This window comes from Cnephaeus nilssonii (assembly GCF_951640355.1).
Source record: "Cnephaeus nilssonii genome assembly, chromosome: 13".
Taxonomy (NCBI): Eukaryota; Metazoa; Chordata; class Mammalia; order Chiroptera; family Vespertilionidae; genus Cnephaeus; species Cnephaeus nilssonii.
Window position 1 is genome coordinate 37,829,815 of NC_137084.1, and position 72,089 is coordinate 37,901,903.

The 72,089-nt window shown below is 41.1% G+C and overlaps 1 protein-coding gene across 1 annotated transcript; it reads left to right on the plus strand.

Moving 5' to 3' along the window:
• Positions 1-3,298: 3,298 nt before the first annotated feature.
• Positions 3,299-60,003, plus strand: STK33 (serine/threonine kinase 33). The gene is made up of 12 exons (XM_079788811.1): positions 3,299-3,526; positions 4,640-4,750; positions 8,760-8,873; positions 12,480-12,584; positions 16,548-16,686; positions 17,610-17,698; positions 19,748-19,832; positions 24,876-24,951; positions 29,748-29,860; positions 31,079-31,164; positions 44,325-44,531; positions 59,587-60,003. Exons 1-12 carry the CDS (start codon positions 3,302-3,304, stop codon positions 59,797-59,799), a joined length of 1,563 nt encoding a protein of 520 aa, XP_079644937.1. The 5' UTR covers positions 3,299-3,301; the 3' UTR covers positions 59,800-60,003.
• Positions 60,004-72,089: the final 12,086 nt, after the last annotated feature.

A 72,089-nucleotide genomic window follows, 5' to 3' on the forward strand; every position in this document is an offset into this window, starting at 1 on the left:
AAAGACATTAAAGTTGGAAAGGAAGAAATAAAATTGTCATTATTTACAGATGACATGATACTGTATAGAGAGAACCTTAAAGATTCCACACAAAAAACTATTAGAACTAGTAAGTGAATACGGTAAAGTAGCAGGATACAAAATTAATATTCAGAAATCATTTCCATTTTTATATGCCAATAATGAGCTATCAGAAACAGAAATTAAGAAAATGATCCCATTTACAATTGCATAAAACACACACACAAAATACGTAGGAATAAATTTAACCAAGGAGGTAAAAGACCTGTATTCAGAAAACTAAGACATTGAGGAAAGAAACTGAAGAAGATAACATGTAAAAAGGGTTTTATATCATGCTGATGGATAGGAAGAATAAACATTGTTAAAATGCCCATAAGCAGTCTACATTTTCAGTGCAACCCCTATTAAAATACCAATGATATTTCTCACAAAACTGGAAAAAGTAATCCAAAAGCATATAGGGAAACACAAAAAACCCCTAGGTAGCCCAAACAATCTTGAAAAAGAACAGAGTTGGAGGCATCACACTACCTTATACTAAATATACTATGAGTAACTATGGTAATCAAAACAGCATGGTACTGGCATAAGAATAGACATATGGATCAATGAAATGGAATAGAGAGTCCAGAAATAAACCTGCCTATATGGTCAATCTATGACAAAAGAGGCAAGAATATACCATGAGGTAAAGATAGTTTCTTCCATGTGGTACATATGTACAATGGAATATTACTCAGCCATAGAAAGAAGGAAATCTTGCCATTTGCGACAACATGGATGAACCTAAAGGGTATTATTCTAAATGAAATGAGTCAGGCAAGAAGACAGATACCATATGACTTCATTTATATGTGGAACCTAAAAAAAAACCACACCAAAATAAAACAAAAACCTCATAGATACAGAGAACATTTTGATGGTTATCAGATGGGAGAAGGATTGGGAGATGGGTGAAAAAGGTTAAAGGGATTTAAGGAGTAATAAAAATAGTTACAGAGATGTAAAAAGTACAGCATAGGGAATCTTTATACTAGTATATTCTATATATATAAAAGCCAAGCGACCAGAACGACCGGTCACTATAACGCACACTGCAGTGGCCATCCGGCCTGATCGGGGGCCCCGATCACCACCACCCCCCCACCCTCCTGTGGCTCCTCCCCCTGGCTGGCCTGGCCCCGATCCGCTCCGGCCCCGATCGACCCCACCCATGCACAAATTCATGCACCGGGCCTCTAGTATAGTCAATAATATTGTAATAACTATGTATGGTCATATGGGTACTAGACTTATTGTAGTGAGCACTCCATAAGGTATATAATTGTCTAATCATAATGTTGTACACCTGAACCAAGATAATATTGTATGTCAAGTGTAATTGAAAAATAAGTAAATAAATAAAAAGCTTTGTTATATATAATGTGCTATCTAAATGTGAATTATAATTTTGATTTAATGCTCTTTGGAATAAATTTCAACTTTAAATAACAAGCAATTATTGTGAAGTCCCAATAGCTTTGATAAATACTCAGCTTTACAATTTTCAATGAGTTTTCCAAAGGTGGTATAATAATGTGGGGTTCGTTTTTTCCCATGAGTGCAATTTCATTTTCTTCATCTTGCTATTACTTTACTGAGAAAATATAAATATTCTAATCCTGGATGACAAAAAAGAAAGAAAAGGTGTGTAAAAAGTACCCTTTAGACAGCTAGAGGGGGAAAGAATGCAACTGATGCCAGTAAACAGACATACACATGCTCTTCTTACAAATGCTTGACCTTGTTTTTCAACAGAAACCTGTGACTACAAAATACAGAGTGGGGCAAAAGTAGGTTTCCAGTTGTGAGTATGCAAAACACACTTTATTCTTGTATTATTATTTATTAATTATTGTATTATTTTTTATACGAACAACTGTAGATCTACTTTTGTCCAACCCTGTATACTTTTAAATAATATCTGAAATAGTATGGCACAAGACTATAATAATGTGTTCCCAGTCACTTCTGGAAACTTCTCTTACATGTACCACAGAACACATTCCTCCCTCCTTCCTTAGCTTAGATCTTTTCAACTTGGCACCGTATTATTGCCAATAGCTTTAGTTAGGTAGATTGCTGGGCATACATATTATGCACTCAGGGAAAATAGCACCCATTATTTCCTATTTTTGCTACTTGAGTATAAAAATGAGGATACTTCTAATATTGCCTTTGAACTTTTAGAATTAAGATTATTTTATAAAATCAAATTACCTACTTCTTTGTGATGTGTATAATATGTATTTTCTCTAATAATTATTAGACAAAGGTTTAAATTTTAAAATCATGGTAATGAATGTTTTATACCAATGTTTTTAAAGCCTTTTTTAAAACCAAAGTTATATTAAGAAATACATTTTATAATGTGACCAGGTACACACATACACACACAAACATTTTATATGTAGTATATATCTGGTTATAATAAAATTTTCACAAAACTTACCAAGGATCAATGAAAAATACTCTGATACCTATTTTATTTCATTTAAAAATTTATATCAACCCACCTAATTGATTTCCTTAGATTATGCTTTTCAGCAGTTTCATGGTTCTTTTGATGGTAAAACAAATATAATTTCTAGAGTTCAAGAATTCAATTTTGAAAGATGAGAATACATTGCTTTATAGAAATATGTCCTAATTTTGTTGTAAATATTAACTTTTCATTTATAGGCAGTATGCTTGTTTTTTGAAAAAAATATATATACTTTGGTTAATCCTCAGCAGAAGATATTTTTCCACTGATCTTTTAGAGTGGAAGAGAGAGGGAAAGACAGAGAGAAACATCAATGTGAGAGAAACACATCGATTGGTTGCCTCCTGCATGAGCCCCAGTCAGGGCGGAGAGGAGCCTAGAACTACGGTACATGGTGCCCTTGACCACAATTGAATCTGGGACCCTTTGTTCTATAGGCCGACGCTCTATCCACTGAGCCAAACCGGCTAGGGCTAGGCAGGATGCTTTTGGTGCTAGTTGCTAGTTTTTCCTCTCACTGCTAGGAGGGTGATAGGATAAGAAAGAATTTTCTAAATGGTGATTTCTTTTCTTTCTGCAGCTCTCATGTGTGAATATAAGTTTAGTGCATCATTAAAATAAGGACCTCTCCAATTGGAAGTTACAAACTTTGCCATCAGCTTACCTTATTATCATTTTTTTTTTGTCTGATTCTTTCCCTCAAAGAGTGGAAACATCTTTCTTTCAAGTTGCTTTTGTTGCATAGTTCAGAAAATGGCTGATAGTGACTTTGGGAAAAAAATCGCCAAGTGTCCCAACTGTTCATCTACTTCTCAGAAAGATGCACCTTCTGTCAGTTCCAGTAAAACAAGGCTTACTCCAATGTTAGTGGCGGAAACGTCAGATACATCAAGCCTTGGTGAACCAGACTCTTCAAGTTCACTGGACAGAAAAAAAGAACAACAAATTATTAAATATAAGGCCTTTGCAAAAGATGTGGTAAATATCAAAGATTCTATTTCTGAACACAAGTCGAAATCCCATTGTCCAATCCCATCCCTAGCTTCATTCATGGGCCCTTTCAGCTAGATCACTGCCTTCTTAACTATTAAAGAGACATTACTTTTTTACATAAGGGATGAGCAAAGTTGGTTAGTACTTTCTTTTATGATATTTCCAACACTGCCCAAATTAATTATTTCCCAGGATTATGAATAATTTGGAATGTTGTTCCAGTTTCTCTTTAAAAGTGACTTATATAGAAATAAATTGGTTTTCAAGTTGAATTAAATCTGAATTTGGGGATACTTTTAAAAAAATGCAGAATGACATTTAGGGTTGTAGTTAAATATAGGGTAGTTATTATTTAAGACAATTTCTGGTTATTTAGATGGAATCTCAAACATACTCTCCAAAATCAATTTGCATTATTTACAACAGTTTATGTCTACCCAGTTGGACTGGTTTGGGTGTACTCAACTTTCTAGAGAAGAAATAGTGTGCAAGGTTTTACTTGATACAGCACAGCTTTGGAGACAGAAAGCAGTGCATTTAAGAAAAGTTAGGTTCTCAGTCCTCAAAGTTGTACCTTTTTCAAATTCTCCCCTTAAACTGTTCTTTCCTGATTTGTATGACAGTATAATTATTGCCATATAGGTGTCTCTGAGTTAGTTGTTACTGAGTGAGCTGTTAATATGTTATTTTCATTCAAAGCATATTTTGTGAATGTCTGGCCAATAATTTTTTTATGTATAACCTATTTGAGGTGATATGTTTTGAAACAAGAATGATTGAGAAAGCTGTGAAGTTGCCTTCTCACGATTTCAAAGAATCATTGAGTAAGTTATGATTTATCTGCTATGCAGGTTATAATGTACACTTGCTTGGATTTAGGAGATTAGATTGAGTGACTTCTTAAGGTCTCTTTTAGCCTAATGAGCCAATACATTATATAGGGCTTTGAATTTGAAAAAGACAGTGAATTATATTATATGCAATAAATATGATGGCACACATTAAACATTTGTCATATAATCTAAATTAAGGTTCTTACTTTCTCAACAAGTGTGTTATATCTTAATTACTTTTTTTAAAATTCCTTTTTGGGCTAAGCCCTCAAGATCCTCAAATATAGAGAGAAAGTCATCTCAACAGTGGGGTCGGGGCAACGTCACAGAAGTAAAAGTTCCTCACATCAGGCTGGACGATGGAGCTGCTATTCAGGTATTTAGAAAGCAAAATGAAGTGACTAAGAAGTTTCAGGTTTCTTCTGTCAATGGTTAATGGCAAAAAAAAAAAAAAAAAAGATTTAAAAATAAGTCTCTAAGGAAGGGAAGGGAAGGAAAGGGAAAATTTACCATTTTCAAGTATGTCAAAGTCTTTACTTCAGAAAATGCAGACTATTCCATTCATAGAGGACCAAATGGACTTTAACCAAAATGGAGGTATTTTTATTAGGTAAAATGCGAACATTTTGGCCTTCACATCTTGCGTGTTGCTGAGGGCAATTGTGGAGTCTTGGTGTAGATCTCTTTAAAATGCAGAGAGAGACCAGATGACTTGAGGTGGTTTGGCTGTTCACTTCCTTGGGGCCATTTTTGTAGCCTCAGGTTGGATGAATACCAACATTGTCTTCCTAGGATTCTAATTATAACATACAAATATGAATTAAATATTAGTACCATTTTAGAAATAAAATGTGTTATTTTAACCGGTTTAAAGGAACTTCAGTAAGAACAACTACAAGAAGAATTTTGCATTAAGGTTAATGTTAAGAAATGTTTTAAGAGATATTTGGCAATATACTCAAAGTGATCAGAAAAACTTCCTGAGAAATTCTGACTTGAAAAGTTTAAATCTCCCCTTTTAAAGAATTTTTAAAAACTACAAATTTACTGAGTTTTAAATTTAGTCATAAGAGCTTTTATAAAATCAAAATGTGTTTGTTGTGAAAAATTAGGAAACTATAGATAGAAAAGTGAAAAAAAAGTCATGAGCCAGAGATAAATCAGTTTTAACATTTACCACCTCTACTTTATTTTTTATGCATGTATAAGTCATCCTATTTTTTTTTTCAGTTTTGTTTTAAATTATGAAATATTCCAAGTATGTACATATTTTTGACAAATAACCTTAACTGATACAGTTGAAGTTTCTCTTCCTCTATTTAATGGATAGGCTTACTTTGAAGATTTTAAACATTTTGGTAGAGTATAAAAAAGGAAGTTACAATAATCCATAATTCCACTTCCCAGTGATAAGTGCTCAATATTTAAATGAACATCTTTCCAGACATTAATGTGAGATACCCCCCATACACACATTCTCACCATTTTCATAATGTGATAGTATCATGCATCTTTTCACACTCCACACTGTATCATGGACTTGCTCTATGTCAATAAAAATCTATCTATATTACTACTTTAGTAGCATCCTCTTAAAATTAGTACAAACAAGAAGTCATTTTCTTATTTTTATCACTGTGTAATTATATCAAAATAGGTAGTTGAAGAAAAAGATTAATGTCTGGAAAGATGTTCATTATTAAAAAAAAGGCACAGTTAGGCAATTGGGCTATTTCTCTATCCAGTCCTCATTTTAAAAAGTTTTATTTAATCAACATTAATATTCTGTGTCTAAGTTGTGGTTCTATATATTTAGAAAGAAAATGAGAGTTTAGTTTTTAAAGGTTAAGAAAAATTGGGGAAATGGTTACGGAATTGAGATTATTTTGTTCTGTGGGGGGAAAAAGTGGAAATGACCATTTAAATTTAGATTTAACTAATTTTACATAACATATAGTTGGGAGTGGCATCTATATATATAAAAGCCTAAGTGACTGAACAACTGAATGACTGAACGACCAGTCAACTGATAGCTATGACACACACTGACCTCCAGGGGGCAGACGCTCAATGCAGGAGCTGCCCCCTGGTGGTCAGTGCGCTTCCACAGCCAACCTCCCATGGCCCCAATTGCCGGCCAGGCCAAGGGACCCCACCTGTGCACAAATTCGTGCACCTGGCCTCTAGTATAAATATAATAAAAGTAAAATTTTTGTCTTATTTTAATCATCTTAGTTTTCCAACTTTAATTCTTGCTATAGTGGGGGAGGGAGGAGAGCCAAAGTAATTATAAGTCCTCAGAAAGCAGTGTCTTGGGAACAGGTTGTGCCCCAAGTCTAGGAGTCTCTGTGTATAATATTCAAGACCATAAATCTGGAGCTCCTCCCAGGGTTCAACTTCACATACCCAGTCTATCATTTCTCTCAAACATGTATATGTAGGAGGATTCTGGCTGGCCTGCTGACTGGATTTACTGATTCATTATCAGTTCACTAATTCATTCCATGTTTGTACTGCTATCCCTTTGGAATGACTTCCTTGGATTATTGGGAAAAATATATATATATATATTTTTTTGCCTTTGTTTCCTTACATGCCAATCTCAGAAGCCACCTCTGTCATAATGTTTTCCTTTATTTTCCCAGTGTTTTAGCTCTAGTCTCTGGCCCCAACATCATTTTGTATTTTTATTTTAACTTAAGACTTTCTGACTTAAGAATAATCTTGTCTCTTGAGGAGATTACAAATTCTGAGAAAACAGGAATTATGTTTTATTCAACTTTGTAGCCCCCAAAGTGTATATCACAAGGAAATACCTAAGGAAAGTCGAACATGTTGAAACTGAAGATTTCCTTTTTTTCCCCTTCCCTTCCCTTCCCTTCCCTTCCCTTCCCTTCCCTTCCCTTCCCTTCCCTTCCCTTCCCTCCCCTCCCCTCCCCTCCCCTCCCCTGCCCTGCCCTGCCCTGCCCTGCCCTGCCCTGCCCGTCCCTTCCCTTCCCTTCCTTTCCCTTCCCTTCCCTTCCCTTCCCTTCCCTTCCCTTCCCTTCCCTTCCCTTCCCTTCCCTTCCCTTCCCTTCCCTTCCCTTCCCTTCCCTCCTCTCTCTTCTTTTCTCTCCCTCCTCATTTTCTTTCTTTTCCTTTTCTTCTCTTTCTTTTTTCTTCCTCCCCTCCCCAGCCCTCCCCTCCCTCCCTCCCTCTCTCCCTCCCTCCTTTCCCCTTTCCCCCCATGCATTAAAAATTAAAATTTTACCTACAAGGTTTCAGGGTAGGCTTTTTAAAGGATACAAAAGGAACAACTTCCTAAGTCGCTTCTAGACCATCTTGGAGAAAATTGAGTGAAAATGTAAGCAAGAGAGTAATAATAGTGTTTAAGGGCCAATGTGTACAAGCACCACAGTGCAGAGTTAGGGAAGCCCTTCATGAAAGAGATAAATAATTAGTTGGGCATTGAATCTTCTTTTACTAAAGAAGGAAAGTAAGCAGTGGAAATATGAAGACTAGCAACTAATTGACCTGTTGCATGGTGAAGGTGAAAGTGATCACACAGAGATAGAGGAGCAGTTCTAGGGAAGACTTTGGCTGCTGACCCAGCAGAGGTGTCACCTAGTGGCATTACCTCAGCTGTTCAGAAACTCTCAAGATTCAGAAATTCTTGTTGGTTTGGATGAGGGAGACTGACTCCTCCCAACCAAATTCACAAGAAATGAAAGTGTAAACGAGTGACCTGGTGTCAGCAAGACCAGTACATTCTGTGTTTGTAGCGTAGCTGAATGGTAAGTGGAAGGATTCTTGGTCTGGATAGTGTTACTACAGATAGATTTTATTTTCGTCTCAATGCTGATTTATATCAAAATTTCTGTCACATTGCTTTTTCTAAAACAAAAGGAATAAAACAACAAAGAGATTCTTAATGGAAATAATGAAGATAAATAAAAAGTGTTACTTAATAAACAAGAAAGCAATTGTTTAATGGTTAATATGTGTTAATTTTACGGTTTAGCTCTCAGATTTTTGGGATAATTTTGGGGATGAATGTATTTTATACACACATATGAAATAATATTTCATTCCTTTTTCTTACGAATATATTTTATTATTATAGTTTGTAAGAGATTAATTTTTATGCTTTTGAGGTTTTACACCTTTCCACATTAGGATTTTTTGGTTTTCCTCCAAAGGACATTTAATGAAATCCATCAAAGCTTATTTTTGTTTAATTAAGATGTGTCTATTACTATTGAAGCAAATATATGGTGTCTTCAATTTGATTTCACCCTAGGGCAGAATCTCTCTTCCCTTGGGTAGATATCTATCAGTATTAGTGTTTATTTTTAATACCTAATGAATGGCAGAGAGAGACAAAAGAACTCTTATTTTTTATCCAGGAAATATATACATTTGGAAGAATATTGGGAAAAGGGAGCTTTGGAGTGGTCATTGAAGCTATAAACAAGGAAACAGAAACTAAGTGGGCAATTAAAAAAGTGAACAAAGAAAAGGTAAGGCTTATTATCAGCATCATACTGAGGGCAGAGCTGGGTGGGGTGAGTGGGCAGTATCGTTTTTACACTAACACACCTGCCTCTGACCTTGTGGGCGGGGGTCAGGGCTGGTCCCCAGGGTCTGTGGGCATTTCTCTAGCCTTCTGGGAAAGGACCAGTTCTAAAACTCAGGTAGACAAGTGTATCTGGAAAAAGCAAATGAAAGGATAGCTAACATAACCAATATAACCAAATATAGGTAAAGGTTACCAGAGTGATTGGAGGTAAGGTCTGATTTGTCAGTATGTATTAATGTAGGGCTACTGCTTAGGGATGCCTTAGCCAGAAATGAGTCCTGGGACTCTCTCCTGATGTGGTTCTGCACTAATTTTCTCCTGTTCTCTCCTTTCCTTTTTGATTTCCCATATCCTCATTGTTAGTTTATTCTTCATCCTACCTGCTCTTTTAATTTGAACCACTTCCCCCCCAACTATCTACTATACTATTTACTTATATCCACTGTAGTCCTCACTGAATTTCTCTTGTGCTGGAGAATGATTAGGCTTCTCTTTAAGGGAGAATCTAAGTCCTCAGGTTTTATACCTGTTCATTTTACCAACTTGTAAAAAATTTCTATGCTTGGGGGAAAATTTTTGTTTTTTTCCTTAGATTTCTTTTTTCTTTAAAGCAACTGTCATGTGTGTTGCAATTGTTCTCACTTGTCTTTTATTTTATTATTTTTAAATTAACTTTTAGAGAGAGAGGACTGGAGAGGGAGAGAGAAAGAGAAACATCAAGATGAGAGAGAATCATTGATTGGCTGCCTCCTACACACCCCACACTGGGGATTGAGCCTGCAACCTGGACATGCGCCCTGATCTGGAATCCAACAGGCAACCCTTCAGTGCAAGGGAAGACCAACTGAACCATACCTGCCAGAGCTTTTCCTTAGATTTCTGATAATAAATATTACAATTATGAAATGAGATAATAGGTTTTTTATGTATTCCTTAAAACAAATGATAGCAAATTACATAGCATTTCTCCTTAAAGATTAAAAAAGTACATGGTAAATTAATACAGCAGAAAATTTTAACGACTCTGAAAATAAGAAATATTTTCAATTGCATAAACTTATACAGTTGTTTGTGAATGAAGAAGCTCTTTGTGTCTTTTTAAACACTATGGGACAAATAGGCACAATGACAAACTCATAGTAGCTATGTTACAGAAGACCGGAGAAAAACAAAGCAATGCCCACAGAAATGGAGTTACACTGTTTATTACGCCGGCGGGCCCAGAGAAAGATTTCAAATTCTGAGCAAAAACTTGGAGGAAGCTCTCCCTATTTATATCTTTTCACCCTTTGTCTCCCAAATAAGGGTTTTCCGGTCCCCTTTACAAGTTCTTAAAGAGCCCCATTTGCTGGGGCCTTGAGACCACAACTAAAGGCCTGGCCTGGTGCCAGCACTGATAACTCCGTCTGGGGATGGTTTATGGCCTCTCTAAAATGGGAGTAAACAGGTCTTGCAGGACCAGACAATTAAAGGGGCAGTGGCTAGACTACAGGCTAGTAAGAATGTGCATTAGGTTAATGGCACAGATTCAGATTGCTAGCCTCCAAAAATGTCTCATTTTCCCCATTAGCTACTGTTTGTGAGTATTAACTACATTGAAAATTTTTAGTTATCGTGCTGAGTTATATTTTAGAATTTTAAGACACTTGAATATCTATTAATTGATTCTAATTTTTTTCTGAAAATACAACAAAATCATAAAGAAGAGTATGTCACACATGACTTTGGAGTAAAATGACAAATTACAGGACTAAGGCCCGACTGACTTAGAACCTCCTGTTGTAAAAACCAATATCTCTAATAAACACAAGTGAGAATCTTAATTTTCCAAAGCAAATACAAGCTCAAAAGAAGGAAGTTTCCAAATTAAATGTCATGGTTTATACACAACACTCAGTAAATCTCCACACTGTTGTCCATGTCCATGAGTTCTCTCTCTTTTTTCTGTTTTGCCAAATCCCTCCACTCACCCTGCTCTCTACCTATGAGTCTGTCTCTATTTTGCTTGGTAGTTCAGTTCATTAAATTCCACCTCTAAGTGAAATCATATGGTAAAAAAGATTAATGAAGTAACATATGGATCTTAATAAAGAGATTCAGAACTTTTCTACAACTCTTCAGAATTTTAGAACCACGATGTTACATGGGATATTATTTCCTTTGCCCCTTTGACGTCAGGTAGGGTTAGGGTTTAGGGTTAGGGTTATACAGTCAGGATATCTGCTTGCAATTTTAGGAATTCATAATCTTATACACACATATTGATGCTGAGAGTTTAGAGGACTCTAAACTAAGATACTAAAATAAAATTATATAATCATATGAATTGGACAATATATTACTGTGTTATATACAGGTCAAGCTGTTTGGCGAGGGAGTTAGGAATAGAATTGAGGTGGATTTTAGGAGAAATTGCAGTAAGCTTCCATATCTAGCCTAGACAGAAATTCACTCCTCACAGTCACTATTTCTCTTAACTCTCTTAGGATAACCTTAAAATGTGACTTTCATCCTCCATGGGTAGGACAGAGTGGATGACCAGTCTTCTTTTCTCTTCTGAGATAGTGATGCTAAAGAATAAAAGTCAGTGGAAGCAGGAATGACCCTACTACATATGTAAAATTTTTACTTAGGTAAAGATTGCCTTATGATCAATCCCTTTTCAGTCCTTTAAAAACTATATGTACTCTCCTAAACTTGGAGGGGCAGGGGAAGTTTGAGGAAGGAGGGATAAAACCTTTGTTATTCCTTTCAGAGATATTTTATGTGCGTGAGGACAATACTTATTTGCAAATGATGGTAATTTAGATTCAATAGAAGTGATGATAGGTGATGGTAATGGTAGTGGGGGCCAGGGAAGTCCTTCTGAAATTTCTTAGATGACCTTGTAGAAAATCAGTGGCTTACACCCTGTTTGGAGGCCCTGTTGCCGGCTTTACCATTTGCTGCCAGGTATGGTAAAGGGTTACATATAAGGAGATAAAGTTGGACTTAGATTGGTCAGAAGGCAAGATCTCAATTTCTCTTCCTCAGTTAATTTTTGAGGCCTGGGGACCAGGAAGTGATAGAATGCAGGGCTGAGTGTAGAATCTCACTTCCCATTGTTTCCTTTGATGTGTATAAATATAATCAAAGCAGAAGAGCAACAAAGCAGAAAAACACTTTGTTTTTTATCGTCTCCAATTGATGTCCTTGGAAAGAAGATTTTGTTTTTATTATGCTAACACCAAAGGATTAACATGATTCTGAAGGAAATATTAAAAAGCATATTAAAAATTAGAGTAATTTTTGTGAGGGGACAGAGACCATATTTTAACTAATTTATGGAAAAAGTCCAAGAAACAGATATAGTTAAAAGTAAAATTAAATATAAGACTATATATAAAATTGGACAGAGGGACACACTTTAATTTATTATGGAAATAAGTTGCATTTTTTTAAAGCAACTTCTCAAGAAGGTGTAGGAAAAATTTAATAATAACTAACTTTTATAGTGAGGTATGTAGTAATGACATTCCTATGTGAAATCTCTGTCTCATTATTTAAGGCTGGAAGCTCTGCTGTGAAGTTACTTGAACAGGAGGTGAACATCCTAAAAAGTGTGAAGCATGAGCACATCATACATCTGGAACAGGTGTTTGAGACGCCCAAGGTAATGCTGCAGCAGGTCTGCATTTTAAAAGGAGTTGTTATTATAAAATGAACCCCATTCCCTTCTGAAGAAATCCCTTTGAGGCACTGTTGCTCGAGTCCTTAGCGCGAGTTTGTCACTGAAGATCGAGGAGAGCATCCTGGAGGGCTTTCATTATTGATTGTATAATTAGGTGCCTGGTGGTTAGATTGATGACTTTAGTGATATTTTTAGGTTGCATATTGAAAATGAATGTTTAAAATGGAAACAACAACAACAAAAATAATGAAATAAAATAAGATTGGAACAATACCATATACAATCAAACAATGATTAGATCTTCCTTAGAGATGGCTTTATTTTGTGTTGATTCTTGATTTCTCCATTATAGTCTCTTGGATTATTGTCATAATTTTGTAATAAAGTTAGCTTGGGCATTTTTGGCACTAGGTAGAAGATATTTTGTCATCTGTGTCTTACCAATATGTGTAATCTTCCTTCTTCTCCAGATGCTATCATTCTCTTGGAATGCCTGTGATTTTCATTTAGAGTTGTTCTGAAGCCTGGGGATCTGCTATTCTGCCTCCAGATTGTTCAGTGCTTGTGGGCTTGGGTGATTCTTAGTTTGGAGGCAAAATAATTTAGTGATTAAGCACATGGACACTGGGGTCAGATTGCCTGTGCTTTTGAATCCTGGCGCTGTTATTGGCTATGAGACTATGACAAATTACTCAACCTCTCTATACCTCAGTTTCCTCATCTATAAAAGGGATTTAATAATAGTATCTACTTCATTTAGTTGCTGTGGTTTCTTGTGAGTCCAAATGCTCTCCAGATTGACACGATTATCTTATCTAATAATAGAGTAATATGCAAATTAACCATCACGCTGCGACAAAATGGTGGCCCCATAGCCACAAGATGGCAGCGCCCAGTCCGCTCAGCTCTGCTGCTGGAGTGTCCAGCCTGTCGGCAGGAGCAGCGAAGCTGGATCCGCCTCCGGAGGGGTTTTTGATCTGCCCCCAGACACGGCAGTCAGAGCCTGGACAGGAGGCCATGGAGGCTTCCGCGGCAGCGGGGAAGCCCCAGGCCCTGCAAACAGAGCCCGGACAGCAGGGCATGGAGGCTTCCATGGCAGCGGGGAAGCCCCAGGCCCTGCAAACAGAGCCTGGACAGCAGGGCATGGAGGCTTCCGTGGCAGCGGGGAAGCCCTAGGCCCTGCAGACAGAGCCCGGACAGCAGGGCATGGAGGCTTCCGTGGCAGCGGGGAAGCCCCAGGCCCTACAAACAGAGCCCGGACAGCAGGGCATGGAGGCTTCCGTGGCAGCGGGGAAGCCCCAGGCCCTACAAACAGAGCCCGGACAGCAGGGCATGGAGGCTTCCGTGGCAGCGGGGAAGCCCCAGGCCCTACAAACAGAGCCCGGACAGCAGGGCATGGAGGCTTCCGTGGCAGCGGGGAAGCCCCAGGCCCTACAAACAGAGCCGGGCCGGGACAGCAGGGCATGGCGGCTTCCTTAGTGTGTCGGTGTCCTCAAAGTCCCCAGGCCTAGCAGACAGAGCACACTGCAGGGCATTGGGGCTTCCTTCTCATGGCGCATGGGGAGGCTGGCAGAAAGCGGAGAGCAGGGCATGGGGGCTTCATCTCCATGGCTGCAGCGAAACCTCCAGGCCCCGCAGAGAGCAGAGAACCCTGGGGAGTGGGCCTAAGCCATCAGTAGGACATCCCCTGAGAGCTCCTGGATTGTAGAGGGTGCAGGTTGGGCTGAGGGACCCCCGTGCACGAATTTCGTGCACCGGGCCTCTAGTTTCTAATAATTATAAAAAGACCTTTAAAAAACTTTTATTGCTATAACTTTTATCAATGTACATATTTGAAATTGATGTCAATTTATATTGTAAGTTAATGTAACTGTTCCTTCTAAATAGTTCACTGACTGACCATCTCATGTACCAATGACCTCTGCAGTGCTGTCAGTAGAAAAAATATGGCCTTGTTCAAAAAGTTATGTGTTAGACTTTGCAGAATAGTTACTTCTGAAATTCTAAAGCATCCTCGGGTTTAGTGAATCAGAATTTTGACTATAAAAGGAAAAGGTGTTAACCTTCTCTTCCTGTTTTCATGCTTGCTGATTGAACACAGAAGTTTCATTCCTGGTGATTATAGAATAGAATCAGGCCCCAAAATCTTAAAAACACCAACAAAAATCTAGCAGCATAGAATAGAATGGAGACCGAAAGAGTATTCTGTGACTGAATAGCAATAGGTGTGAAAAAGACTTGCATTTTAGTTGACTGGCTCTTTTTTACTCATTAGATGACTTGACTGACTGTTGAAATACCTAAAGTGATCTTAACGCAACAGAAACAGCAAATATGGAAGAGGCATTTCTTTCTTTTTCTTTTTTAAAAAATATATTTTATTAATTTTTTACAGAGAGGAAGGGAGAGGGACAGAGAGTCAGAAACATCGATGAGAGAGAAACATCGATCAGCTGCCTCCTGCACACCTCCTACTGGGGATGTGCCTGCAACCATGGTACATGCCCTTGACTGGAATCAAACCTGGGACCCTTCAGTCTGCAGGCCGATGCTCTATCCACTGAGCCAAACCAGTTAGGGCTGGAAGAGGCATTTCATCTCTGGCTTTTACACTCATAGCCCATTAGTCACTAAGTCCCACTATTTCTTTCTCCTAGGCATCTTTCACATCTTTCCTTCTTCCCCTTCTTGTCACTCTTCTGTGCCTCGCATCTGCCCTCTGTAAACAGGTCAGCATGCCACGGTGTGCAAGCCACATCTGGTGCGTGCCTACTTTTTATGGCACATAAGCTAAGGTTCTTTTGTATTTTTAAATGGTTGAAAGAAATTTAAAGAGTAATATTTCATGACCTGAATATTATATGAAACTGAATTTTCAAAGTCCATAAATAAAGTTTCATTGTATTGTTTATGCTATAACTGCAGAGTTGTGTAGCTACAAAAGAGATTGTATGGCCCACAAAGCTGCAAGTATTTCTTGTCTGGTTCTGGCCTTTACAGCAAAAGCTTGCTGAGCCGTGCTCCGCATTCCTGCTAGAAGGTTCATTTAGAAATGCAGAATTGATTATATTTCATACACCTTTCCCCCACCCCAGACACCAGCTTCAGAATCCTCAGTGGCTCCTTACCGCATATGGGGAAAAGTTCCAAATTCCTCTTCCTATGATATACGAGACCCTATAACCTGGCCCCTGCCTGTTCTTTCGGTCTACTCCTCACCACTCTCCTCTGCCTACCAAACTCCCAGAGCTGTTAGCACTGACATACTTGGTGCTCTTTTAACAGCCAGTGTCATTTCAACTTTTGTGGTCTTTGCAAATACCACGTGTTCTGCCTGTTCTTGTCTACGGTCTCTACCCCTATATTGCTTTCTAGGCCACCAGACCTGCCTTTAATGTCACCTCCTCAGTGAGCATTCCTTCAGCAGAGGCTTCCCTCCTCGGTAATCTCCTGGCATTTGGGGCCTGCCTCTTCTACCAACACTTATCACTCGATTTTTAGTTTTAACTACACTGTGAGCGCCTTGAGGATAAAGACTATGTCTTATGCCTCCTTGTCCCTCTAGTATCCTGACAGTATCTTGTACGTGATAGATAATAAATATTTTTCAAATATAATGATGATTAAGAGTGTGATCATAGCCCGCCAGTGTGGATCAGTGGTTGAGTGCTGACCTATGAACCAGGAGGTCATGGTTCAATTCCCAGTCAGGGCACATGCCCCAGTGGCAGGCTCGATCTCCAGTGGAGGGTGTGCAGGAGGCAGCCATTAATGATTCTCTCTCATCATTGATGTTTCTATCTCTCCCTTTCTCTCCGAAATCAATAAAAATACATTTTTAAAAAGAGTGTGATCATATTTTTATTATATATGTATTCTATAACATGTTTAAGATTCCCATCTATATAATTTGCTCTCTCTCGCTTTTTAAATATATAATGTCAGAAAATGTACCTTGTGATGGAGCTTTGTGAGGATGGAGAACTCAAAGAAATTCTGAAGAGGAAAAAGCATTTCTCAGAGAATGAGACCAGGTGGATCATTCAGAGTCTAGCATCAGCGATAGCCTATCTGCACAATAACGGTAAGGGGAGGGTCACCAGCCACTGACTCCATGAATGCAGGCTCACATTTATTTCAGGGTAATTGTTTTCAGGATTTGTAGTCACAGAAATATGCCTACTAGTATGAGGATTTTATTTAAAAACTAGTGGGCCGGCGCACGGATTTGAGCACATTGAAAGGAAATTAATTAGAAGAAATTAATTCTTCAGCAACAACATAACCCACGGTTGAAGTTGGAATTGCACGCCCCCCCTCCCTTCCCTCCCCCCCCCCCGCCCCTGAAGGAATTGGGCTCCCTCCACTCTGGTTCCGGGGTGCGTCACTCGAGAACCACTGCTGCCAAGTCACTGAAGCTTGGCAGCTCCTGCGTTGAGTGTCTGCCCCCTGGTGGTTGGACGGTCGGATGGTCGCTCAGCCTTTTATGTATATATAAAAATCTTTTCCTTTTAAACATCATTTATAGATATATTTTAATTAGAAAAAAGGCAGATATACAATTACATTATACATGGACAAGGATGAAGTTAATGAACGTTTCCATTCAACAGTTTGAAAAGCAGCTATTATTCTCAAATCAAAAGTAGAGAAATCAACAATAAAGTGAAATTTTTAAAAATTTATATATTACTAATTTAAAAATTAAGTATTTTCGACATTTTGTTTTTGTTTCTTAGAGCCATTTTAGGTTCACAGAAAAATTGAGCAACAGGGGGACTGGGAGAGATGAGGGAGTCAGAGAGAATAATGGCTCCTGAAGGTTAAAACGTGGAGAAGAGGGATCTGAATATAAGGGAGTGGGACAGAGCAGAACTATGCTTGGCCCATCTCAGATATTTCAACGGTGGACGTTAATTTGTCAAATGTATTTATTTGTTGTATTTGTGTCCCCTCTAATTATTTTTCCATTCATTTCATTTGATTTGTTGTTTATTTTCTTGGTAGATATAGTACATAGAGATCTAAAACTGGAAAACATAATGGTTAAAAGCAGCTTTACTGATGATAACAATGAAATGAACTTAAACATAAAGGTAAGACACTAGAAATGGTGGTAAATATTTGCCTATAAACAGTTTGATAGCAAAGTGGCAAAGTACATCCCCTTTTTAGACACATTTTAGAAGCTTTGAGCAGCCAGAAAATAAATGACTAGTGCTAAAAAAAATTAAAAAATTCACAAAAGAGGTTGTAACTGACAGGAATAATTTTGCAAGTTAAGTGGTACTGTTGAATTTTTTTAAGTACATGTTCATTTGGATAGTTCTAAATCATTAGTTAATAGCAAGCAAACAGATGCTCTGAATTCTAATTAATTTCAAAATTATGCCTGGTAATGTGATGTAAATGTGTTACAGATTTAGAAAAAAACACACCTTGGCTTTGCCTCTGATACCAAATTAATGCTAAAGTCTGTATTTCTCACTGAAAATCTTCCTGGGTATTAATATTTATATCCTAAGCACAATTAGTGTGCCAAGTGTTTATTCTTGAAGATTTTATTCAAATTAAGTGTTCCTTAATGTCAAATAAATGATAGGATACATTATTTATTACTTAGCACTTTAATAATGGCTGCTTTCAAAATATATGAATGTGTTAATTTAGGAATAAATTGTGGATAATGCACTCTGTTGCAGATGCTAAATCCCTGTAATATAAGTAGGTTTAACAACATTGTTGTTTTCCCGGAGTAAATGTTCTTGAGCATTTCCATTGTAAACTTCAGGAAGGCAGGAATTATGTGTGCCTTATTCACTGTTGGTACTTGGAATAGTGCCTGAAACATAGTATGTGCTCAATTAAGATTTGGCAAATGAGGGAATAAATGTTCTCCAAGGAACTGAATTGGATCGTCAAAGCTTTTGTTTATTTGATATCTGTATAGATTTTCTGTGGAGAAAGATATGTGTCATAGTACTCCACGTGGGATCATTGTGAAAACTCCTGGGGAAATTGATTAATCTATTTAGAAGAAAAATGATATCACGTGTGGACAGAAACTTCTTCCTTACTCCATAAGACACTGGAAACTGCATTCAGGGTCTGCGGACTGAGAGCCTATCTTTGGTTGTATGATCAATAAATGTGCCTGTTTTTCTGCTTTCAGCCCAAGGCTGTTCCAACTTGGGAGACAAGACCAAGGGCACATACTGAATACTTAATAACCACATGTTTAATGACCAAGTTTAGAACTGAGCAGAAAGACTGCAGTTGTAGCAGCAAGCCTCCAGTGTATTTGTATTTATACTGTATTTTTTCCTGTTAATTTGTTTCTTGTCGTTTTTAATAGTGTAGTCATTGCTTCAATTAGTACACTCTAGAAACACAAAGGAAATAACAAAGAAAAGGTAGTATTTACCAGAGATACTGTGTTTTTTTAAATAATTACAAAAGGGGGTAGGAGTTTCTGTGAGTGCTGAAAAAGATGGTGATTTGCATTTATAACAGTGCTTTAAACTGAAACATAGCTTGAGTGTCAGAAAAATAGATAATAAACACAAGGCCAGAATGTAATTTACAGTGAAAGAACTTTTTTTTTTTAATACATTTTTTACTGATTTCAGAGAGGGAGAGAGAGAGATAGAAACGTCAATGATGAGAGAGAATCATTGATCTGCTGTTTCCTGTACACCCCCACTGGGGATTGAGCCTACAACCTAGGCATGTGCCTCTGACCAGAATCGAACCCAGGACCCTTCAGTCCGCAGGCCAACGCTCTAGCCACTGAGCCAAACTGGCTAGGGTGTGAAAGAACTTCTTAAAAATAACTTTTATTTGAAAAAAAGTTAAATGCCTTTTCTCAAGATTTCACTTCCTACATTAAACTGGTAAATTTAATTACAAGGAATGAAAAATCACCACCTTGGGTTTTTTCTCAAGATTTGAGAAACCAGGCTTCTCTGTACCAAGTTTCTTCTTCCCAGAGAGGGTGCGTGGGGAGGGAAAGCGAGGTCCTTATTAGTAATACAAGTAAAGCCCCTCCATCTGGATCCCTGAATTAAATGCAATTACAAAATCCTACCTTCAGCATGAGTGACGCTGGGACAGGAACACAGGTGACTCTGAGTTTCTTCTTGTAGGTGACTGATTTTGGCTTAGCGGCGAAGAAGTATGGCGGGAGTGAGGCCATGCTGCAGAACACGTGTGGGACTCCTACCTACATGGGTGAGTCTTTAGACTATTAAAATGTAGAACAAGTAATGTGGATTAAAACTTGAGCAATTTGATTTTGCCATCATGACTTAATGGCCCTGCTCGAGCTATGTGTTTTTTTTTAAGGTCAAATAATTTCAGCTGTGTTAGTGTTTGTCTCATAATTTTTACCTTCAAAGATGGTAGAGTTTATTGTTTCTCTGGGCTCTTCTTACAGTTGTTTATTTCTCTTAAGTAATCATATCCCAAACTTAATTATTGTTTTTTGTTAATTCATGCTAAAATCATGTGTGTGTTTTGCTTCTTTCTGTTTTTTTTTAAATTCAATTTCATTGCCATCAAATAGGTTTTCACAAAGAATACTGATTGAATATATTTGTAAAACAGCAATTTCCCATTTTTACAAGTGTGAATTTTAATGGTTTTACTAAAGCATAAATTAAATATCATAAAAAATGTGCCATTCAATGATTTTGCATACATTCATGGAATTGTGATCACCACAATCCAGTTTTAGAGTAATTTTACCCCCAAAAGTTGACTCATGCTTATTTGCACTCAATCTCACACCCACCCCAACACCAGGTAGCCACTCATCTTTTTGTCTCTGTAGATTTGTCTTTTCTGAACATTCCCTGTAAATGGAACTGTACAATATGTAGTCTTTTATATCTGGCTTCTTTCCCTTGGCATCATGTTTCTGAGGTCCATCCTTGTTGTAGAATGTGTCTGTATGTAGTCTGTTCTTCACTAGTATATTGCTAACAGTTGTCCATTGTATGGATATGCCACAATTTGTCTATCCATTTGTTAGCTTATGGACATGGGGGTTGTTTGGGGCTATTATGAATAATGCTATTATGAACATTCATGTGCAAGTTTTTCTATGGCCATGTGGTTTTATTTTCTTTGTGTAGATACCTAGGAATGAAATTGCCGGGTCATATATTATTTATGTTTAAATTTTTAAGAAACTGCCAATGATTTTCCAAAGTGGCTGTAACATTTTACCTTTCTATTAGCAATGTATGAGGGTACAGCTTCTTCATATTCTTGCTGGCACTTGGTATTACCTGTCTTTTTAAATTATAGCCATTCTGATATCCCATTGTGGTTTTAATTAGCATTACCCTAATGACCAATGATGTTGAACATCTTTTCCTGTACTTATTAGTTATTTATATACATATCTTCTCTGATGACATGTCTATTCAAATCTGTACCTATTGAGATGATCACATATTTTTTCTCTTTAAATTTATTAATGCAATAATTACATTAATGACTTTTTAAAATGTTGAACCATCCTTGCACTTTTGAATTTAACCCCACTTGGTTTAATATTCTGCTATATTCAAATTGTCACCACTTTATTTTAAGAGCTATGAGTGGAGCTTTCTTTCTTTTTTGCTGCCCTTGTCTTTTTTGATGTTAGGGTTATGTTGGCCTCGTTTAAAAAATAAGACATTTTCACTTTTTATATGCTATGAACCATTTAAGTAGTAGAAATTATCTATTCATTTGTTTGATGAAATTTCATCTTAAAATATTTTTGTCCTGGTACCCTTTGGAGGATGAACTTTCTATTATATTATCAATTTATTCTAGGTTATTCAAGTTTTTCACATCTTTTTGAATCATTTTTATAATTTATGCTTTTTAGAAAATTGTTTATTACATTGAGATTTTATGTTTTATTGGCAGAAATATGCAAGTATATTCACTTAAAATTTTCAGATTTTCCTGTGTATTTGTGGTTATATCCCCCTATGGATTCCTAATATTTTTTAAGAAGGCAGCATGATGTAATATTGGTAATTTGGTCTCTGACATCACCTGGCTAACTTGGAATTTCAGTTCTTTCATTTACTATCTAATTAACCCTAGGCAAACACAATTTCTATATCATGTAATAGGGATTATGTCACTCATTTGTCAAAAAAATTTTGAGGACCTTTTTTGTGTTAGACACTGGTCTAGATATTGGGAATACAGTGGTGAACAAACATAAAAATGTCATGTTGGCAAAAACATTAAACAAGATAAAAATAAACTATGTGATATATTAAAGAGCAGTGCTAAGGTTGAAAAATAAAACAGGGAAGGGGAGAGGACATATTTAGGACTGTAATAATAATCAGGTTGACATGAGAATTAAATGAGAAAATGTATGTAAAGTGATTAGCATAGTACCTGGCACTTGGTATTCAGTTTCAGCTCTTTTTTTCTTGTCATTTTTAAATCAAATTTGTTAGTGGTTGGGCCAATTTATTGGGATTTCAAAGGACCAGGTCAAATCTAATGTTACATTTGTTTGCTTTTTCATTAATTTCTGCTTTTTATCATTCTGAATTCCTTTTTTCTACTTTCTTTTGGTTTATTTTTTAACTTCCTAAGCTAAATGCTTATTTATTTTCCATCTGTTCATTTTCTAATAAATGCATTTAAGATTATATATTTTTCTCTGAGTATTTCTTTGATCATTTCTTTTGTTATATACAGTGTCCAAATTGTACAGACTATTATAGTTTTAGTCTTCTTCTTTGGTTTAAGAATTATTTAGAAGTGCTTTTAGAATTTTCTAGGCGGTTACGATGTGTTTGATGCTTATGTGGATGTGTGTTTGTTTTCCTAGCCTTTTGGTTTCTCTGTCTGGTTTTCCTCATTGTAGTAGCAATTGTGACTTAAAGCTCTACCTACTTTTAGGAATTTTTGTTATGATTGAACACATGATTGTTTCTGTAACTGTTGCATTGGGTATTTAGAAATATCTATATTCCTGGTTTGTTGAGCATAAAAATTTCTCCATGTTTGTCCTAATAAAATCAAATGTGATGTCTTTGTGATTTAAACTTTCCGCATTGTTTATTTAATTTTGCTTGTTGCTTCTCTTGATTTCTAAGAGAGAATGTTATTAAAGTCACCCACCAAGATGGGGCTTTGAGAAATTCTTTTTGTACTTTTAGATTTGTAAAAACATCTACTTTATTGAGATATAATAAAATGTACAAATATTAAGTGTAAAGTTCAGTGAGTTTTGAGAAATGCATACACTTGTATAATCACCACCCCAAAGAAGATATAGAACATTTCTGTCACTCACACAGTTCCTTTGTGTCCCTCTCAGTCAACCCCCATCCAGACCCCAGCAACCGCTAATGATTTCTGTCACCTTAGCTTAGTTTTGCTGGTCTAGAACTTTATATAAATTGAATTATACAGTACCCATAGTATATATTCTTTTGTCTGTCTTCTTTTGTTCCATGTAATGATTTTTAGACATATTAGTAGTTTATTCTTATTTATTTTTTTTTTTTTACTGAGGAATACAGAGTTCATTGTTTTTTGCCTGTTCGATGCATAAAGTTTCAAAATTGTTTTTATCTTATTTGGGAAAAGGCTACTTTAGATTCTGTTCATATCCTCCTGTTGGCAAAAGACATCTGGTCTGTAGTTATATGGGGAAAATATACCCAGGCACCCTGAGTTTTATGCCTGCTTATTAGTTGTCGACACTGATAACAAGTGAGAGAACAAGAGAGAAGACAGATGGTTTGTAGAGCTTTGCTGGCTTTCTAAATGGCTCCTTGGCACAGTTATTCTGGCCTCTGCCCCCCATGAGAGCTGTGATGGCAGTGCAGTAGAAATCCCCGGGTACTTAAGAGGACTCTGAAAGATGAGGCCAGTAGTGGGCCCTGCTGTGTGTGTGATGCACCTGTATGGAGATTCCTCAGGGAATCTAATCCCAGCATTTGCCCTTGTCATAGACATGTGGCCAAGGAGCGGCTGTCATGAGTCCATACTTAAAGAGTTTAAGTAGAGTTAAAGAGTACAAGTAATTCCTTAAAGAAAAATATTAATTAGTTAACTTTCAATGATTTGGAGATGAAATATTCAGTGTTAATTATCTGTGGTAGAGCCTTTTCTCATTCCTTCTTCAGTTTACTTTTTAACTTTTTTGTTGTTGTTGCTTTTTAGTTCCTTTAACAATAGGAAGAGGAAATGAAATTCCATTTGCTTTTAGAAGTTATAAAAGGGGTGTGTGTGTGTAGGTGAGGGAGATTGAAACTGTTTTCTAAAATAAAAACACCTTTGTAACTTTAGGCAAGTCCTTTAATATATCTGAAACTTAGTTTCCTCGCTGACAAAGTGAGTCAAATACCTACATACCCATCTCACAAGATACTTAACATAATTTATACAAAAGTACATTATAAATGTTAAAGTTCTACTGAAATATATCTATTATTTTTATATTTATAACTGTTCTATTCTTCCTTTTTCCTTAAAGAAAGATATTTGATTCCTTACTGCAGAGGTGAAATATCATATGTGACTTTCTTAAAAACCAGTCATTATAAAAAAATCTAATCGTTAAAAAATGTGCTACTTAAAGTTAAAAAAAAAAGTTCTACTTTGAAAGATTGTTTAAAGGATCCCTATTGTGTGCATGCTGTGCAGTGAGAAGCAGAGTCAGGATCCTGTGACTAACTGGCTTTTCGACCCAGTTATGTGGTAGAAGCTCTCTCTTTGTCTCAGTTTTCTCATCTAGAAAACATGGGAAATAATCTCTATTCTGTCACAGGAGTGCTGTGATTTTATTATTATTTTACTAAAGTGACTTATAACCATTTATTGTAGTTTTTCTGTGAATCCATATTTCCACATATTGGGCTTGCTTTAAATTATATCCACTTAAGGCATGCATTTAATTCTATTTTTGGAGAAGAACTGAGATATTGTCGTCTTCTGCTGTAAGTACACGATCATCTCAAAGTCATTTCTTAACAAGTCCAACGGAGTGAAGAGTAGTTGTACACATAGTCATACAGTTTGTGCCATAGTTCCGCTAGAAGCTAATGACAGGAGTGGGGACACAGCTACATCACTTGTTAAGGCCTGTGCATTATTCATTTAACATCTGCTGTTGGTTCTCTTTCTCCCTGTGGGGGAATAAATTACAGCACATCAGCACGTTTTTCGTGCTTTGTGTTTAAGCATTTAAAAGTCATTGATTGTATTATTGATATTATTTTATTCCTGCTTGTTTGGCAGCCCCTGAGGTGATCAATGACCATGACTACAGCCAGCAGTGTGACATTTGGAGCATAGGTGTCATCATGTACATTTTGTAAGTAGCCCGATAAACATACAGTTTAAAATGAATAGTTTCTAGCAGTAGAATCATGTAGATTTTAAATTAAAACTAAACAATATAGTTTTTAAAAAGTGACTGAAGAAATCATTGGGAAGTCCCTCTTAAAGCTCTCTTATTCGTTGTCAGGCTCATGCGTTAGGTATTTTTTTAATACTATACATTTATAATTTTCAGCTTTGCTTTCTACTGACCGCAAATGCTACAATGCACTGTATGATCTGACCCAAGTGAAAACTTGCCTTAAAACTTTCCTGATCCTTTGCTACCAACCCCGCTTCTTTGTATTTTTCTCGAGAGATTCACTAAGAGCCCATCAAGTAGCAGAGGTACTGGGATCTGGCACTCGAGCCGCCCTACGGACAGGCCAGTGTGACGGGTGGGCACTAACCAGATGGAGGTTCGGCCAGGGTCCCCGTATCGCATAACTCTCAGTCTTTGCTCATGCAGTTCCTTCTGCCTAGAATGTTCTTTCTTTCCTACTAACCTCTCTCATGGCTGTGCCAGGGCAAAGATTAACGCCTTGTATCTCCCTAATTCCTACTCTACCTTGGCAGAGTTACTATGTTTATTATGTATACTTTCCCAGAGGATGTAAGGCAACATATAAAAATGCATTGAAAGAAAAACAAAATAATAAAATAAGAACATTTAACCAGGAAGGTTTGCACATGTGTAAATTTGAATGAATTAATTGCTCACTTCTCTGTGTTCTTCTAGCACTTTTAAAAACTAGATTATAATGTTGTGATATAATTATTGTATTATGTGTATTGTGTTTATTTTCCTTGCTCTAAATTCCCTGAAGGTCAGACATTGCATTTATCTTTGCATCCCTGGTATCTGGCACAATAGTAGGCATGCAATCAGTGCTCAATATATGTTTGCTAAATCGAATTAAAGTGAATTTTCTAAGAGGTGTTCTGAAAAGTTACTGACCATTGTTCTGCCTCCTGGTGAACATGAGCATTTTTATGTTGATGCAACATTAGTTTTATGGTCATATTGACGATGTCGCTGTGTACTGCCTCTTCCAGATCTTTTCTAAATATTGACATCACAATAGTCACATTTTCAGTTTTGTGAAATGGAATGCACAGGCAGTGGAAATAGGATGATGTGATTATAGCTGTAACTCAGTTGGTCAACATACATTAACTGCTTAGGTTGCATAGAGTATAAATGTATTCACAAAATTTTTATCATTGTTCTGTGCTAGTTAGAATCATGTAAAAATTCGGAGCCTTAGTCTTTAATTAAAAATGTAACCATTTTGCCCAGTTGGAGTGGCTCAGTTGGTAGGTTGCCAGTTCAATTCCTGATCAGGGCACACACCTGGGTTGTGGGTTCGATCCCTGGTTGGGTATGTATGGAAGGCATCCGATTGATGTTTCTCTCTCACATCGATGTTTCTCTCTCTCTCTCTCTCTCTCTTTAAAATCAATAAAAATATATTTAAAAAATATATAACCATTTTAACTTAGTGTTTTATACTCGCAAGACTTTCTAGACAACACAAGTCAAATTAATCTAATATTACACAATTCATGTGTTTGCTGCCTTCTCAGTTCTAATTTGCTGTGAAGGAAAGTGATAGTGTATTAATATGTTAAAATTTTTCTCTTTCTTAAAGATATAATTTTAATTTTTCTGTTTCAGACCATGGTTGCATCTCATCACAAAGGACATCTGTTTTCTTTACAGTAGACTCTTACTTAGCTAATCAGTGCCTATTCATTAACCTGCCTGAGCCCAGTGGTCTTATAGATAATTTTCTCACCCAGGAACAGACATATTACCTTCTCCAGGGGGTTATTTTCTTGTTTGTCAGTTAATGCTGACTTATTTCTACTTAATTGGACAATGATAACATACTTCTTCAAGGTGAAATTAACATAAATATTCTTTATGTGTGTATCCGCTGCTGCTTTGATTCCTATGAATGCCACAGAGAATAATAGGGAAGCTTTAAGAGGCATTTTTCATGACTTGGATTTCCTTTTCTGGATGTGCAGAAAATTGCTATCATAAAATTTCACATGCTGCTGATTGACCAACCATTAGATACATTCTTGTGTAAGTAAAATTGGAAAGGACGGAAAAAAGTGGAATTTTTAAAACTTAGCCCTTAAGCTATAGTTGCATGCCAGCCAGGCAGCTCAGGAACAGCTAAGGAATTGGTAAAAATTTGCACCTCACTGGTTATTAGCAGACTCAGTGAGCTGGGCTTCTGTTGGCCTATGCTTATTACAACAGATAGTAATTGTCCATAAGACCATGTTTCTGGATCTTTAAAAATTGCATTTTAAAAGTAAAAATAGGTAAGTAAATCAGAGAGGAGAGTCAGGATGAGCTAAAGCAGTAAAAAAGGATTAAAATAAGAGTTTGTGAAGCAATTTGGTAAATACTTACCTATTTCTTAACAAGAACCTGTTGGGAAATGAAAAGCCAATATTGTCCATCCTAGTTTAATAAACTAGGATGAAAACAAGTTTTTTTCCTTAGGAAAATAATCATTTTCATGCAAAATATTTATCAAATTATACTTATTCAGAAAATGTTCATGGGAAAGACTTTTAAAGAATTTAAAGAAAAAAATCCATAGAAATGTAACTTTTGAGAGGCTTAGAGATCATTATTCTTAAATACATAATAGACCAGCACCCTGGCTGGTGTGCTCAGTGGTTAGAGCATCAGCCTGCTCACTGAAGGGTCACAGTTTCTATTCTGGAGCAAGGGCACATACCTGGGTTGCAAGTTTGATCCCCGGCCCTGGTTAGGGCTCATGCAGAGGCAACCAGTCAATGTCTCTCTCTCATGTTGATGTATGTCTCTATCTCTGTCTCTCTCTGTCTTTCTATCTCTCTGTCTCTTGCTCTCTCTCTCTCTCTCTCTCCTTCCCTTCTACTCTCTAAAAATCAATGGGAAAAAATATCCTCAGGTTAGGATTAACCATAATAGGCCAGCATTTGGGAAGTATAATAGAATTGCGCCATTTTATTCTTTCAGCAATAAATGCAAAAAATGCAATCTTGAGAGTTGAAGAATAGACATACAGAGTGGCCTTTGTGATGAGTCCAGGTCCACCTTCTGTCTGGTTGTCACTGGGAAAACCTGGTCATTGTACACAGGTTGCTCTTAGACGTCGGGGTTGACAGTAATGAGGGTGGCTAACATTTATAAATTGAGACTGTACTATGAAGAACCAAACTCAACTTTTAAGCATGTTTTTGTAGTTTGGGACTGGATTGTCTACTGAAGCATAGGCTTTCCATGCTCTTTGTGAAGTATAGCAGTTTTTCCTTTTAAAAGATTGTAATGACTCACAGTTCCTATGTTCTAGAATGTGCAAACAAGCTCCTGTTCCTACAGCCTGCTTACGGTGGTACTGATGTTGGTCATTATTTATATACTCAGCTTTTCAGACTGAAGGATGAAATTATCATCATCTGATTTTTCTCATCCAGACCTTCTTCATTTTGTATACTATTTTGGGAGAATGTGATCATTTTAATGGATTTATTTTTAGCTTTGACCCAGAGCCTATAGACATTCCCAGGATTATTCCTGGTTTAGTCTTACTAACATTTGTACAGTAGTTTACCATGGATAAAACTCTTACATGGTCACTTAGACTCTGACAACCCGCATTAGACTCTGCTAACCCAGTATATTTTTTCATAAGTTTAGTTTGGATTATGTGCCTTAGGCATTGCATTATCCTTGCTCACAATAAAGTGTATCTCCTCCATTGTCTGCAACTACTACTGTGTACACACCTTCCTGTATTTTAACCCTGTTTAAGCTTTATGTTTCCCCACCTGGAAGAGCTTTGGGTCATTTTCAGATCTGGAGGTTTCAATATATACAAGAGCCCAGCACTGATCTCCCAAAAACCCCTTTGCTTCCATTTCTGCATCCAGAGAGGTACCCACCTCTTCCTGTGTGTATATTGCATGCCATTGAGTTGGCTCCGACTCTTGGAGGCCCTTTGAATGAGTGTGTCCACAATGTCCTGTCCTCACCAGCCCTGCTCAGCTCCTTTAGACTCATGTCTAGTTCTTCTGTTACAGAGTCAGTCCATTTCATATTTGCTTTTCCTCTTTTCCTGCTGCCTTTAATTTTTCCAAGCATTGTTGTCTTTTCCAAAGAACCCTGTCTTCTCTTATTGTGTCCCAAGTAGGACAGCTTCAGGTTTGTCATTTTTGTATTAGGCTTAATTTGCTCTAAGACCCAATTTGCTCATCTTTCTGGCAGTCCAGAGTACATAGAGATTTTGTCCAACATATTTCAGATGAATCCGTTTTTTTCCCTATCAGCCTTCTCCACTGTACAGCTTTCACATCCATGCGTAGTCATTGGGAACACGAGGGTGTGGATGAGCTTAGCCTTGGTCTCTAATGACACATCTTTGATCTTGATGACCTTCCCTCATTCTTACACTTCTGCTCTTTCAAGTCTCAGTCTTCTCTTGATTTCTTGGCTGCAGTCTCCATTTTAAAAATCTTTTATTTTTTAATTTTATTGAATTAATGGGGATGACGTTGGTTAATAAAATTGTATAGGATTCAAGTGTGGTCTTCATTTGAATTGATGACTAAACCAAAGTAAGCACATTTTTTAACAGTTTCAATGTCTTCAGTTCTACTCCTTCTTCCTGTCCTTTACTTAAATATGAAGCACCACTGCTACCATGTCCTGTGGAAACTTAATTTTTAATAGCCGTATTTTGGTTTTTAAAAACCTAAAGAAAATGATTGCCTTTGTTGTAGGTTATGCGGAGAACCACCCTTTTTTGCAAGCTCAGAAGAGAAGCTTTTTGAGTTAATAAGAAAGGGAGAACTGCATTTCAGTGATCCAGTGTGGGAGTCCATAAGTGATTGTGGTAATACAGATTTTTATTGTTTACTAAAGCAAATATATGTAACATAAGAAAGTTTGCTAGTAATTCAGATACTTTAATTCTCTGTTTAGTCTTTAAATTTATTTGTAGAAATAACACTGTTTACTTGTGGAAATAGTGGTATTTTCACTGTAATTGTTACAGTCAAAACTTCCAATCAAAACAGAATATACTGAGTGAAAATCCAGGAGGAAATTTGCTGATTATCTAGTTAATTTTTGCTATCCTATATAATAAAGAGGCAATATGCAAATTGACCGCCACACCCTCACAAGATGGCTGCCTACAACCAGGCCGGCAGGGTGGTTTAGTGAAGAACGACCAAACGACTGAACAAGCAAGCTGCATGGGGCGACCAGGTCGGCAGGGGGGTTAGTGAGGGACAACCAAACGACTGAACAGCAGGCTGCGTAGGACGACCAGGCTGGCGGGGAGGCTGTGAGGGGTGATCAGGCTGGCAGGGGGGGCAGTTAGGGGCAACCAGGTTGGCAGAGGGGGGCAGTTGGGGGCAACCAGGCTGACAGGGAGGGCAGTAAGAGGCAACTAGGTTGGTGGAGGGGGGGCAGTTAGGGGTGACCAGGTCAGCAGGGGGGGCAGTTAGGGGCAACCAGGTCGGCAGAGCGGGGCAGTTGGGGGCGACCAGGCTGACAGGGAGGGCAGTAAGAGGCAATCAGGTTGGTAAAGGGGGCGCAGTTAGGGGCGACCAGGCCGGCGTGGGGGCAGTTAGGGGCGATTAGGCCAGCATGCAGACGCAGTGAGAGACAATCAGGCTGGCCGGGGGCGGGGCAGTTAGGGGCGACCAGGCCGGCAGGCAAGTGAGCAATTAGGAGCCAGCGGTCCGGGATTGTGAGAGGGATGTCTGACTGCTGGTTTAGGCCCAATCCTGGGCAGTCAGACATCCCCTGAGGGGTCCCGGATTGGAGAGGGTGCAGGCTAGGCTGAGGGACCCCCCCCCCCCCCGCCCCCAGTGCACAAATTTTGTGCACGGGGCCTCTATTAGAATATAAACCAGATAATCTAGGTAATAAAACCTCACTATAGGCCTTAAACTTTATTTCTTAGCCATTTATACTGATGATATTTGTTTTATAATTGGCATCTTTTCTTCATGTCATACAGACCTAATTCTGAATAAATTGGAAATTGTTACTAATTGCAGTCAAGATAAATAAGATATTCAGGAGTTTCCTTTATTTGCAGCTAAACGTGTTTTGAAACAACTTATGAAAGTAGATCCTGCTCACAGAATCACAGCTAAGGAACTGCTAGATAACCAGTGGATAACAGTAAGTTACAGTAGTACTTTTTTTTCTTTTGGACATTCTACCATTGCTTATTTCTTTTCTTTGGCCTTGTAGCTTATATATCATTTTTCTAAAAAATAGTCAATCTGTCTCATCTTCTGATAAGTTAAAAAAATTTGACACATTTCTGAAATGGGTATTTTCAAACTGCTAAAACTACTACCACAGTTGTTGATATATGTTTATAGAGGTTTAAATGAACTTTTACTTCATGCCATGAAGATAATCAAGTCCAGAAAGGTAGAGCTGAGAAGTGTCCATTATTAAAGCTGTGGAACATTGAAGAGTCTGTGTAGTCTGTAAAGCACTGAAACCACCCACTTCTCTTCAACTCTTTGGATGCAAAGAATCTTTGGGGACTCAGAAAAGCCAATGTCTCCTAACAGTGGCTGTTGCCTAGCTTGAAATCTTGAGTAATCACTCATTTACATATTTCCTTTTCCCCATTAGACTGAATTCCTTGACCCTGTGTCTTAACTGATCTTTGTATCCCTGCACCCAGAACATTACCTGGTTACTATAGGAACTCTGGAAGAGGCCGCTACTTAGCTCTCAGTATTTATTCTCCCTGTCTTCTATGGTAACGAAGATCCTGACCTTTAGCTGGAAACATTGCTTTGCTGGTTATCCCGTCTTTGCTAGTTATTGTGATGGCCAATGAGATCTGAGTGGAAGCAGATGCAGTTTCTGGGAAGTGTCCTTAAATGGAGGGGCTATGGCATTCCTCATTCCTGTCTTCTTTCCTGGATGTGATGGCTGGAGTTTGAGTAGCCATTTCAGACCATAAAGTGGAGTCCATAAACTGAGGATGCGGAGCAACACGATGCAAGGAACCAGGGCTTGCAGCTCACAGAGCTGCCATTCCAGCCCTTGACTACCTCCCTCCAGACCTCTTTCTATGAGCAGGCAACAAACTTCTGTCATCTTTAAGACACTGCAAAGTGTGCAGTTGAACCTAATGCCCATTAATACAGTACTCAAATAATTGCTGCATGAGGCAGTGATTCAGTAAATGGATTAGTCTGGAGGTATCTCCGAAAATGTCTGGGAACTGAGACTGGAGATTTGTCAAGACGTCTAGGAATATTGCTGAGCCATAATCATCTATGAAAAACATTTTTTTTACGTCTGTTACTTTGTTAGACAGTATGTTAGGTACTGGAAATATGTGATACGCCCACGTTGCAGTAGTACTTATTGTTGAGAGATGATGGTGGCTTAGATAGGACGGTAGCAATAGAGTTGAAGAGAAATGAATGTGATATATATTTTTTTAGGTATATTGATTGACAGGATTTGGTGATTGATTAGATGAGAGATGAGCAGAAGGGAGGATTCAAGGATGACTCCTAGATTTTACGTTAACAGTTGGTTGGACGGTAGTGCCACCAACTGAGATGTGGAAGATTGTAAGAAAAATAGGGTTTTTGTTTTTTGGTCTGGGGGCAGGGTGGTGACTCAAGAGTTTCACATTAGCTTTGCTAAGGTTGAGATGCCTGTGTGGCATCCACATAGATATATCAAAATTGAATAGCTGAGTCTGGAGCTGGAAAAGTCTGATCTGAATCTATAGATGTGGGAATCGGGAGTATATAGATGCCATATAACGCTATCAGGCTGAAGAGAGAAATTGGGAAGAAAATATGGATAGAAAGGAAAAGAGACCCCAGCACCCTGCTTTTAGACACTCCATCATTTAGAAGAGGAGGAGCTAGCAATGGAGGCTGAGAAGGAGCAGCTGGTGAGGGAGGAGGGAAATTCTGAGAGGGGCGTTAGGAAAGTTAAGTGGGAAAGATGTTTGAGAAAGAAGCGAGAGCAGGCAGCTTGCAGGTAAAGGCTGCTGAATGGTCAAGATGAGAATGAGAAGTTTCCATTGAAATGGCCGTCAGAGAGGTAGATGGTGACCTGAAGGCCAAAATAAGTTTAGATACCATATCACTCTTCTTTTAAATTTTCTCATTTTCTTTTGGCATTTCTAATCATTTCTTTGAAGAATATTTTTTTTCTCCAAGGGCTAAAAAAATAGTCTTCACTCAAAAATGGGTTATATCTGCCCTCTCTAATGACTATGTTGATCTCTCAAATCATTCTGTGCAACACATATTTCTGGCCTAAGTAATTGTGCAAATGAGCTAACAGCTAAATAGATCATTGCAAAATGTACTGAGTAGATTTGTAGTACAGCAAAATCAAAAACTGTAAAACAGATGGTGTGCCTTCGAATCTATCTCTTTTCAGCATCACACCACATTCGGGTTTGGCCATGTAATTATTTGTGTTCTAATTAGTACAGCTTTATTTCTGGCTTTGGTCATTTTTCCAGAAGTCTCCATTTTTGAGCCTCTGTAACATTTGTTCCTATGTAGTCTTTGCCAAGTGGTTAGGGAAGCGACAGATAGTGTGTACTATATCGGACTATCCTAAGGAGTTCAGTGTCTGAAGTTTAGAATTCCGGCATTTTATAAACTTCTAAAAGGCAACACTCTTTCTTCTTAACCACTTGAAGTCTTACTTCCTGTAATTCATATCCTGTGTTTGAAATAATCTAAAGGGAACCTGTCAGTTCTCTCAGTGCCTTGCTGCTTTATAACCGGAGCTTATCTTTTGCAATATCTAACACATTGTAACTTTTTTTTTCAAAGAGCTTTATCGGATAAAAAGTTTCTAGGGTTTAACTTATGTATTGTCCGTTTTGAAGTATGGAACCTATCTGAAGAGTATTCCAAGGAACGTTGTTTCTCTCTGTACGTTTAAGTGAATGGAACTTAAAATAAACACATATTGTCATTCTGATTTCAAAAATCGAAAGATTAGATGTAAGCAAAAAGGCCAAGGGATGACTTTCCTACAAAGGAAGAGTTTGATGATAACTGGCCTGGCCAGGAGTGTGCCTGTCACCCTCCTGCATCTGCTTCTTCCCTTTGTCCTCTTTACTCTCAACAGTGGTTCAGGAGTGTGTTCCCTCTTACTAGATAACTAGAGGCCTGGTACATGAAATTTGTGCACTGGGGTGGGGGCCCCTCAGCCCGGCTGCCCCCTCTCGCAATCCAGGACCCCTTGGGGGATGTCCAACTGCTGGGGACTAAACTGGCAGTCAGACATCCCTCTCGCAATCCGGAACTGCTGGCTCCTAACCCCTTGCCTGCCTGCCTGCCTGCCTGCCTGATCACCTCTAACCACTCTGCCTGCCTGCATGCCTGTTTGCCCCTAACCACTCTGCCTGCCTGCCTGATTGCCCCTAATTGCTCGCCTGCCTGCCTGATTACCCCTAACCGACTCTGCCTCAGCCCCCACTGTGGCTTTGTCTGGAAGGTTGTCTGGAAGGACGTCCAGAATGATGCCTGGAAGGTCGCTCAGCTGTGCAGTCTAATTAGCATATTGCACTTTTATTATTATAGATTATAGGTGCCTCTTGGTATTCCTTCAAGTCCCCTGGTGACAGCTAACACCAAGAATTTTAAGCAAGATTTCCAGGTATTTTATTTATTTATTTATTTTAAAGAATATATATTTTTATTGATTTCAGAGAGGAAGAGAGAGGGAGAGAGAGAGAGATGAGAGATAGAAACATCAATGATGAGAGAATCATTGATCAGCTGCCTTCTTCACACCCTCTACTGGGGATTGAGCCTGCAACCCGGGCAATGTGCCCTTGACTGGAATCGAACCCAGGACCCTTCAGTCCACAGGCTAACACTCTATCCACTGAGCCAAACCAGCTAGGGCTTTCCTAGGTATTTTTAATGTCTACTTATATTTAAGAACCCTCCTGTAGATTAAGGAAACAGTTTTCTTCTACGTCTTGTCAAGAAGTAGTTTCCAGATTTGAGCTCTGTTGGTATTATTCAGACAGTAATTCCTTCAACAGATTATTTGTGCCTACCATGTGCCAGTTGCTGTGCTAGGTAATAAAATGTTGTTATAGACATATAGGACATGATCTCTGACATAAGGAACTCACAATCTAGTAAGGGAAACAAGTTATGTGTAAGATACAATGCAAGGGAGAAATGATAAATGACATAAGAAATTGCCAAATGACCAGAGGTACAGAGACAAGCAAGTGTGAAATCAGGAATTCAGTTTGACTGGCAGATAAGATGCTTGAAGGAAAGAAGTGGGAAATGAGACTTTTAGAAAAGGAAAGAAAATTGTGTGGAGACTTGAATCTCAGACTAGAATTTTAACTTCCAGTCATACGTACATAGTGGAGACCAATTGTAGGTTCTTTGAAATGAAATTATTGTTATAGTGCATAAGCCTTCCAAGATGGCTTATTTTAAATGGGACAAGAGTCATTTAAATGTCTATGTTGATTTTAACAGGTATCTTTTTATTTTAATCCATTGGGCACTATAGGGGTACAAAGATGAATAAAATAGTCTCTCCCCTGGAGTAATTTCCCACAAATTACAGGGTTCTTTGCTTTATAATCACACTTTGCAAAGGCACATGTACTCAGGGTGTAGAGGGTCTAAATTTTAGAATAATCTTTCCTAATGTGTGAACAAGGCCCTTGTTCGTTGATTTTAAAATTGTTATTCGTGGTTTGGTCATTAGCTTTTGACCTTTAATCTTAACATATACACTGAGTGGCCAGATTATTATGACCACCCCATCAGTATTTTGATGGGCCACCTTTTGCCTTTAATACTGCGGCGATTCTTCTTGTCATTGACTCCACGAGATGTTGAAAGGTGATTCAAGGAATCTGACACCATGCCTGAGGAATAGCATGTCCAGTTCTGTGAGATTTGATGGTTGTGGAACCAGCTGCCTGATGGCTCTTTTAACTTCATCTCACAAATGCTCAATTGGATTGAGATTTGATGATTGTGGGGGCCACCTAAGCAAGGTAAAGTCTCCCTCATGTTCTTGAAACCACTCCTGCACAATACGAGCACTGTGGCATGGCGCATTGTTTTGTTGGAAGAAGCCATCTCCATTGGGATATGCCATCAACATGATAGGATGAACTTGATCAGCAGTGATACTTAGGTATGTTGTGCTATTCAGACATTGTTCCACACGAATTAAAGGGCCCAAATCATGCCAGGAAAACATGCCCCAAACCATAACACTGCCCCCACCAGCTTGAAGGGTTGTACTCATGCATGTGGGGTGCATGCTTTCATGCTGTTTCCACCAAATTCCCACTCTGCCATCTGCATGATGCAACTGGAAACGTGATTCTTTGGACCACATGACTTTTTTCCAATGCTCGACTGTCCAATCCTTGTGTTCCTGTGTGAATTGGAGACGTTTTATCTTGGTAACTGCAGACAGCAAAGGTGTTCAAACAGGCCTTCAGGTTCCATATCCCATACGATGCAGTGTACGGCTAATTTGCCTACAAACGTCAGGTGGTCATAATAATCTGGTCACTCAGTGTACATGCTACGTAAGCAAATGGAAATTTTCTGATGTGTAACTAATTGATGGATATGTTTTCCTACTATATATTTTCATCCTAAATATGTTAATACTCAACTTTTATTTTACTATACTTAGTTATTCTTAAATTCTGAATTATCCTATATAATAAAACCCTAATATGCAAATTTACCGAATGGCGGAACGACCGGACACTATGATGCACACTGACCACCACTGCATTGAGCATCTGTGCGTCTGCCCCACAAGAGGGAAGCAACTGGCAGTGGCAATCGGGGGGCGGGGCTAGCCAGCAGGCAGCGCCAGGCCCCCAGCCAAGGCGGGTGCCAACAGGGACCCCCTCCTCCCCCGATCGCCCCGCCCACTGGTTACCCCACAGATGGCTCTGATCGCTGACCAGGCCTAGGGATCCTACCCTATATATGGGGAATAGTCTCTTAGATTTAAAAATTAAAACCTGGCAATGCTACTCTAACACTGAAAAAACAGGATGATACAGCAATGACATGCATGGACCCTGGCTTACACATTTTGTGGTCAGCCCTGATTCTGACACTTACAACTATGTGACAAAGCCAATTACTTAACTTCTTTGCTTCAGTTTTTCCACCCATAAGATGGGAAAAATGGTACTCCTGCCTCAGAAGAATCATGTTATGTACTACTTTTTATGATCAGGGCAAAAAATGTAGCTGCCCATACAACAGTAAGACGCCTTTCACCTGTATGAAAAGTATGGTCACTAGTGCATGCAGCGTCCCGGATTGTGAGAGAGATGTCTGACTGCCGGTTTAGGCCCAATATCCCCTGAGGGGTCCCAGATTGTGAGAGGGCACAGGCCGGGCTGAGGGACCCCACCCCCCACCCCCTGGTGCACAAATTTCGTGCACTGGGCCTCTAGTATATATATAAATGTGCTGTTGAGGCCCTGCTTAAAGGTTTTTATAACAATTATGTAAAGAAGCAGCTCATGAATCAGAAACCTTGGGGATTTATTCAATATTCAATGATTGATGTATACTTAATAATTCAACAAATATGTACTGAATAGCTGTTAGGTGGAGGACACAAAGAGGAATCTGGTACAGTTCTTTCCCATAGGTTTTCCACATTCCAGTAGAGGGTTTAAAAGAAAAAAGGCAGAGAATGAGTATGTAATCCTATCTAAAAAGGGGAAATATGCTAATTGACCATCACTCCATCACAAAGATGGCTGCACCCACAGCTGAGGCCAAGTTCCCTTAAGGAGCCTTAACAAGCAATCAGCAGGGACCTGAGGCTACGCCCTCCCCCGCCCCCGTGGGGCTTGACAGGGGACTTCAGGCCATGCCCCCTGCCCTGGCGTCAGGCTGGGTGACCTCAGGCTGCAACCCCTGCCCCAGTGCCAGGTCAGGGGACCTGGGGCCATGCCCCCCCACCAGGTGGGGCTTAACAGGGGACTTCAGGCCGCACCCCCCACCCCAGCAGGGCTTGACAGGGGACCTCAGGCTGCACCCCCCTGCCTGGCTGGGCTTGACAGGGGACCTCAAGGTGTGTTCCCTGTACTGGTGCTGGGCTAGGGGACCTCAGGCTGCTTTCCCCGCCCCAGCACCAGGCCGGGGGACCTCAGGCCGTGCCCCCCACCAGGTGGGGCTTGATAGGGCACTTCAGGCCACACCCCCTGCCCCAGCACCGGGCCAGGGGACCTGAGGCTGCACCCCTCTTCCTGGCTGGGCTTGACAGGGGACCTCAGGCCATTCCTCCCACCAGGTGGGGCTTGATGGGGTACCTCAAGGTGCACCCCCAGTGCTGGGTCAGGGGAACTCAGGCTGCGCCCCCACCTAGCGGGGCTTGACGGGGGACCTGAGGCTGTGCCCCCCTGCCAGTGGGGCTTGATAGGGAACCTGAGGCTGCGCTCCCCTGCCTGGTGGGGCGTGACAGGGGATCTCAGGCCATGTCCCCCACCTGGTGGGGCTTGATGGAGGACCTCAGGCCACGCCCCCCATCCTGGCGCCTGGCCAGGGGACCTGAGGCTACGCCCCCTGCCCTTCAGGGCTTGACAAGGGTGGGACTGGCCGGGTCTGGATCTAGCCCAATGGGGGTGGGCCGGCCAGGTCTGGGTCTCATGTGATTTTGAGGTGCATGTGGGTGGGCAGGGACTTGACTCTGGGTCCCGTGGTGAGCGCCAGACTCTGACAGGAGGAAGGTTTTCATATACCTTTTACTAATTTTCTTTCATCTCTGACACATCTATTATAGAGAAAGGGCAAATAGCAATATTAAATTATTTCCTCTAATTAATCCCCTTTGAATGTGCACAAATTTTGTGCACCAGGTCACTAGTGTGTGTATAAATATATATAAATATATACTCTATATATTACATATAGCATATAATAAGATATATCCTATTAGGTTTTAAAGAAGAGAGCTATTATTCCCTTCAGGTGATTAAAAAACTACTTAAACTGAAGGTAATATGTGATCTGGCTCTAAAAAAGATGGGAAAAAGTAGAAATTAATATTGGAGTCATGATAAGAAGGAAGGGTATTCAGAATAGAAAGAACTTGACAAAGATTTAAAGACAGAAAAAAAAAATGTGTCTGAGAATATGAAGTTTATTGGCAGTTCTACTTTTCCAGAACCTGGAAGACATGTAGGGGAGTTGTGGGAAATTCAGCAGGAACACAGGCAGAGCTGTTTTCTGTAGACCTGGGCTTACATAGAGAGGACTTTATATCTCACTTGTTTTGACAGTGTGTTGCTACTGAAAGGCACTGAAGTCCCAGGATCATAGCTGAGTTTACATGAATTTTCTCCTTTGTCTCCCTCAACCTGGAAGTTCTTTTCTCTTTTCCAAAGTTTGTAGCTCACTCACCAGCAATGTGCCAGAGTTCTACTTCTGCTTTGCATCTTCTCAGAGCCTCTTGTTGTCAATATTTTTAATGGAGACACTCTGGTAGATATGCAATGGCATCTCTTTGTGATTTTTAATCTGCATTTCATGAATTACAAATTAAATCAGTCACCTTTATTTATGCTTACTAGAGGCCTGGTGCATGAAATTCATGCACGGGGGGTGTGTCCCTCAGCCCAGCCTGCATGCTTTCCAATCTGAGATCACTCTCACAATTCAGAACTGCTGGCTCCCAACCACTCGCCTGTCTGCCTGCTGATTGCCCCTAACTGCTTCTGCCTGCCAGCCTGATCACCTCCTAAACACTACACTGCCAGCCTGATCGACACCTGATTGCCCCTAACTGCCCTCCCTTGCAGGCCTGGTCACCACTAACTGCCCTCCCCTGCTGGCCTGATTGCCCATAACTGACCTCTCCTGCTGGCCTGGTCACCCCCAACTACCCTCCCCTGCAGGCCTGGTCCCTCCCAACTCCCCTCCCCTGCTGGCCTGATTGCCCCTAACTGTCCTCCCCTGCTGGCCTGATCGCCCACAACTGCCCTCCCCTGCTGGCCATCTTGTGGTGGCCATCTTGTGTCTGCATGGGGGTGGCCATCTTGTGTTGGAGTGATGGTCAATTTGCATATTACCTCTTTATTATATAAAATTGGCCTTTTTTATATCTTCTTTTGCAAAATGCCTGTTCAAGTATTTCCCCCATTTTTCTATTTGGTTTTATGTCTTTTACTTCTTGATTTGTAGAGATTTGTTGCATAGTCTAGATATAGGCCTTTTGTCACACACAAATAAATATATGTGCATTCACAAGCATTGGAAGATACTGACTTAAGAAAAGAGCAAGGAAAGGATTACTACAATCCCTCGCTCAAGCAGATGACTTTTGAAAAGGAACAGGTCATTGGAAATGCAGGGTCTTGAAACTGATCCCTGCAAACTATACTTCCTAGATGGCCCTCGGAACATCTCCATTTGCAGCCAGATGCCCACACACACCAACTTGAGGAATGTCAGTTTGGAATATATTGAGTTGGCTTTTATTTTTCCAGCATTATTGAAATATAATTGACATATAACATTGTAAAATTTAAGGCGTACAACATAATGACTTGATAAATGTATTTATTAGGAAATGATTACCACAATCAGTTTAGTTAATACTTCTGTCATATCACAGTTACAGGGGTTTTTTTCTGCCAATGAGAACTTTTAAGATACACTCTCTGAGCAATGTAGCACATGCCATACAGTATTGAAGGCTCAGCAACACCTCTAGCTAGAAGTTCTTAGCAGGCAATTGAAAATGTGCTTTTGGAATAATGGCAAATTACTAAATTTCTCAGGCTGTTTCCTCCTGAAGAATAGGAATATCAACACCTACCTGTCTACTCATGTAGTTGCTATACTTGTGGGGGGGAAATCAATGACTTGAAAAATGTTAAAGAGGCATACAATTGCTTACTTTAGTGGTTGTTATTACCTTGATATGCTGTTGCCTTGGCCTCATCGAGACCCATTAGGACATGTTTGGTGATTTTATTGGGTGCTATCAATACTTTGCGGGTGTCTACAACTTACATTATTTCTTTTCCTACTGTAATTTACATTAATTATTATTCATATAAAATAGTTTAAATTAACCATGGTAAATTATTTAAATGATAAATAAAACAGAAAAAATAACTTTCTCCTTCCATTAACCTCATTCCCTCTTACTAAAGATAATTGTTGTTAAATCTCTTATGTGTTCTTTCAAAAACATTCTGCACATTTTGTGTATGTACTTTACCCAAATGTGTTCATATTATGCAAACTATTCTTTTTTATCTAATATATCTTGGAAAGATTTTCTTATTTAAAAAAACAACACACCAGCATTGTATTATTTTGTAAGTAATCCCCAGTGAATATACTATTAGATCATTTAAATTGTTTCATATCTTTCCTATTACAAACAGTGGTACAATAAATGTCCTTGTAGCCCTGGCCAGTGTGGCTCAGTTGGTTGGAGTGTCGTCCTGTACCCTGAAAAGTTGTAGGTCTGATTCCTAATCAAGGAACATACCTAGGTTGTGAGTTCTATTGCTGGTCAGGGTGCATCCAGGAGGCAGCGAATCTATGTCCTTCACATCGATGTTTTAATTTAAAACATTAGAAATATTGAGAATTAAAGAATCTTAATTTTTGGTAAAAAACTTATCAAGATTAGCTTAAACAGTGCTTGCCTCCTGTCATAAAACTTACAGTACAGAGGGGAGCATCTTTTTTATGCCTTGGCAAATTGTCATACTGTTTTCTAAGTTTGGTTCAACTTCCAACATTTTATCCTTTGTGCTTTCAGTGTTTAGAAATATCTCTGAAAATTCTTTCTCTGAGGCAAATTCATCCTTTCTGTCACAACCACTTTCCCCATTTATGTTGATAAGTTGCCTTCACTCAGTTCCTTTGGTTGCGTATCTGGTTCTCTCAAACGATGCAGTGTCATCGTCCCCATGGTCGGCAATTCTTCTGTTAGTCCATTTGCATTTGGTTCGGATTTCACTCCCAGCATCATCACTTTTAACTTCTTTACTGCACTTTCATCTTTGTTGATAAGTTCCCTGGGAGACAAGGAGACAACACAACTGCACTTGCTGTCTGTGTGTGGACTTGTAGCAGATGCACAGTGTCCAGTTACCACAGGTGTAAGAAGTGACAGTATTGGTCACTCATCATGATACACATCTGTCATTTGCATAGTGATTATGGATTAAAGAGCTAGCAGTGAAATTTGAACTTTATGCAATTATAGTTACTATAGCATGGTGACTGAAATTTGATATTAATTGATAATATTTAACCTAAGTCATGATGACTGAAATTCATGCGTATCAGGATTGTGCAAAGCAAGGGCTGCCTAAATAAACAGGTTACCAAATACATGGTACCGATTACATGTGATTTCTGTAGTAATTACAGTTTTGTCATGTATGCTGGTTGTAAAGTAGGCTCACTCTTTTTAGAGGTAACTTACAGAATATAAGTGTTTATTTGCTATCTGTATAAGGATAGGCTAGATTATGCTGTGGTAACAAGTGACCCCGAAATCTCCATGCTTTTGATGCCTTCCCTCCCACATTGTCTGGAAGGAGGGGAGTCCTCATTTCTGTGCCTGCTCTGGGACCCAGGCTGAGGGAGGCCTCATTTCTGTGCTTTTATAGTTACCAGGGTAAGAATTAGGAACATGATGAATTGCATGCTATCTCTTAAAGTTTCTACCCTGAAGTGATACATATCATTTCCAATCATGTTCTACTGGCCAAAACAAGTCACATAGTCATGTCTCAAAAGAGGTAGAGAAGTAAAATTCTACCACGTGCTTCAAAGAAAGGAATGTTGGGTGAGCAGCATTAGTAACTACTATAGTATCCAAAGAGTTAATTTATGGGGAGTTAATCAGGAAAGGGTAATTGAGGATTGAGATTACAGACATACATATTCGATTGTCTCTGCCTGATAGTGAAATAATCAAGTTGAGGCAAAGTTGTATGTACTAGTCTTCCAGAACTCTGGACCCTGTGATTACATGGAAATTATGGTTGAAGGTCAAGGAGAAGCCAGGAAGTTTTAATAGAGACTAGATGGATCATAGGGATCAAGCAGAGTTGTTGACAGAGCCCTGGAGACCAGAGCTCATTCAGGTGAGAGCTCTGAGACCATGTACCATTCTAAATGATTTCAACTCTTTATGGTCTTTGAGCCTCTTTCTATGCTTTATTTATATTTAAGTTGACAGCATCTTTGAAAGTTAACAGAGATGACTCTCAAATTGAGCCTTGAAAGAAATGTAGGCCATGGGTTGGCAGAAGGCATGATTAGGGCATTCTGGAAGTAAATGGTAGAGGACGCATAAGTGCAACGAAAAGTAGAAGACTATGAAATTGGTAAGAATATAAACCTTCTTAAAATAGAATGAAATAAAAGAATCACAGGTAATTACTTGCATAACTAGATCCTCATTTAGTCATTACTACTTAATGTTTGCCTTTAATCACAAATACATTAAACTCTACAAATCCTCAACAGTGTACTCAGATGGCAGCCTTTACAGTACCCTGTCTCATAGTATTCTGTGACATTGGTGCTGAATGCTTCAATCCACCCACATACCAAATTCATTTAGAATCACTCCATAGCTGTACTTACATCTGAACTTTCCATTTTAATCTAAATATGACCCAAACTTGCTCTACTAGTCTGAGTTATGAGAAAAAGTATTTAAGGCATACCTAGTCTAGCAGAAGCATTTGAGACTGCATGCATGGCTTTCTTGGCATTAAATAGAATATTATATTTGAGAAAAACAGGGTAATATAAAGTAGTCAATTTTGGTATTGTATTGTCACATCTGGGATAAAAACAATGCACTGAATCAGTTATAAATCATTTGACCACCTTATATCTAAATCTCCCAGTCAACTAAGAGCTTTCAAATCAAACATCTATATTCTTGGACTCAGCACTCGACTAATCGACTGAAGTTAGATTTTTTTACCTGGACATTTTGGTATTATATAGGCTTGCCCCTAGTGTTGGACCCACTAGACCTTGGGGAACTTCTTTCATCCTTTCAGCTTCCCTTTTACTTTTGTAAGAACAGGGCTCTCAGGAGGTCTTTGAGTCCAGGGAATTGCCCTGTCATGTCCTTTCATACAGGGAGGGTGCTCCAACAGGTATCGCCAGTTTTGCCATTTATTCAGCATTCTAGTTTTTCTACGTGACTTACAGAATTTGGGAGAATATATTACTAAAAGATTAAGACTCCTTTGAATTTTCCACACTGTTTATAACACCAAAAATCATTGTTAACATTAGGGCAATACACGTTCTTCGGTGAGACCTACCAATGTGTTAGAAATGATGAAAGAATGGAAAAACAATCCAGGAAGTGATGAGGAAAGCACAGCAGATCAAAAGAACATGCTGTCCAATCAAGAAAAGTTGGAAGGTTGCCTGCTCCCCAGAACCAGCAAAGATGTCCAGGCTGTCACTAGCGCTTCAGAAGAAGAGGAGGTAAAACAGGTAGGAAGAACCAACAAAACCAGTAGGAAGAACAATTGTTTCATTTCTCCAACTCTGTCCTTTTTGTTGTTGGTTTGTAATGAAGGCCCTACATGATAAAGCAAGTAAAGTTCTTGTTTGAAAGCATCATGATTTAGCAATGTGGCCAAAATGTTTATTTTTAGATCTCTGATTATATAGGGCAGGATCTGCAAAGGCAGAGAAATAAATGTTTTAGGCGGTGGGAGCCAGGAGAGTCTCTGTCGCAACTTCTCAACTCTGATGTAGTAGCATGAAAACAGGTGCAGGCAATTTTAGACACAAACAGAATCAGGTGGTGTGTCAGGTTTGGCCCATGGTTCAAAATGAAAGCTTTTTTACTTTACCAGGCTACACAGTTTAGAATGAGTTTATGTATTACCTAGAAAAAGAGTTGTTACATTATCCAGTTAATTGTTTCTAATTTATGATACCTAAAACTACATAGGGTTATCATTTTACCTTGTTAGATCTAAATATAGTCTTATTGTTTTTGGTGAATAAAATTTCACAACATTTTGATTAATTCTAGATTGCATTCTATTAACTGACAATTTACCCAAACGGTTTTCTGTGTTTGTGGAAAAGTTTTCTGTATGTTCGTTTTCTTTCTTGTCTTGAAATCCAATGAGCACATTGTAGCTCTTCTTTAATAATTGAACATCCTTGCACTGGGGGCTGTGTTCATCTTAGGGCAGGCAGCCCAGACTTCCTGTGAGGAGTTGCTGCTGTTGGGTTCTCTGAAGCCCAGCGTGGCAGGGAGGAGAGGGTGCCCTGAGGAAGGCGCAGTGCTGCTGGCCCACACCCCCCGTGCTAGGAATCCGGCAGAAACGGGCAGAAAGAGGCCCAGCGGAGTGAGGGCTGACTTTGATGGACTGGTTGGGAACTTCCTCATCCACTGGATAGCAAATGTCTAGATAATAAGCTTAACATTTAATGATTCAGGTATTTTGAAATAATCATATTTTTGCCATAATATAAACATAAGTTTATTGAATTCCCTTCATCCTCTCTAGTCTGTTAACAGCTCCTGCAGTGCTGAGCAGCTGTGTGTATTTTATATTTTTGTTAAAAATAATATTTTAAAAACCATGTTTGCATTTCCTTATTGAATATAGTTTGAAGGTTTTCCTATTAGTTGGCTTAGCATTTTATACACCACACACAAACACACACACACATATTTACATATTCATAGTCATAGATTACACATATACACTCAATATGCACCTACATATTACTCACATGTATATCCAAACACAAAATATATGCACACATACACACACATTATCTTTTGTAGTCTTGGATTATATCTATGTTTGTCACTGAATCTGGCATAAAATACCCTTGTGAACCAAATGCTCGGTTATCTTCCATCACCCTTTCCATTGCTCTGTCACACATCTGCCCTCTCCTCCTCCCCCTCCAAGTCACAAAGTGATGGGACTTGCTATGCTGTTCTCAGCTACTTCCAACTAGGAACAGAAGAATTAGAATTTGAGGTGCTTATAGATGATAGAACTATACCCACTGGGTTGAAATGTCAAGAACATAGATTTCGCCGAAACCAGTTTGGCTCAGTGGATAGAGCGTTGGTCTGCAGACTGAAAGGTCCCAGGTTCGATTCCGGTCAAGGGCATGTACATGGGTTGCGGGCACAGCCCCGGTAGGGGGTGTGCAGGAGGCAGCTGGTCGATGTTTCTCTCTCATCGATGTTTCTAACTCTCTATCCCTCTCTCTTCCTCTCTGTAAAAAATCAATAAAATATATTAAAAAAAAAAAAAAGAACATAGATTTCAACCTGGCTGGGTAGCTCATTTGTTTACTAGTGGAGCATCATCCCAATATGCTAAGATTGTGGGTTCAGTCCCCAGTCAGGGCACATACAGGAATCAATCAATGGGTGCATAAATGGGTGGAACGACAAATTGATGTTTCTCTGTCTCTCTCAAATCAATAAAATTTTTTAAAAAGAATGTAGATTTCTGCTCAACAGAAAGAACTTTTCCACAATCAGAACTCACCTGCAATAGAACAGGCTGGACCATGGAGAGTAAACCCCACCCTCCAATCATTGGAAGTGTTCAGGCAGACTCTGGAAAGCTACTTGTAAAGGCTGTAGCAGAAATTCCTGCCAGGTGGGTAGGACCTTGCCCTGGAAACCGAGGAACCACTAAGGAACTTTCCCACGCTTAGGTTTGGGCTGTGATATATTTGGGAATTTTTCTGAAAATTGTTATCCCTTAAAGAATTCTCATTATTTAATCTACTAAGTTTTTTCCCCAAGGATTTTTGTGAATAAATATGCTACTTTGTTAATTATATTGAAGTTGAGTTTATGTTAAGAAATTACTTATTTCCTTTCAAATCTTCATTAACGGCAAGTGGTATATAAAGTTCTAAAGTGATAACTAAAAGTAGGTTTGCCTCTATACAGGATTCATAGAGTACTTAATATTCTTAAGAGTGAAATTTTAATTTTGTTTAAATTTATTCTACGAATATTGAAATACTTCCCATGGGAAAATTTCGTTTGTTAAAATTATATTATAGGGACAACTTGATGTGATAATTTGAATAACTTATACCTACTAAATTAAGAAAATATATATGATTCTCTTTCCATTAAAATATTTACAAGTGGCTTTAATTCAAATGGAAATCTGCCAGCAGTTAGTGCTTTCTACAGTATCATTGTTCTCTCTCCTGGAGGATCTGGTACACTGATTTGGAGCTCCTGACTTTTTATTTCTCCCTGGCCAGGGAAGTCACCCTTTCTAGATAAGTGGAAGAGCTCCTGGAAAACTAGCAGAGAAAGTGAGGATTTGTTATCAACAAAAACACTGAACTAAGCGCTCTCCTCTTTCCCTGAGTAGCTGGGCCTGGTTCCCATCGCCCGGACCTTGTGGAAGAATGCAGTCGCCTCTCCGCACTGCCCATGTTCGGACCTCACTTTCTTAAACTTGTTTTCCAGTAGTTGGCCTTTGGCAGTGTCCTTTCTGTTCTTCTTTTCATTTCTAACTTTTAGCCTAGGTCAGGTAATGGCATTCATTGAGGACAGAGATGTTCTCTCATGTATATCTTGTGTTTTCCAAGCTGAGTATGTCTAGATCATGTTTTGTGTTATCAGTAACCCTCTGAACTCCCTGCAGTGGGTCCTTAATCTGCTCTCTCAGGTAGACTCAAGATTTTAACTCCTACACCAGCATTGCACGTCTTCGAATGAGACACTTGGCAGACCACTGCTTCTTGCAGGAGCGTGCCTTTTCACATTAGGTCCTTGGTGATTTCTGATAAATAGTATTACACTTTCACTGTCTATTAGGCTTAGAAAACAATGTAAGAGGAACCAATGTCTGCGATGAACATGCAACTACCCCCAATCGCAGAAGGAGGGACCAGAAACTCCGGGTGTGTTAGAAGTACTATGTTTGCATTACGGAATTCTTGCTTCATAAAGGACATACTTCTTAGTTGTTAAATTATTTGCTGAATGCAGTCAAATATATTTGTTTAGTGAGAAGGTTATCATTTTTCTTGTCTGAAAACACCACCTTTACATATCATAGCAGATACTTTACTTAGTCTTATACTGTAGCATATACTTTACTTAGTCTAGGAAGTAGAAAGGATAGAGTAGCTCTTCGAAGACAAGAAGTGTTTGAATCTAAAAAACATTGAAATCAAACAATTGAGTTATTGTATATTGATATGTTTCTATGAGAAAAAAGTCAGGCTTTCTTCATATTTTAGTTAAGATAAAAAATTTCTCTTATTTACAAATTAAGTCTTAGCTCTCAGAGCCCATGTGAATCATGTGCAGATTTGATGGTGCTTTCACAACTTTGCAACATTTTTGTTCTCCAATATTGAAGCATTGCTATCTGGTATATATGCTCAAGCACTGTACTTAACATATCATGATATTTAAAAGCACAAGCCCGGGATCTAGGCTGCCTGGATTCAAATCCTGGCTTCACCACTTACAAGCTTTATGACCTTGGGCAGGTCTCTAGGCCTCTGTTTTCTGATCTGTAAAATGGGATTAACGGCATCAACCAAGGACTAAATGAAATCTTTCATGTAACACTCTTGACATATGGTAAGCACAGATTAATGTTAACTTGACTTTTATTATTATATTGCTAAAGAACTTGTGTATAATATTACTAAAATTGCATGATTTTTCCTGCCTGCTTCAAGGATCCTTAGGGTATATGTGTTGGCATAAAGTAATGAACACACTAAGAATAAGAAATACCATTTTCAAAGGTGATAAGGTGATGCATCCAACCTCATTTGCCCTCTGAGTTTGGTAGGGTCCCTGGGGTACTGGGGTAGATTGCATTCTTTTTCCCAATTCTTTAATCCCTCCCTGTGAGGGATTATACCTTCACAACCCTTGCCATATGACTTTGCAGCTCTCCCTATCATAGTAGATGAAGGAAATGTTGGTCTGAGCTATATGACTCACTTTGGCTAATGGAATATTAAGAGGTGTGATGTAAGCAGAGACCTTAAAATTGTTTGCATGATTGAGCTTGCTCTCTTGTATTTCTGCCACCTGCATGAGAAGAATATGCCTTCGGGGAGCCATAGTTCTCGGAATCATGAAAATTTGCGGGGCAGACCTGAACCAAATACAAAGCCTCCAGTCTAGCCTAGCATAGCCAAGCCCTACAGCTAAATGAGAAAGATTAACGTTTATTGTTATAAAGTCCTGAGACTTTTATAGTGTTTCTTACGTAGTTGTGCAGAAAAGAGTTAACATAGCAGGCCTAAACTTCTGTCTGAAAAGGTTTGCTTGCAAGGCTGGCCCTTGGCTGCCTTCTGGGAACTTAGATTTGGGGACGGTTGCAACCGTTGACTGATGAGAATGATTCATCGTGCCTAAACTGTTAGTACAAATAATATGCTTTCTGCTGAACGCTTGCTTTCTCTCTGGAAGTCTGGAATTTTGGCAGGTGCCAGGCAGAGGCTGCCTCCATGACCAGCTTCCAGTAAGAGCCCTGGGTGCTGAGAGAGCTTCCCTGGTTGGCAACATTTCACATGTGTTGTCACAACCTGTTACTGGGGTAATTACATGCATCTTGTGTGGCTCCTGGAAGCGAACCCTTGGAAGCTTGATCTGGTCTCCCCTGGATTCCACCTCAAGTGCCTTTTACCTTTGCTAATTGTGCTTCACATCCTTTCACTGTAATACACCATAGCCGTGATACAGCTGTATGCTGAATCCTGTGGTTGCTCCTAGTGAATCATGGAACTTGGGGGTGATCTTGGGAACCTCCCCAGTCCAGTAGCTGACTGCAGCAATAGCTGACTAATACAGATACAAATAATTGATAGTGCTAACATGAATCTTGACCTGTTGTTCTTTGATCTAATGCTGTTTGCAATGCCAGTTGCTAGTTTGGATTCATAGACTTTCATAAATAACAATGCTATTGTCCCTACGTTTACTCCCACTAGAACCTCCTGTGTAAGGGCTTAGGTTTCACCACAGACTTAGAGCCAGACTTCCCTAATTAAAGGGATATATTAGTAATCCTTTTAAATTTGTTTCCCTGCTTTCCCAAGTCTGGCTTTTGCTTAGTCCCCCTTAGGGACTATACCTGCTAGGATATGCTATGTATAGCTTTTCCCTGTGGAGAACCAATCATTAGGTTGGGTTATAACTAATACTACTTCAATTCAGATGTATTAATTTGGGGCTTCATCTCTTTGCCTGCCTTTATGCTATAATTGTCACATGTATTACATCTACATCAAGCTTTAAACTCCACAAAACAATGTTTTAATTTTTGTTTTGAACAGTTATATATATTTCCAAGAAATTAAGAGGAAAAACTGTCCTATATTTACCCAGATATTTACTGTTTCTGATGCTCTTCCTTCCCTTCTTAAAATCCAAGTTTTAATCTGGTATGATTTCATTTCAGCCTAATGAGCTTCCTTTGTATTTTTTTGTATTGCATGTGTGCTAGTAGTGAACTATTCTACTTATATTTTATCTTAAAATGTCTTTATTTTGTCTTAATTTTTGAAGGAGATTTTCTGTTTATAGAATTCTGTCTTGACATGTTTTGGGTCCACACTTTAAAGATGTTATTCTACTGCCTTATGGCTTCCAGTTTCTCTGATAAAAAGTCATTGGTAATCTGGAATATTCTTTCCCTAAATATAACATGTTACTATTCTTAGAATGTTCTCAAGGTTTTCTCTTTGGTATTCAGCAGTTTGACAATGACATTTTTAGGCATGTTCTTCACATTTATTCTGCTTAGGGTTGCTGAACTTCTTGAATCTGTAAATTTGTGACTTTGGGAAATTTTGTCATTATAGTTTCTTAATTGTTTTTCTGAGTCTCTAATTACATGTTAGACCACTTGATATTGTTCTATTGGTCATTGAGGCATATTCACTTTTTTTAATCTGTTCTTTAAATTAGATATATTTTATTGATCTATATTCAGTTATCTCCATTTTCCTATTAAACCTATCTTGTGATAGGCTTAATACTTAATTTCATGTATTATATTTTATTCTAAAACTTCTGCTTGGTCTACTGAGACCGCCTTTATTCATTAAATAATATTTTCCTTAACATTACTGATAATAGTTATGACAACTGTTTTAAAAATTCTTGTTTGCTAATTCCAACATCTTGGTCATCTCAGGGTCTGTCTCTGTTAATTGTTATTTCTATTGAGTAACTTTGAATTGTATCCTGGACAATGGAAATATTATAAGCTTAGATGAGTTCATATATCTTTAGCTGGGCAGAATTTAGGATGCCCCTTTTCTGGCTGTCCTTTCAGGGATTCTTTCATTACATTCTGGTGTCTGTGGTTGCTTTGAACATTATTCTCTAATTATTTAGACCAGAGAAAGAAAGATATAAATATATACAATTTGGGGCAGTGGTGGGGAGAAGGGAAAAACATTGCCATCAAAGGAGCAACATTTGACATATCAACAGAAATAATAGAAGCCAGAAGACAATGGAATGACTTCATTAAAGTGCTAAAAACAAAACAAAACAAAAAAACCCTCTGCTAACTTGGAATTTTTCATCTAGTGATAATTGCCTTCAAAAATAAAGATAAAAATATTTTCAGGTATGTCAAAGATGAAGGAATTTGTTACCAGTATATTTTACTGTGAGATACTAAAAGAAGGATTTCAAGGTAAAAGAAAATGATCCCAGATGGAAGTACTGAACTGCAGGAACATACGAAAGGTATTGGCAAGAGTACATATGTGATTAAATATAGAATAATGTTGACTTTTAAACAACAATAGCTCTGGCCGGTGTTCTCAGTGGTTAGATCCCCAGCCCAGGTACCACAGGGTCGCAGATTTGATTCCCAGTCAAGGGCATGTACCTGGGTTGCAGGTTCAATCCCAAGCCCCAGTTGGAGCCTGTGCAGGAGGGAATGGATCGATTTGTCTCTCTCGCATCGATGTCTGTCTGTCTGTCTCTCTCTCTCTCTCTCTCTCTCTCTCTCTCTCTCTCTCTCTTTCCCTCCAATCTCCCCCCTCCCTCCTTCCTTCCACTCTCAATGGAAAAAATATCCTTGGGTGAGGATTAACAACAACAATAGCAATAATAATAAACTTTCGTTTCAATAAGCTAGAAAAAGAATGACAAATTAAGTACCCTTCCAACAAAGCTAGAAGGAAAGAATGACTTCAAAAGGAGGATATTGCGAATGACTTAATGTCTATATATTGGAATATTTATATGAAATGGTCAAATTTCTTTTTAAAACATCAAAACAGATACAAATATTAAAAAAATCTAAATAGTTCTATATTTTTAAAATTGAATCTATAATTAAGAACGTTCCATAAGTGAAAACTCCAGTCCCAAATTATTTCACTGGTTAATTCTTCCAAATATTTAAAGAAGAAAGAAGAGAAAGCTTGTTACACAGACTCTTTAGAGTATTTCTCAACACATTTAAAAGGCAAAACATGAATCTTTGACATTATTACATTAATACCAAAACATGACAGGGGTATTATAAGAAAATACAATTATTAGCCAATATCTCTCATAAATATAGATGCTAAAGTCCCAAACGCAATATTGCAAACTGAATTCAGAAATAAATAACAAAGATAATGCATCATGATCAAGTGTACAGTATATTCCAGGAGTGCATGTTTGGATTAACAGCCAAGAATCAAACAATGTGATTCATCATATGAAGGAGTAAAGGGGAAAAGTCATAAAATTTTTTCATTAATTTTGAAAAAAGCATTTGATAAAATTCAACAATCAAACATGAGGAAAACCCTCAGCAGAGTAGGAGCAGATGGGAACTTCTTTTACATATTAAGAGATATTTACCAAAAAAAAAAAAAAAAAGACTTATAAAGCTAGTATTATTTTTAATGGTTTAATGTTGAACACTTTCCCACTGAAGATAAGAGAAAGGCAAAGATGTTCTTTTAAAATTTCTTTTAAATAAGCTAGAGGTCTTAGCCAATGCACCAAGGGAAATAAAACAAGTAAAATTATGTAGATTGAAAAGGAAGAATAAAACTATCTCTATTTTTAGATGACATAGAAAATCTCGAGGAATCTACAAAAAATGAACTAAATAGGTTGCAGGATGCAAGATCTGTATACAAAAATCAATTGTAGCCCAAATCGGTTTGGCTCTGTGGATAGAGCATCAGTCTGTGGACTGAAAGGTCCCAGGTTCGATTCCGGTCAAGGGCATGTACATTGGTTGCAGGCACATCCCCGGTAGGGGGCGTGCAGGAAGAAGCTGGTCGATGTTTCTCTCTCATCAATGTTTCTAGCTTTCTATCCCTCTCCCTTCCTCTCTGTAAAAAATCAATAAAATATATTTTAAAAAAATCAATTGTATTGTTATATACTAGCATGACTGATTGGAAAACCGAAATTTAAAATACTATATAAAATATTATTGCAAAACATAAAATGCTTCAATGATAAAGCTAACAAAATATCTGTAAGATATTTATATTAAAACTTGCAGCATATTGCTGAATGAAATTGAAGAATATTGAAATATATGGAGTGATATACCATGTCCATCAGTTGGAAGATCTGATACTGTTAAGATGTTTATTCTCCCCAAATTGTAGCTTTAAAGCAATTCTGAATTGAAATCTAGGGCTTTTGCTTTTCTGTTAGAAATAAGTTAACAGGATTATTCTAAAATGTATTTGGAAATACATAAAACCTAGAACACCTATAATAGAACCTGAAAACAACAAAGTTGGAGAACTTATATGACCTTATTTCAACATTTATTGTATAGCTCCAGTAATCCATACAGTATGGTATTTGTGTAAGAATAGACAAGTAAATAGAGCAGTAAAACAAAATTGAGAGTCTAGAAATTGACCCACACTTATGTAGTTAATTGATTATTGACAGATGTTAAAGGCATTCAGTGGGGAAAGGGTAGTTTTCAATAAATGGTACTGGAATAATAGGATATTTATATGGAAAAATTAATGATTGACACCCTTAGCTTACACTGTACACAAAAGTTAGTTTGAAATAGGTAATAAACCTAAATCCAAAAGCTAAACTGTAAACCTCCTAAGAGAATATCGTCCATTCAGAGAGTAATCAGATTCTTAGAACAGAGAAAGCACTTTTAAAAATGAACTTCATCAAAAGTATACATATTTGTTCATCTAAAAGATTTTAAGGAAAGGAATAGGCAAGACACAGACAGGGTGAAAGTATTTGCAATAAGTACATCTGACAAAGGACTTGTATCCAGAATATGGAAACAACTCAATAATAAGGCAACCCAATTTTAAAATAGGCATAAAACCTGAACAGACACTTCAGATAGGGAGATATACAAATAGTCAATAAGCATATGAAAAATGTGCAAGATCATTAGTCATCAAGAAAATGCAAACGATATCAGGAAAAGCCACAATAATATAATACCACACTCTATAGAATTTAAATTTAAATTGTCAAATTTAAAAAGACTGGAAAGTCCAAATTTTAGCAAATATTGGAGCAACTGGAACTTTTCTTGCTGGTAGGAATGCAAAATGGTACAGTTCCTTTGGAATACAGTTGGGCAGTTATTTATAAAGTTGAGCATTTACTCACCATTAACCCAGCAATCCCAAATGTAAGTTTGAAAAGGATTTTTAGAATATGTTTATAGCAGCTTTATATATAAACAGCCCCAAACTGGAAACAGCCCAAATATCCATTAATAGAAGAATGGATAAACAAATTGTGATATCCTACCTAATAATAGAGTAATATGCAAATTGACCATACCTTCGCGACACCCACCAGCCACACCCACCAGCCACGCCCACCAGGAAACCGTCGCAGGGACATTGGTGTGCAGCAGAGCCCAAGGCCAGGAAAGCCTCTGGCGGAGGCTTTCCCGGCCTTGGGCACCAGCGGGGAGCCTGCACGGATCGCAGGCAACGACCAGGGGGTCGGCTCCTACGATCCTTAGCAGGGACACTGGGGTGCAGCAGAGCCCAAGGCCACCGCCCGGGGCCAAGCCCCGACCCTGAAAGAAGGCAGAAGGCGGTGACCACAGCCAAGGCCTGGGTCCCTGGTGCCAGCAGAAAACTGGTGCAGGCAGCCAGGTGAATGAAGGTCTATTGCACGAATCTTCGTGCAAACGGGCTGCTAGTATCCATATAATAAAATATTAATTGTCAATGAAAATACTAATTCGTGGATGAATCTCAAAAGCATGATATAATACCATGGGAATCTATAATCATCTTAATAAAATTTTCAATTAAAAATGTGAAGATAAAGAAGTCAGATGCAAAAGAGTACATACTGTATGCTATTTCATTTATATGAAGTTTTAGAAAAGACAAAGTAATTTATGTTGAGAAATATCAGAACACTGTAGCCTCGGGGTGGAAGGAAGTTGCCTAGAATGTGGCACTTGGAAACTTTCTGGGAAGTTTTTCTACTTCTTGATTGGCATGCTGGTTCTACATTGTTAAAACTCATAAAACTGTACACCTGAAATTTGTACATTCTACTATGTGTAAATTATACTTTAATAAGAAAAGAGATGTTTACATCTCTCTCTAATTTGCAAGTTAGATTTTATTTTCATTAACTACATATAAGACCCAGCTCTTTATGTGGGAAGCCTTATATTAGAAATCTATATATTTGAAAGTCAATTTCTCTTCTTCCCTTCTCCCCTTTGTTTCCCGCCCCCCTTCCTTCTTCCTTCTGAAACCATAGGAGTGTGAGAGAAAGTGGGTGACCATTGCAAGCAAAGGTGTAGCTGAACACTTGTATCAGAATGTTCTGTCACTTAGGCCTTGTGCAGGCCTATAATTTGAATGTGTGACTCTAGAAATGGTTGCTATGGTGATAAACCACTTTACTTAAATAGCATATATTTTACTCAAAATTCAGAGAAATGGTAACAGTTTCTGGTAATCATGCACTGGTATTAGCTTTCAGGGATGTGCCTAGAGCTTACACGTTTCACATCCATTATCATCAGATGAGTTCACCAGGTTAAAGTTATGCCAGTGAATAATGAACTATGTATACTTAGCCCAGTTTTCTTGTTACATATCTCCCCTTGACACATGCTGCCCCCTTTTCAAGATGAGTAATGTGAGCTGGAGAAATCAGGCCCAGGATGCTGAATTACTAAGAGATGGAACTGAAGGGAACCTTGTAAGGTTATCTTTTCTCTCATTCTGCCTCCGGTAGGACTGACTGTTCTTACAGTCCGAATGGTAAGACTGTCAAGGTGAGGAACAATAGAAGTGCCACTTAGGGCAGCCCCGGTGTCATCCTCCTACTGCAGCACTCAGGGATGCTGTCCAGCTCCAGTGCTGAAATCCTCCCCTTCTTCAGCTTATAGATTGTGATTATATAGATCCTCCAGTTCTTTATATTTTTAGACTGAAGGACTCTCTTTTAAAGAATCCTCCACCTGTTAATCATATTAGTAGCCTGTCTGTAAACATTCTTGCTCTCTATTCTGTTCAAGCTGGTTGCAGTGTTTCAGGTATGAATTCTTCACAATTTTACGTAAGGATAGAAGGATTATTTTTTCTTTGATTTTGAAGATGCTTGCTGATGACAGCCAGGTTTTCTTGGTCACTGTGCAGTACCTTTGAAGAATGGTCTACACTGATTTTTATTTTTATTTTTAAAAATATTTTTATTGATTTTTTACAGAGAGGAAGGGAGAGGGGTAGAGAGTTAGAAACATCGATGAGAGAGAAACATCGATCAGCTGCCTCCTGCACACCCCCTACTGGGGATGTGCCCGCAACCAAGGTACATGCCCTTGACCGGAATCAAACCTGGGACCCTTCAGTCCACAGGCCGATGCTCTATCCACTGAGCCAAACCGGTTAGGGCTACACTGATTTTTAGATCCTCTTTCTTGGATTGATAATGATGGCCAACAGTCTCATAATGCTCATTTAGAGTCTTTCTCCCTGGAACTGGATATTGACGTTCCTCTCCCATCTTTCTCCCCCTTTGTACAATCTTACGGGAGCACGTCGCCTTCTGTTTGCCTTTCATGACCTGAAGATCTTAGTGACTCCTATACACAGCCTTGGCAGTTTCACTTTTCATTTCTCTATAAAACTTTTAGGTCATATCAGTGACAGCATAGCTCTCTGAGGAATTCCGTCGAGTATGAGAAAAGAAAAAGAGAAACCTAAAATTTAGACAATCTATAACCTAAAATCTGTATCCCCGAAAAATTAAGATTTGTTCCTGTTTCTAGAGAAAAGACTGGAAGCTTTCGCCTTGGCTATTTATGTTCCAAGGAGATGAGAGACTTGGCTCCTGGTGAAGGAAGTTTAAGCTCTGCCTGAAGGGCCATGTGAGGGCCAGCCTGCGTCCATGTTTTGTTGGCATCAGAGAACAGTTTCATTGAGGGGAAATTTAGAAGGGGAGACTCTCAGTCTTTAGGAAAGCTCTTAGGATTCTGCTTCCTAAACTTAATGCCCTTGCAAATTAGCAAAGAGAAATGGCAAAGTATGCACACATATAATATTTGACAAGATGCACCCATATACACAGAAGCTTGTAAGTATTTACATTTGCATAAAGATAAGTAGATTTCCACTGATGTAACCAGGGAGCAAAGGAACACATATTGTGATATGTTTCTGTGCAGCCAGTTTTAGACCAACTTAGGGGCTCAATTAAAATATGGTCGACATATTAATTTTAACATGCACTAAATATCAGAAAGAAAACAGGCACTCATATGTTGCTGGTTAAGAGCATTAGTTTAATGACTCAAGTACATTAATTAACAAATGGAAGCGTAAAGAATAGGAATATGAATGCATTCAAAAGAAACGGACTGAGTCTCTCTTCCTGTTCTCTATTGGTTGTGGTGGACAGGCTGAAAAACAGTTCCTCAACGACTTGGACGGTCACTCAAGAAGTGGAAATGTCAAAAGAGAGAGGGTTACACTTAGATTCACCTTTTAATAGGATTTGTATGTCAAGTGAATTAAATTTTTATGAATTGAAATTTCCATGATAGGTTTCATGTCTTCGGGACCAGGACTGTACTAGACAAAGCTACTTACTTTCAACCAGATACTAAAACATCTGGGTGTTGTCCTCTCAGCCTATTGCCAAGCAGAGGAGTTTTCAATGAGAGGATGGATACAACCTATAGGACTGAATGCTAATGCACTTTAAGTATTTTCTATTTCTCGAAACACTTCACAGAGAAGCAGCCCAGAAATTTTCTTGGGAAAAAACATTTATGAAAAGAAGGACCTGTTTACATTTCCAAATTTATACAAATTAATTTTCCCATGAACAGGAGTTAGCATGCACTGTTGCAAAGTCACACATGAGTAGTGCTCTGAAGCACGCATTTGCGGGCTCTCTGCAATAAGCAAACACCAGGTAAATTTTCTGTTCCTGAAATACAGGTACCAAAGATTGTTAAATGACCCGTAGCTTTGCTGCAGCCCCGGGAGGCCATTTACTCACGGACAGGTGCTCCCACTGTGTGTAGAATATGGCCTCTTGAATCCCGGGAGCCTGAGTGATCAGAGAAACACCAGGCTTATTTGTTTTGTGTGACGTGTAATCTGTGCTTTGAAAATTGCTAGCCTGATTACTAACTCGTGTGTCCACTAACTTTCAGTTAACTAGAGAACTCAACTTACGCCCTTCCCCCGATCATTCTGTGTATACGAGAGCCTGCTGTACGTAGCCCATGTTTCGTCCCCATCCTGCTGTGTGGGTCCCCTGAGACATTCTCTGCTCCTTTAGAACTCTGTGCTCTGCTCCATTTAATTAGAAGTGACCACTTTAAAAACGAGTCTAAGGTAAAAATGGACTCCGCTTCCCTCCTGACAGGACTAGAGGCTGTTTCCTTTACGGTGGGGTGAGGTGACATGAGAAGGTACAATGGCCTGTTAAAATCGGTTCTACTTGGTTTATGCTTTGAAGCTATTATGTACTTTCCCAGCCACCACCACATTCGTTCTCATAATAAACCCTATAGTAAGCGTGCAAATGAGGCATCAAGGCTCCAAGAGGTCGACAGACCTGCCCAGGTGGTGTGACTGGGGTTGGAGGCCAGTACCTGGAATCAATGGGGAGAACGCGAGGAGCGGGCCCTAGGCAGCAGCATTGTACCCGGGTCGGAAAGAGCAGTCATGGTGGGCTTGTCGGGGTACCCACACAAATGTCGCAGCTTGTCTAGAAATCTGAGCATGGCCCAGTGCAGCCGTCCAAACGGACTTCCCTGTGCAAAGGTTCCCAGATACTTACTTTCATTTCGTGTGGCAGAGGATCTGAAATTGTACCTTGAGTTTGCTCTACACCAAACACTAAACAATTCTGCTTTCTTGAAGATGCTAACGGAGCTTTCTCTGGCAATTTCACAATGTGTTTAGTTTATATGTCACGTCTGGTCAGTATTCAGCTTGCAAATCCAGGACAGTTCTGTAGTTCCTTGCTTCTTTGAATTGATGAATGTTACTTTGTGTCTGAAAATTAATCCAGGCCTTTTATTTCTAGCCCACTGCTCATAAAAAGAAATTTCCTGTGACCAGTAAGAAGGAAAATGTGGACAACTTGGACATGGGCAATTCAAATTCCACACCTAACCGACCCCTTCCAGCTGGAATCAAGGGAGAACTAGAGAAATCCTCTGTGCCTTCAAACCAAGGAACAGCAACCAAATACACTTCTAAGACCATTGCCCTGCCTAGAACCAAAAAGAAACCCTAAGGTTCCCTCCAACGCTGAACAGTACAAAGACAGAGCTGCTCTTTCTAGTGCTAAAATGAGGGGATAGGAGGAAGAAAGGGCAGCTCTATGTGATCGTTTAGCCTCGAGCCCTGCAGTGTGTGTGCACCAGTTTGGAATCCAAGCCAGTTATCTCCAAGCAGGCGGTGGTAAAGGACAGCCACCAGCAGGCTTGATGGCGGGGCTGGGGCTGAGATCCACGCAAGGTGTTTTCCAGGTTTGTTTAGAGGAGCAGATGCCCTCAGAGCAAGGCTGTGGGCGTACTTGCTCAGTTTCACTTCACATTCTTAGATTTCAGCACAGTTATCTACAGGGAAAATGAGAACCAAATATGGTAACGGAGGTCCCTAACGGTTATGTGCACTTTGCACTAGAAGATTTGTAAGGAGATTACTAATAAACTTACCATAGGCATCACAGCAGAAGTGCTCCGGCCATTCGTGTGTGTTCTTGTGATCGTAGGTCCCTATAGATTGTATAAGACAACTTAATTTAAATGTAGAAAAATAGGAGATTTTGTAACTGCTTGCCATTAACTTGCTGCTAAATTCCCAATGTATTGATTGAATCAATAATAATAAAAAAAAACAGATGCTACCCATGTACATTAATTTTTATGTTAAGAAGTGAGTATCTTAAGGTCCTCTAAACCCCTATGCAAAGTATGAGCTTGGTCCGCTGCTGCAAGGGGAGGTACCCATCTTTGGGGAAAGCCATGAGGCTGGGTACAGGGGGAAATACATCATTATTCTTAGTATTATGGGTTTCTTTTTCCACCTGGGCAAATAATTTTGCCATTTCAGGTCAAACTGAGTGAGTGGATGCCTCACTTGGCCTTCCAAACAAATTCTAAAGAAACAATTTGCATTGGCTTTTATCTTTATAAAGCAGTAACCTAGTTTCCTTCCATTCCCTCCTCCCCAGTAGGATTGCCATTTAGACCTCCAGAATGACCCACATCTGGCCAGCTGAGCATGTACTAGTTGCATATAAATCCACTCAGTGGCTAAAGGTAGTAGACGTGCTTCTTGCCATTAATTTGGAAGATGCTGTCGTGCTTCTGAAGGAGCCAAAGATAACCATGACCTCTGTTGCCCTTGGCTGAGTAGTGCTGCCACTGTTTTCCTGGTGCCTTGATGTGCTTCCCCTGGGGGCATCTGACAGCTTGCGCTTATCTAGTCTGAATGGTCTAGACTTAAAAATGGAGTTCTCATAGCTTCTTCAAGGTCTTTCTCCCTTACCGATTGTTACTCTGAGTCCTGTCAGGAGCCCGTAGCCATTTCCCGAGCGTTGAGCCTTCTCTCCAGGTTTAGGGAGCCAGTCTCTGAGGAGCGTGGCTGCTTTCCTGCCGAGAAGCCGGCCTCTGTAGGGGGTTTCCCTTCCCTTCCAGTGCTCCTGTCGGCAGGGGGCTTGCTGGCTGCTGGTCTCCTTGCAGAAAAGGCTACCGAGACAGCAGCTTTGATTCTGTCCCTCCACTGGGCCTGCAAATGGAACATCCCCTGTTTGCAAAATGCTCTTAACTTTTATAGCATAACAGTCTTTTGTATCATGGAGCATTCTGTTGTTAAATTGAGTGCTATCCAAAGTTCTATCCACGTTTCTCTTTGGTCTTAAATGAGTGATTCCACTCAGTAAGCTTGAGCAGAGGTCCAAACTGAGCATGAAGTGAAAGATGAAGTCATTTTATACCCAACTAGTGTGTCTGTACCCTTTCCCACCCCAGCACCAGGCCAGGCCCGCCGTCCTTCTACCAGAAAGAGGCGTTGGTTTAGCTCTCCCCTGTCTAGGCCTTTGTTTTATTTATGTAGACTCCTTTTGATAGAAACTTAGCTCGCTTTTTCTAAAGGGAATTTTCATATTATTTTTACTTATTTACTTGTGTGGAACACACCTGGGCCAGGCCGTGTCTGAGCTTTTTTTTTTTTCCGGCTGTTGTACCTCTTTAATATCTGGGGATGTATTGCCTTGCTTTCTTCATCTGCTTTCCTGGCTGTGAAAAAATAGGTCTTCTGTTTCGGATTGGTTTTCGGTGACCGCATGGCAACTCCAAGGTATTGATAGCAATCACTCTGACATCTGTGCCCTCAGCATGGAGGCCGGGGCTTTGCCATGACCCAGAGGGACACTCTCTCTAGGACAGCACAGCACAGCACAGCACAGCACAGCACGGGTGTTATTTCCAAGGAAAGCAAATGCCGATCAACATTCTGACTTAAAAATAACAGACAAGTCAAGGCAAGAGGCCTATGATAAAGGAGATGCATGCGGGGGGAGACGTTCAGCTGAGAACAGATGATATCAGAGAAGGGCTTAAATCAAAGAAGAAAGGAAAATGGGGTGGGGTGGGGTGAAAAGAAAACAGTGTGTGTGCAATTAATGAGAACACTGATTGGATGCCGACACATGGTTCTGCCGAGCCCGGAAGCAGGAGCCGGGGGAGGGGAGCATGGTTCCTGGCGGTGGAACTGGCCCCTCTGTGCCCGGCACAGGAGCCCACCCCGAGGAAGACGGGCCGGAGAGCAGAGACTCAGGGAAACGGGGCTGAGAAAGGCTGTAAAGGCTGTGGTTTGAAGAGTTGGCCATGGAAGAGCCCTTACATGTTGAAGAGTGTTATGTGGTTTTGGGAGGAGGGAAGGAGGAGAAAAAAAATCAAACATGTTGTGCTTGTCACTGAAATGCTTTGTTTAAATAATGAAATAATTTGATTTCACTCCAAAAATATAAGTTCCAGGTTAGACAAATCAAAAGCAGCAAGTCTTGAAAACGAAGCTTTTTAAATCCCGGCCCTGCTGTTGGGATGGAGAATAAAGGCTTTGTTCAAACACGCATTCCCAGCTGTAGGCACGGCTCTGAGATGGGCCAGGGAAGTTGTGTGCTCACGGCTGCACTTGACCGGAGACCAAGGAGCTGTGGCCTCTGGGAAGTGACCCTGGGCTGGATATTGTCCATCTGCCTCTGCAGAGCCACTCTGCCCTGCTCTGTCCCCGCCGCCCAGAGAGGCTGATCTTAGGGCCTCCAGCAACAGGCTCCCTCGGCCGCTGGGTTTGTTGGGATTCGGTCCGTGGGAGACACCAACAGGGGACCCGAGGGCGGAGAGTCAGGTCCAGTTGTTGGTTCCCCCAGCACCTTTGTGCCCGGCTGCGGGGAACTCACTGCATTTTCCTTCTGTCTCCCGGTTGTGTCCGCTGCCCCTTTAGACCAAGACCAGGGGTTATAACCTTGGGGTGCTGTGTCTGTCCCTGTGGGTTTCCCTAACTTCTCAGTACCTTTATAAATAGCCCCTTCGTTAAACTTTCAACCAGCCCATTTGAGTGTACCATCTGTCTCCTCCTGGAACCCGGGGTGATCCAGACCCTTTGCTCATCACTTCAGCATTGCTCTTGACCTGGCCACTTTGGTCAGTGGTTGCCAATCTCATCCTAAATACCAGCAAAGAGCCTGAATGAGTTCTTCCTGAAACAAACTGATGCGCCAAGTGGTCACCAGGGGCTGAGGGAGGGGGCGTTTGGGGAGATGGTCTTGGGGTTGGTGCCTAGATGGAGTAAGATGAGTCTAACACTGCCCAACTGGGTCTGAAATTGCAGACCCAGGAGGCTTGTATTTAGGTCTTAAATTCCAACTATGGCCTTTGGAGCCTCAAGAAAGCAGCACTTGTAACAGCCAAGAGGGCCCACGGGCCGGGCTGGGCGCCGCCCTGCTGGCCAGGGGAGCTGCTCCTGGCCAGGACTTGGGGGTGTGGCGGAGGCTTCCAGGGGGACTTGGCACCAGGAAGCAGGGGTGTCTCCAGGGCTGTGCGTTCGTTTCATCTCTGCAAGCGCTAAAAACCAGCTTACAAAGCATTTAAAGTACAATTTTCACTCTTCAAAGGTCTCGCCATAGTTCAGTTTTACTCTTCAGGATCCTGTATTTCTCTGAGTGAGCTGCCTTAGAATTGGTTCTGATTTCTATTCGGTACATTGTTATCACTTAATTCTCATTGGCGAGCCAATTTTCTTTGCCTTTGTTCTTCAAAGGAAGGCCGTATTCAGGGTCTGTCTTGCATTTTTGCAGCTGCCTCCTTCCTCAATTGCTAGTATAATTAACTCAACTCTGCTGCCTCGCTGTCGGGTCTCCACATTTCCCTAACTTATCTGGAGCAGTTCCCAGCAGGAGTGGTGGGGTTTCCCACCGCTGCCCCACTGGCCTCGCTTCAAGCAGCAGCACACGCGTGACAGTGGGACTTTGGGAAGATGAATAGGGCCACTGCGGTGTCACCGCTGGCCATCTCAGAGACTGCCCTCTCGGTTGCCGGGTGCCATCCCAGGCGTCTTAGGTGGACCCAGTGAACGCAGGGTGGGGACCCCAGAGGACCTCCTCCGAAACACTCCGTGGTTCCTGGCCTCGCCCAGCGGACAGGGCCACCGATGCCATGCGGATCCCCCGCCCCCGGTACAGACTTCTCCCAGCTGGATTCTGCAGCTTCTTCAGATCGTACCTGCTGCTGGCATTGACACAGGGGTTACATAACCCTTTCTGCCTTTGGGGGTCTGAGACACAATCTTCGACCCTCTCATCCCGTTGGGCTCTGCAGATGAGCCTGACACCAAGCTGCTGTTCAGAAAAGACTTTTCCCATCACAGAAAGTGGTCTCCATCGCAGGGGCAACTGCAAGGTCCCGGGAGTCAGCCTCTCCAGTGTGACCCTGGGGCAAGGCAGGTGGCAGATGCCTTGTGTGGAGGTGGCAGCAGTATTGTCAGGTCCAGGCATCGATTTACATTGAGTTTCCTAGACATTGAAGTCCCCTTGTAGGTTGGACTTTGAACTGTATTAGTCGAAGGGATCTCTGTCTTTTAACTAACGCCCCTCTCCGGGTCATGATGTAATCATGACGGAGCACTTCCTACGTGCCAGACACCATTCTAAGCACGTTACCTGCATCCTTTCAATCCTTACAACACCCTGTGAGGTTGGTGCTATTCTGTCTACAGAGGAGTAAATTAAGGCACAGAGAGGTTAAGGAAACTTGTCCCAGGTCGCACAGCTAAGAAGCAGGACCAAAGTCTGAACCCAGCCGGCCAGCCCGTGGGTGTCACTTGCTCTGCACGCCTCTCAAGGCTTTCGTAGTTGAGGCCTGAGACTGCTCTCAAGTCTGACCTTGGAGTTCCAGAAGGCCCAGTGGCTCATGGACACCTCTGTCTCCCAGCAAAGCCCCAGCCTGGTCATTCTGGCAGGTGGAGGGCTTGAGGTTTCAGAACAGAGTAAGATTATTTGACGTGTTGTCAAATTTGAGCAAGACCCAACCACACCGTACGAGGGAGAGCTGCATTCTGAAGGGCTTGGCGTGATAAGAAGAAATCCCAAGTGCCTTAACCGGTCGCTGTCCGGAGCGGTCTTCAGAAGTCTTTCAAGACGTTTTTACCAAAGAGCGCAGAGGCTCCATTGCCTCCTCAGTTCTGGGCAGCCCTGTGCGTGCAGACGTGGTAGATGGATGCTTACCGGGAGCAAAGTGCCGTAATTCCCATCACAGGGCAGTTGGGGGCTAAGGATCACTATAATGTTTCGATTCCCCATCATTCTTCATCAGGTGGCAGGTGCAGCTGTACAGCTGAACTGTACAGAGTCCAGAAGTCACCACCACCGCATTGCCTCCCTCGCCGGCTGTTCCCGTTGACCTCCAGCGTGCTGCTTTAATGCTCGGGGGAGTGATGTTGGGTTGCTTGTACTGACACACCCTGGGCCAGGGAGCTCAGGCTGTTTCTGAAGGCCGGGCGTTCTGTGAGGCAGGACAGGGAAACTTCTGCTCTGGAACGACCAAGCATGGTCGCCGCGCTCCTGCCCGCTGCCGCGCGCTCAGTCTGCTGTCTGCTCCCTGGTTTCAGGAGAAGAGAGGGAGTTCTGTGCAGGATTCTCGCAGCTGTTTTGAACTTTGGAAGAAAGGGCTTCTCGTGGGAAAGCTCCCAAAGCCCACGGGTGTGGTTTTCCCTCCAGAAAGAGCTGCCTTTCCTCCCTTCAGGGTAGAACGGAGCCATGAGACCTCATTCATTCAGCCACTGAAGTTCCACACCCGCATCTGCTCGCCCGTGTTTTTATACCAGTTTCTGACCGTGACGCATCCTTAGGTCCCCCGCCCCCCATATGAAATCTCAGCAGGATGTCTTGCCTGCGGTACAACTGCTTGCCTGGAGGGAACCACAGCCTGGCTGCTGCCACAGTCTCCCTTTTCCTTCTGGGTGACCAGCGCCACACCGCGGCACCAGCACGAAGGCCCAGGAGCTGCACAAAGAATGCTCACTAAGTAGAAGTGGATTGAGAGACTTAGTCATTTACTCAGGAAATAGTTAGGGACCATCTACCACGTGCCACGCATGAGATAGGCACTGGACATAAAATGATGTGAAACACAGTCGAGGTCATTGCCCTTGAGAAGCTTGCAGTCTTGGGGGGCAGGGAGGCAGACCATCGGGATCTACACAGATAGGTTTGTGATTTGAACTAGGAAGGAAAGAAATAGAGGGCTGGAGTAGAGAGGAACAGGGTAGGGACCTTCTTGGAGAGCCTGTCTGAGGAAGCTTGAAGGCTAAAGGGAAGATGCTTCAGGCAGAGGGAGCAGGGAACGCGCTTGGGGGATTCCAGGACTCGGTCCAAAGGCCAGGATCACAGGGGAGGGCGAGGCAGGGTCCAGGCCTGCAGGGCCTTGGGGGCCACTGGAAGGAATGCATTTATTCTAAACAGGTTTTCAGCTGGGGAAGGATATCTGACTAAAGGATCACCCTTGTCTTCTTACAAACAACCGCGGAGAGCAAAAGGAGCAGCAGGGAGCGTGGTTAGAGGATGCTGAGTAGGCAAGCGGTGGCCGAGACGATGGAGAGAAGTGGGTGGATCTGAAATATGGTTGGAGATAGAATGGATAAGACCCATAGAAGGACTGGGTGTGAAGGCTGAAGAAAAGGGGCCGGAGACCAAGAAGTGACTTTGGCTTCAGTAACCTGACGGATGGTGGTTCCACTCGCTGAGGAAAACCACGCCGGGGTTGGCAGTGGAACGAAGAGCTTGCCTGGTCACGTGAAGCTGAGATGCTGCTAGACCTGGAAGTGGGGATGGCTGCTGGAGGTGGGTTTAAGGCCTGGAGTGGACCAAGGTAGGTGGAGAGAAGGGAAAAGCAGCTGAGGGATGGGGGTGTTAAGAGAGCCCCAGAATGAGTAGTGAGTGGTACCCAAGGGCTTCTGCACGCTGGGCAGGGCTCACAGAACCCAGGGCCCCAGGGAGAGCCGGCACCAAGGCACCACCTATCACCAGCTTGTCTCCCTCCCTCAAGGACTGAGCAGTGACTGAGCTTTGGCAGGAACAAGGATGAGAATGGAGGGGGCGACATGAAATACCGCTTGGAGAAGTATTGTGAGGGATGTGGCCAAAGCACCTTGCGGGTTGGTTCATCGAGTCTGAGTAGGGACAGGTAGCAAGCTCTCAACAGCGACATTGGAATGCCACGGCTTCTGTATCAGAAGTAAATCAGACAGTGGTGGACCAGATTCTTTCCCGAACCCACATGTGCAGAATCATGAACTGTCTGCACTCTGCCTTCAGCCCAGCTCTCCCCCAGGGCAGGGACCCACCCACAGCCTTTGACGACCCCCCTGGGGTGGGGGCTCCCCAGTGCCCAAGGCAGATGAATTCTACTCTGAAAACACACAGAAAAGCCTTCATATGAACGGGCACCTGCTCCTCACTGGTCCCTCTGGAACCCAAATTCCAGTCCTTCTGCCACATAATGCCCCTCGGGGAGTGAAGGCGACCCCGCAGCCCTGGCGCCTCCTCCCTTCTAAACGTGCGCCTTCTCTTGGACTTCCTCAGATGGCAGGTGCCTGGCCCTCCATTCTAGGGCATTTGGGTCTTTCTCCAAAATGAGCCCAGGCCTCCAAGTGTGGCCCGCCACCCCCAGTCCTCTGGACACCGGCCCCCCCGTCCATGGGGCCCATCGTGTTCCTCTTAGCAAGGATTGCTGGGCAGTCTGGTCTGGGTTTGCTAGGACAGGCTTTCACGGCGATGCCTCCCTGGGGCACATGTATGTTCCTGTCATGTCCTGTGGCGGACTCTCGGTGACCGTAAAAGAGGCCTCTCCCATGTGATGCCCGTGGGAGTGATGGAGAGCATGTTGACGTGCCTGGGTGGGGTTGGAGGCACAGAGCCTGCGGACACCGGGGAAGACAGACCCATTTTTTTTCTGTGTCCGTCTTGCTAATTATCCGCTGAGATACAGAGAGGGGAGGGGCACACAGAATCGCCGCCTGCTTGCCTGAGGAGGCATCAGCGGCTTAGCAGTTGCTGGAATGGCAAGGAGAAGCAGGAGAGGCTTGGCAGCCCGGGACCGGACCTGTCCCGGGTCCTCCAAACAGGACAAGCAGGAGACGGCCTCTGTGTCTGTGTCACCAAATGGCCCCCAGCCTCCTGGGCCACGGGGGAACGTTAACCTCTGTGCTAACATAGGTGCCTCTGAGCCTCCCCGACGTGGCCCGCAGGAACCTGAGTCTCTTCCAGAGGATTCCGCCTCGACGTCTCCGAATCCCAGGGGTGTCTCTCCCTGGTCACAAGCTGCTCTTTGCCTGGAGGCAGAGGCTCAGATGTGACCCTTGAAACCAAAGCGTAACTTCTAACATCCTGGCCCCTCGTTTTTATGTTCTGGCTTCTGCTTCCCCGGCTTCTGTGCAGCTCCTGGGGATCCCGGCAAGAAGCCACGTGTCCAAAGTGATGAGAGCCAGGCCTGAATCCTGGGTCCCACCCAGACAGGGTGTGACAGGCAGCCCAGGCCTTGGGTCCTAGCACACCCCTTGCTGGGGGTGTCCCCCCATGTAGCCCCCAGTGCGGATTCAGCCATGTGAAGTGGGTGGGCATGCGTGCGAAGGGAGTGCTGAGTGCGTGTGATGTAGGATGTGGGGTCGGGTGGAGTCTGAGGGGAGGCGTGGCATGTGCACAGAGGAAGTGACAGAGAGACATGGGTGGGAGATGTCTCTTTCAGGCCTCCCCTGCCCCCACCCCGGGTCTCAGAGCTCCCCAGGTAACCCCGACACTCAGGTCTGCTTCCTGTCTGGGCCCCAAAGCAAGTAATTTGCAGGTTATTTTCAAATGTCAAGAAAGTGATGCAAAGAGCATATCTGCCCAGGATGGACCACACTCACACCTAAAGGTTTTGGATGACAAAATTGTTCAAAACACAGAGCACATAAAAGAAATAATAACAGGCATCTTTGGAGGTGCAAAGGGTAAGATGGAGTCCGACCCGTCACTGTACAGCAAGCCCCCTGAACGGGCACCTATGTTAGGCACAGAGGTTAACGTTCCCCGTGGCCCAGGAGGCTGGGGGACATTTGGTGACACAGACACAGTGCTCTGTGCTCGGTGCCCACGGGACCAGAGCCAGGCAGGGTGTCCAGCTGAAGTGGGGGATGCTGGGAGCTGGGAGCTGCACAGTCTCTCCAGACTGTGGGATGAACCCTCTGGATCCTACGTGGGGCCAAGGAAGGCACAGGCTCTAGGACCCACTCACACCTCCAGCGGCTCCTCACTCAACAGCGATCCCACCCCCATGCTCTAGGGGGCAGCAGCAGGAGCCTCGGCCTCAGTGAGGGGGAGGGCCAGGCAGGAGGCCAGCTGACTTGGATTTCTGGATACCCTTTATCAATCATGTAGGGGCCCCCACCACTACCTTTGGGGGTTAAGAGGTTGAAGATGAGGTGAGCTGTAATTGGAGAGTTTTTAGAGTGGATCTGTTTGGGACCCAAGTGAAGACTGAGGCGTCTGCAGTGCCCCCACCTAGACAGCAGGGCAATGGCACCAAACCAAGGACAGAGGGGCATTTAACCGGCTTTCTTGGTTAACAGGGACACCGTCTTAGCTTCCAGGTATTGCATTGGCTGTGGCATGGCTGAAGGAAAAGGAGGACCTTACAAAGTGCCAAGGAGCACAGTCAGGTGACCGGCGTGGATGAACGGACCAACTTGCACTGGATATAGGACCCGGAGGAGAGAACAGATATGGGAAAACAGCTCCAGAGTCCGCCAAGGAGGAGTTTTCCCCACCTGGGCAGCGTGTTGGGAACGTGAAGGACAGGACGCCAGGAGCCAACATGTGCACACAAAACTCAATGCACTTCCTGTCCCTCCTGCCAGGCACCCAGGTTCCCGAGACTCAGCCACGGTCTCAGCGCCCTTCCCCTGCTGGGTATTGCTCAGCGATGCCTGGGCTGCAGCCACAACGCTGATCCCCTCATTTCCCTGCAGCCTTTCTGGAACATTCCGTGGGTGGCTGGCTGGGGAAAGAAGGAGGGGAAGAAGCGAGGAAGTCTGGAAATGTCCATGGCCCGAGTGCCCAGAGAGTAGGCTGCATTCTCCAAGCTGAGTTTCCCTCCAAGGCTCACCGATCTGCTTCCACCTTCCAGGGAAAAGGAATTTAAAAATAAGTTGCAGACAACTCGATGTTGGCAGCATGTCTGAACTGCATATTTATATTAAAGAATAGAAGCTTAAACACACTATAAAACTATTCTCTGTGAACTTGAAAATCATCCAGTGGTTCCATTATTCTTACCTGATTGGTGCTTTGCTAGTTATTTAAGTTACACACATTCTAGCTCATCAGCAATGAGGGTCTCCTGTCAGCAATGGGGGAGGGAGCGGTGAGTAATGTACACCTCGGATCCCTCCGCGGTAGCCTTGGGATGCAAAAGTTTCACACTTGAACCAACAGGAATGCCCACCTTCATGCTAGGTCATATCCTGGTTACCTTGTTGTTGCAAATATGTGTCACTACACAGTGTAGGGTTAACCGGCAGGCAACTGAATCGGTAATGATAAAGCTAAATTAATAGGGGTCTGTGGTTAAAAGGCAAAAGTAGCAGCTAATTAAAACCACAAGCACTCAGGCCACCATTCTTGAAACCCTGCAAGTGTGCATTCGGGTGGGAGCTCAGCCACCCCGTGCCACCAGCCTTCTCAGGAGGGCTCCACGTCAGAATCCTCCGCAGACCCTGGGAACACATAAATGGATTTAGTTTGTGCTACCTGATCGGGAAAGTGTTTTGTTAAAATTCCTGCCGGGAAGGGAAACATACTTGCTTGCAAAACATCCCTTAATGGGCCCTTGGGCTAGAAGGTGAGACGGTAACAAGCCTGAATCCAGGCGAGATGGGTGCGGGAGGAGTGTCCATCGCTCTGGAGATAGACTCAGGAAGGGTCAAAACCCTCCATTTGCAATGTGACCTCTCTCTGTCATCATCCCCATTATGGACTGAATTGTGTCCCCCCCAAATTCATATGTTGAGTCCCCAATCCCTAATGTGACTACATTTGGAGAGAGGGCCTTGGGGAAGATAATTAAGTGAGATAAGGTCATAAGGGTGGTGCCCAGATATGATGGGATTAGTGCCCCTCAAAGAAGACACACCAGATCTCTATCCCCCCTCCCCCCACCCCTCCCACCCCCGCCCACCATGTGTGAGGACACTATGTGAAGGTTGTTGTCGGCAAGCCAAGAAGAGAGTTCTCACCAGAAACCAACCCTGCCGGACCTTGATCTTGGACTTCTCAGCCTCCAGAACTGTGAGGAAACAATTTCCTGTTGTTTGAGTCACATGGTCTGTGCTATTTAATTTTGACAACTGGCTCTGACTAATTCAATCTAACTCTCCCTATCTCCCCTCCTCCCAACTGATGAAGCACCTGAGTGCAAGGGGCAGAGGAAGGGCTCAGAGGGGGGGCGGGGGGGGGGCTCTGGGCTCTGATTGACCTTTGGGTGGGCTCTGGTGGACCCAGGGACCCGTGAGAGCTGGTGGGAGCCCAGAGGCAGAGAGAAGCTCCAGGAGTCACACCAGGAACTTGGAATCATCTGTGAGGGCTCTGGACTCCCACAGGCCATGGAATTGGATTTCGAGGCAGCAGCTCCTTCCCTGTCCCCACCCTCTGTCTCCAAATTATCTTGCTTCCCACACAAATTAAGAAGACCTTGAACCAGGAAGGACTTGCTCAGCTCCCCTGGCCTCTGGGGGCTCCTCTCGGGGCACTTTTAAGTCAGAAGACCCCACCAGCCGGGCCTGCTGCCCCTGGGCTCCCTGAGCTGGCGTCCCGGCAGCTCTTCCGTGCCATCCCCTCATCAGATTCGCCCGGCTGGGTTTTCTAGTTATTTATATGTATAGTAAAACCTCAAACACCACAGAGAAGTGCAAAAAAGGAAGTTACAAAAAAATCACCTGAGATTTCACCACCCAGAGATAATAGCCATTAACATTCTATGATAGCCACAA

Bases quoted from the DNA above. Each gene is read 5' to 3' on its own strand.
- STK33 (XM_079788811.1), top strand. From the start codon at position 3,302: ATGGCTGATAGTGACTTTGGGAAAAAAATCGCCAAGTGTCCCAACTGT. The intron at 4,751-8,759 runs GTATTTAGAAAG...TTTTTTATCCAG, and splicing joins ACGATGGAGCTGCTATTCAG to GAAATATATACATTTGGAAG. The intron at 31,165-44,324 runs GTAAGTTACAGT...TGTTAACATTAG, and splicing joins TAGATAACCAGTGGATAACA to GGCAATACACGTTCTTCGGT.